Below are 72,089 nucleotides of genomic sequence, written 5' to 3' on the forward strand. Positions count from 1 at the left end.
AGATAATGAAGTCAGCGTGAGTAAGGGGAAGAGTCGGCAGGGAGTAGATGATGAACACACAGGGACAGGTTATCTGAGGTGCATTTGTTTTAATACAAGAAGTGTAATATGTGCAGATAAACAAAGGGCTTGGATTAGTACCTTGGAGTTGATATTATTGCTATTACTGATACTTGGTTGATTAGACTTTAAAGAGAGGTTGATTAGAGTTGAGGTCAGATATGTTTCTGTGGAAATGAGGAATAGGAATGGCAAGATTAGGGAACCATAGATGACAGGTGAAACTGTGAGACTAGCTTAGTCGTAAAAGGAAGTGTACATAAGGTCTGGACGACTGAAGACAGACAAAGCTTGGGAAGAAAATCGCGAATTTAGGACCAATCTGAAACAAGGAATTAATAGGGCTAAAAGGGGTCATGAGATATATTTAGCAAACATGATTATGGAAAATCCCAAAGACTTTAATTCATATATAAGGAGCAAGAGGGTAACTAGAGGAAGGGTTGGACCATTCAAGGACAAAGGAGGAAAGTTATGCGTGGAGTCAGGGAAAATGGGTGAGATTATTAATGAGCACTTTGTATCGGTATTCACCAAGAAGAAATGTTGAGATTAGGTATGGATGCTTGATTCCTCTAGGTCAACTTGAAATAAGGAGTGAGGTAGTGTTGGTTATGCTAAAAGGCATTCAGGTGGCCAAGTTCCCAGGTCCGGATGGGATCTTGGATGAGAGAGGAAACAGGTGGGACCATAGCAGATATCTTTGCAGCATCTTTGAACACGGGTGAAATCCCGGAAAATTGCTAATGGTGTTCCCTTGTTTAAGAATGGCGACCCTGACGTTAGTGGCAGGGAAGCTGCTGGAGAACATACTGAGGGATAGGATGTATTTCCAGTTGGAAGAAAGTGTGCTTATCAGTGATAGGCAACATAGTTTTGTGCAGGGAATGTCATGTCTTGTCAACTTAACAGAATTCTTTGAGGAAGTGACAAAGTTGCTTGTTGAGTGACGGTTATTGGGTGTCATATACATGGACTTTAGTAAGGCGTTTCATCGGGTTCCCCATGCTACGCTGATTGAGAAAGTGAAGTCGCATAGGGTCCAGGCTGTACTAGTTAGCTGGATAGAGAAGTGGCTGGGCCACAGCTCACGGAGATTAATAGTTGAACGGAGTTTCTGAAAATGGAGACCTGTGACCAGTGCTGTTCAACAGGGATCCGTGCTGGGACCACTGTTGTTTTCGACATACAGAAGTGATCTGGACGAACGTATGGATGGCCTCATTAGCAAGTTTGCAGATGACACGAAGATTGGGGGAGTAGCAGATAGTGAAGGGGATTGTAAGAGAATAATGAACAATATAGATGGATTGTAGAGTTGGCAGAGAAATGGGAGATGAAATTCAATCCGGGCCAATGTGAGGTGATGCAATTTGGAAGAGCTAATTCAGGAGCGAAATATACAGAACATTGAAAAGTGCTGGGATAAATTGATGTTCAGTGATTTCTGGGTGTTCAGGTCCATTGTATCCTGAAGATGGAACAATGTGGTCAAGCGGGCATATCGCATACTTTCCTTCATTCAATGGTGTATTGAGTACAAGCGTTGGCAGGTCATGTTACAGTTGTATAAGATTTTTTGTTCCCCACATTTGGAATACTCCCAACAGACCTGGTTGCCACATTACAAAAAGGATATAGATGCTATGGAGAGGGTGCAGAAGAGGTTCACCAGGTATGGTGGGTGCTCGCAATGAATAAATTTTGAGTACATCAGCGTTATTGTCATTAGATAGATGGAGGTCGAGCGGGGAACCTGATTGAGCTGTACAAAATTACGAGAGATATAGATAGGATGGAGAGCAAGACTTGTTTTCCCCAGAGTGGGGACTCAACTACTAGGGCTCACGAGTTCAAATCAAGAGGGGAAAAGTCTAGGGTATATATGCGTGGAAATGTCTTTGTGCAGAGGGTGATGGGTGTCTGGAACACGTTGCCAGCAGAGATGGTAGAGGCGGTCACGATAGCATCATTTAAGATGTATCTAGACAGATATATGAATGGACAGGGAGCAAAGGGATACAGACTCTTAGAAAATATGTGCCAGGTTTAGGTAGAGGATCTGGATCGGTGCAGGCTTGGAGGGCCGAAGCGCCTGTTCTTGTGCAGTAGTTTTGTTTGTTCTTTGATATCAGACAGCTTGGAGCCTTTGTACATTTTCTCAATCATATGCGAATTTCTCATTCTTTCATTTCACTCCAATTTCAAAGGATCGTGCAAAACACATACATATGCAGGTACACACCCAAAGAGGCAGACACAAATACACATGCATACAAACATAACCACAAAGACCCATACACACACACACACACACACAATGCATTACTTTGTCGAAGAATATCAATAACATTATCAATAATTAGAATCTTAACTGGAATTCAGTATAAAGGAAGGATGAGAGAAATTGTCTCATTCTATTTGAAAAGACCATTATCTAAAGTTACTAAGGTAAACATCATACAACACCAGATTATATTCCAACAGGTTTATCTGGAAGCACTAGCTTTCAATGCGCTGCTCCTTCATCACGTGTTTGTGGAGTGTAAGACCGTAAGACACAAAATTTAGAGCAAAATATTAGAGTGCCATGCAACTGAAATAGTATATTGAACAAACCTGGATTTTTACGTCTTTCATCTTTTCGAATGGGTTGCAGTTTTCGGTTCATTAATATGTAAATCCCAGAACTTCATTTAAGTCACCTTCTCAGGATAACTTAAGGTTTTACAACAAAAGGTGACATCTCAGCTCAGACAATACATTAAAGATGTGAAGTCAGAGTCTGTCTGTGTCCCAGTCTTGAGGTAGACTTGTTCTATTTCCAGAGTGGAATTAACAAAATATTTACTGCCTGCTTCGACCGCCTGCAGTGTGTGCATTTTTGAGCAAAACAGAATGTATCGGCAAATATAATGATATGAAACTGATGTTATGGTTAATATAGCTTCTAAATTTTCCAATGCCTCCTGGCACTATACTGTCCAACGAAATTCCATGTTCTTCTTCAGTAAATCTGTCAGTCGTGCCCCCATGCTGCTGAAATTTGGAACAAACTTCCTGTCGAATCTGCTCAGTCCCAAAAGTCGAAGCACCTATTTCTCCATGCTCAAGGAAATTCCTCCATTGCTTTCATCCACGCGTTCCTTCCATGTTCGATGTTATGTCCCAAGAATGTCACAAATTGTGGGATTTTTAAAGTTTATTTCCAGCTTTGTTTTTAGGAATCACTCAAAGCATTTTGCCAACTGTCACATGTGATCTTTCCATGAATGGCTAAAGATCACAATCATCAGGTCATTTCTTAATCTGGCCTCAAGTTTGTTCATGAGTCTTTGAAATGTGGTTGGTGTGCTCCTCGTTCCAAAGGGTATCATTTTGAATTGATATAGTCCATTTGGGTTAACAAATGCAGAAACTTCTTTCGCTTTCTCTGTTAAAGATGCCTGTTTGTAACAATGCAGAAAATCAACTTTGTGATGCAACTGGCTTTTCCAACTTTCTCTGTACCGTCCTCCAAACTCAGTATTGGCTATGAGAGCGATTTTGTACGTCGTTGACCTTCCAATGGTCCAAAGAAAATTGTTGAGTTCCATCAGCTATGGGAACCAACAAGATCAGCGAACTCCACTCCACTCTACCTCGGTTCGATGCTGTCTTCATTGAGTATCACATTCACTTCCTTCTGGACCTTTTCGAGCTTTGTCAGGATTAAGCCCGTAAATGTATTGTTTTATTGGAACAGCATTCCCTACTTCCACCTCATGCACACTGGTATTAGTCCTCCTATTTTATTCCTGCATATGTCCTCATAATGCTGCAACAAACCTTTCGACTGTGTTCTTTGCTCCTGATACAAATAGCTAATTCTTTCACCTCATACTTTAAGGACTTCCTCATTATTTAACGCACTTTGAGGCACATCAAACTCCATTACATCTGGATCTGATCTGTCACTCGGCAGAGCAATAAATAACACCTGCTTCGCCAATTCCCTGTCGCTATTATAGTAAGGTTGCAACATATTCACATGGCATGCCCAATATAGCTTCTTTTCTGTCCCGCATCTTTATCAGAGAGCTTGCCTGGCTCAACTTTTTCTCAATTTGATAGGGACCACTAAACCTGCCTTTGAAGGTAAGTCCTACTACTGGAAACAATACTAATACATCATCTTCTTGGGAAAACGTCTGAATTTTATAGTTTCTATCTGCCAACTGCTTCATTCTACGCTTTGCCCTATTCAGGTGCTGTTTAGTTAACTCACCTTCCCGATTTAATTGTTCCATCACCACTGCTACACAATCCAGCTGTGAGATCTCTGACTTCGATCCTATCAATTTTTTTAGTTTCAAGGGCCCTCTCACTTCCTGTCCAAATATTAACTCAAAGTGAGCAAACTGAGTAGATTCATTTGGGGCATCTTTCATGGCAATCCATACAAGTTCGATACCTTGATCCAATCATTCAGTGTATCCTGAATGTATATTGCCTTCAGGGTCAATGCCACCTTTGCAAGGCTCCCTGGGATTTCGGATGGTACGGACTTGGTTTAAAGTGTTGTAGATTAGAGTGCTTCTGGAAAAGCACAGCAGTTCATGCAGCATCCGAGGAGCAGGAAAATCGACGTTTCGGGCATAAGCTCTTCATCAGGATTCCTGATGAATCGAGAATCTGGTTTCCAGCATCTGCAGTCCTTGTTTTTATGTAGTCTAAAGTGTTGTATGCTATCCAAGACTTCCTTAAAAGTCTCAGCAGTATAATGGGACCGTTGACCTGATTGAATCTCTCCAAGTAGCCCATAACGGGTAAAGAAAGCTACCAACTCCTGACCATCCTTTTTGTCTTATTACTCCGTCATGGAATAGCCTCCGAAATCTAGTAGACGTATGCATTATGGTTAGCAAGTGCTGATCCCCAAATTACTGTTAGGGAGGCGACCTCCACAATCAATCATAACCAGTGTGAAAGATTCTTCAAATGCGGGAATTGGCAACAAAGCTACTGATTTTATTACTGCCTGTGGCATACTTACCATTCGGCATGTGTGGCAATATTCAACCACATTCTTGGGCATGCCAGGCCAAAGGAAGTGCTTTTGTACATTAGCCCGAGTCCAACTGAAACCTAGGCGACCTCATGTTCATGTAATTCATGTTCTACCCATAACATTTCCTATCTGTAGGCAACAGGCAACACAATCTGGTGCACCTCTGCCCATTTCTCCTCTGCACTAACCTGCTGGGGTCTCCACTTTTGTTTTAGGCTTCTATCCTTAAGATAATAACCCTCAAGAATATATTCTGATTCCTTTTCTGAGTTGGAGTCATAATATATATCTTCTCATTTTTCTGTTGCAAGTCTCTTAGCCTTTCTGGACGAAACGCTTCTGTCTGACCCATTGCCTGTTAAGGGTTTTCCTGTACCATTACATCATACAGGGTGTCAGCTAACTGAACCTCAACTTCTTCGTCTTTCCTTCTTGCTGTAATTTATGACAGTGCCTTCTTACTACAACACAGTCTGGAAAACTTCCATGGCATTCTTCTTGTAACTCCTTAGTTCCCTGATCTTCTGTTGGCTTCTCCACTACAAGGGGTGTCACTCCCGCCTTGGATCCTGCTAAATAATTATTCCCAAGAACAAATTGCATTCCTGAAACTGACATTCTGTCAATCACTCCTACAGTTACTTCCCCAGTCTTGATTTGGCTCTCCAACCTGATCTTACACAGGGGAACGCTAACCTTCTGCCTATCTATTCAACAGATTATTACCTTCTCGGGTAACATGTTGGAAAGCGTGAAAATACTTTCATCTCTTACTATCAGAGACTGACCAGATCCCATACCTCATGAAATAATAACTTATTTCCATTCTCTTCCTGATCTTCCTGAGTAAACTTTTCCCACAGAGATAAAGTCTTTACAGAGATCAGCAACTAACTCAATATCCCACCCCTGCCAAGGCTGTGCACTCTCCTGCAGCTCTTCGGCTTTTCTTTAGGTCTCCTTTACTACTTTCTCTAATACCATTGGATTAGCCACTTTTCTCACATCTTTTCCCACAATGTCATTCTTCCACGACCAGCACTGTGACTTTACGTGTCCCATCTTACCACCGTGGGAACACCTGAGGCCTTTCATTTTCTTGGAATTCTTTTTATCACCAATGGAGAACTATTCTAAGTGTGCTCAACTTCTTGTTTTATAGTTAAGGATCTCGCCTGCTTCCAATTGCTATACCTCACAGGGATGAAATTCGTGTCAGAAACTAAATTTCACATCATGCATCAATGCACATTTCTCGGCCATCTCCGCTGCTCTTCTCATTTCTTGAAGTTTCTGTTCATCACATAAGTTCTCTGGAAATGCGTTTATGAACCCCTCCAGCAGAATAAACTCTCTTGACTTCATTTCCATTCTCTGAATTTGATTTTCCTGACTAATTTGCAACTACGGAAGTTCACTCTCTCTCTGCCTTTCTCTTTCTCCTTCATCTCTCTCTTTGCTCAGCTAAGAAACTTCTCTCCTTTTCTCTCTGTCTCTTTTCAGTCTTTTACTCCCTCTCTTCTCAGTCTCCTTTTCTCTCTCTCTCTTTTTCTTCTCTCTATCTTTTTGCACAGCTAATATCCTTCTCTTCCTTTCTTTTTCTTCTCATTCCGTTTTGCTCATATACAGTTTACGTTTTTCTAACTCTGCGCACTTCTGTTTCTCTGATATACCTCAGTGTTTGACCAAGTCCATATCAATTTCCTTATGTTCCTGGTTAAAACCAATTCTAATCTGTTTGCCAATACTAAAAAAAATCCTTCCTCTGTCTTTCTAACCTTTCTTGGCAAATTTGGGAAGCATCTTCAAACCTCAGAACCTCTTTAGCAATGTTAAGAGCCATTTCTCTCTCTTTTAATTTAACCGACCACATGTAATCAAAATGAAACAAATTATTTCACCTACGTTTTATTTAAAGATTTACGACACTAATCACCAAGTGATTAAATCTGCTGGGAGCTTTGGTACCCCAATTCTATTCAAACCCGTCCAAATCCCAGACGAGGCTTCAATCTGTTAAAATGCAGAGGTCGAGCCACTACTAAATAAAGCTAAACACATAGAAACGCTCGCCTCACCTTGTCATCTGTTCAAAGAGTTAGGGACTAAAAGGGAACACCTAATTGCCACTATTTAAAGAAAAGTAACAGGTTTCTTTCCGAACAAAACTATTAAGAAACTGAACATTGCTTCCCTTAACGGGAACCCTATTGACATGCTGTTCCAATAACACAATAAATATTACATTGAATTAATCACATGTCTACGCAGTCTCACCCTTCTCTGCAGTATTCAATGTCTTCCCCATTAATTCACTGCATCATCTTATTCCTTTTTACGAAGCGAAAGTGAGAACTGCAGATGCTGGAGGTTAGAGTCAAGAGTGTTGTGCTGATGAAGGGCTTTTGCCCAAAATGTTGATTCTGCTGCTTCTCGGATGCTACCTGACCTGTTGTGCTTTTCCAGCATCACACTCTCGACTTATTTCTTTTTACTGGATTGGTGGTGCTGGAAGAGCACAGCAGTTCAGGCAGCATCCGAGCAAAAGTAAAATCGACGTGTCGGGCAAAAGTCCCTCATCAAGAATACGGGCAGAGAGCCTGAAGGGTGGACAGATAAGTGATAGGAGGGTGGTGGTGGTGAGAAAGTAGCATATAGTACAATGGGTGAATGGGGGAGGGGATGAAGGTGATAGGTCAGGGGAAGGTTGAGTGGATAGGTGGATCACACACACGCATTCTCTCTCTCACACACCCATTCTCTCTCTCTCACGCGCACATGCATTCTCTCATACACACACACATTCCCAATTCCTCCACCTCCGCCGTATCTGCTCCCAGGAGGAGCAGTTCCACCATAGAACACACCAGATGGCCTCCTTATTTAGAGACCGCAATTTGCCTTCCCACGTGGTTAAAGATGGCCTCCAAAGCATCTCGTCTACATCTCGCACCTCCACCCTCAGACCCCACCCCTCTAAACGTAACAAGGACAGAACGCCCCAGGTGCTCAACTTCTACCCTACCAACCTTCGCATAAACCAAATCATCCGCCGACATTTCCGCCACCTCCAAACAAACCCCACCACCAGGGATATATTTCCCTCCCCACCCCTTTCCATCTTCCGCAAAGACCGTTCCCTCCGTGACTACCTGGTCAGGTCCACGTCCCCCTTTAACCCACCCTCCCAAGCTGGCACCTTCCCCTCCCACCGCACGAATTGCAAAACCTACGCCCACACCTCCTCCCTCAACTCTATCCAAGGCCCAAAAGGAGCCTTCCACATCCATCAAGGTGCACATCCATCACCTGCACATCCACCAATATCATTTATTGTCTCCATTGCTCCCGATGCGGTCTCATCTACATTGGGGAGACTGGACGCCTCCTAGCATAGCACTTTAGGGAACATCTCCGGGACACTCGCACCAATCAACCACATCACCCTGTGGCCCAACATTTCAACTCTCCCTATCACTCTGCCGAGCACATGGAGGTCCTGGGCCTCCTTCACCGCCGCTCCCTCACCACCAGACGACTGGAGGAAGAAACGCCTCATCTTCCACCTCGGAACACTTCAACCCCAGGGCATCAATGTGGACTTCAACAGTTTCTTTATTTCCCCTTCCCCCAGTTCAGCACTGTCCCCATGACTTGTCCTACCTGACTATCTTCTTTTCCACCTATCCACTCCCCTCTCCCCCCGACCTATCACCTTCATTCCCTCCCCCACTCACCTATTGTACTCTATGCTACTTTCTCCCCACCCCCACCCTCCTCTCACTTATCTCTCCACCCTTCAGGCTCTCTGTCTGTATTCCTGATGAAGGGCTTTTGCCAGAAACGTCGGTTTTAATGCTCCTTGGATGCTACCTGAACTGCTGTGCTCTTCCAGCACCACTAATCCAGAATCTGGTTTCCAGCATCTGCAGTCTTTGTTTTTACCTTATTTCTTTTTACTCCGAATATGTTTTACAGCAAAATGTATCTTTTTGACAGACTTATTTCTGATTTCTTTGAGAGCAAGATTTTAGATAGGCAGTTAGCTCTTCGACTCTACAGCAGTTGCTCTCTTGTTCGGTGGCAGTTGTTCTAACCAATTTTCAAAATGCCCACTCTTTTTTATACCCGCAACATCGTTCCCTGTCACTGGTCTGATGTCATCAAAACAATAAATTCAAACTCGATTGGGTTTTAGTATCCCGGGCATAGCTTAAACTAATTGGTTAATTTTGAATTGTTGTCAAAACAGCAACCAAAATTCAAGTATCCACTTAACTGCCAATTGTTGCATGTATCCATTTTGTAACAGCTCATCTCCCAGCCCTTCCATTTGGGCAGCTGAGCCTGCAATTTGAGTTTACTTCAATATTCAGAAAACAATGTTCATTTTAAATTGGATATACGTGCTTTGGCTTCGTAACAAATATCATTTAATAACACAAATCATTAAAGAAGATTAATATTCGAAGTACATGTTGAATTATTGTCATTCTTAAATTATTTGGAATTAGCTAAAGCTCATACATTTCAGTGAGAAATTAAATTTGTTAATTATATTTTATTTCATAAGAACGCTAAATCTATTTGATTGTTGAATTGTTTGCTCACTGTGAATATGTAATGGTTTACTGACGTTGAATATTTAATTGTGATCGTACAAAAATGAGGAAAATATTCTCTGTTCAATCTAAAATAACATGTAGTTTTCTTTTATTTTTGTATCATAATGTGTTTTAATGAGTTTATATTTTAGTTCCAAACATATAGTAACAATGTAGTTGCTCTAAGAGATAATGCAAGAATTGTTATGTGAAATAGTCGGAATTCACATGTTATTGTTGCCCCCAGTTTGCAAAACACAGTAGATATTTATTATTGTTCATACCGGGAAACTCATTACTTGCAATCACGACCTACATAATAAATAGATTCCAAAAGATCTGAATTCAGGCATAGTGCTACTGGAACTCACAGCTGCCTGTAATACTGAGTGACACACTGGCCTGCTCCTCAACATGTCCAGAGACCTTACAACCTGGTTCAGGGCAGTTATTCAAACATATTTTCACAAGAAATCATTCGCAGCTCACCCTGGGCAGGTGAAAACTAACCAATAGCCTATCGCTGGTCTTAGTGTAGACACAAATGCTGTCCATATTCGGTACAATGACTGACCAATAAACAGGTCTTACAAATTCATCTTCAGTCTCAGCCTGCTCCAGGGAGCAGATGTATGGGCATGTCTCGCCAGAACACACCACACAAGCCACTTGACAGCATCTGGCCTACCTCCTAGATTCCAGATATGTGCACCCTGCACCAGACCCAGGATGAAGAAATTCACAATTTGACTGTCTCCTGTAGCACACTGTGTCTCACAGTGAACATTCTAAAGCCATAAGCAGTATATGTCACCTTCACACTCATAAGTGTCAAAATAAAATTGAACTTCTGTGTAGATGGCCAGACATTTTGAGTGGGTTTCGATCGATATCAGTTCTGCAGACTGCATCTGATGGAAACAGCAGCAAATGCCAAGCCGAGAACCACATTAATAACTGAACTGTGGGGATTTTGTCTGATGTATGTCACCACACACACACATTGGACTGACACTCAGTTGAATGTAACAATGGGCACCATATGTGCAAGTCTCGAACTAACACCCTTCCCCAGCTTCCTCACTTCACTCCCTCCCCCATTCACCAATTGATGAGAATCCACTACCTGGGAGAAACGGTCTGTGCTTCATCTCAGGTGGTCCGCTCTATAATGGCCTGTTCAACCCACTTACGGACTGCATTCCACTTCAGGGGTACATATGGTGCTGACTTCCTGAGACAGTATGATTCCTAATATCCTGGGGATCATGCAATGGAAAAAAGAGGAAGGCAGTAACCATTTTCTGTGAGGAACTCCACATGATGAGAGGCAGGTTTGAGCTACCAGAGGGAGAGTGATTAATATTCACAAAGGGTCAGCACAAGCCGGTACCCTGCACACTCCAGCAGCACCGCTGGGAACACTTGCACTTATGGAGAGACTTAATCCACGCTGGCCATTACTGAGGTCTGCCCCCTGCACAGAGTGGGGAATTAATCACCAAAAAACTCATGGTATGTGGAGGTGATCGCTCAGTTCAGGAAAGTGGCATTTGATGCGTCAATTTTTAAAAATGATGATTCAACAAATATTGCTTCTTACAGTCTTAGATTTACAGTTTTGGTTCGTAGATTGGGAAGCTAGATAACAAACAGTGAATGGTTATAGAACTCCAAAGTACAGGCGAGGTACAGACTGTTCCTGGTGTTATATTCCAGGCTGGATGCCCTTTACCTTGGTGCTAGGATTATTACATGTCAGACAGATGTGATAAGGGACCAGATTGACACGTGAATTTGTGACTTTTTCGCCATCAGAGATGTGGTTGAAGGAGGTCAGGATTGGCAACTCTATATTCTATAGTATAGGAACTATAGGAAGGAGATGCTGTTGTTTTATTAATTAAGGAATCAATTACTGCTGTTAAGAGGGACAATATCTTGCAAGGGCCTTCAACTGAGGCTTCGAGGATTGCGATTAGAATAAAAAGATGACAGATAATCGCTAGGGTCCTACTAAAGATCGCCAGTTAGAAGAAGATACATGAGCCAATGTGTAACCAATTGCTGTACTGTATAAAAACAATAAGAGGGTAATTATATTTATACTTTTCAATATGCAACGTTTATTGGGGCAGTCACGTGCTTTTAAGAGGGGACAAATATTTTGAAATTTATTGCTGAGAGCTTCTTGTATCAGCATGTGGAAGATACAACAAGGGATGGCTTAGTTCTGGACCCAACCTAATCTAGTCCCACTAGCCAGCACCTGACCCATATCCCTACAAACCCTTCCTAATCATATATGCATCCAGATACCTTTTTAAATGGTGGAATTCTAATTCTGGGAAAAGCTGTAGTCGAACAGCGTGGAGAGGGGAGGCGTGTTTATGCTCAAAATGGATTTGATGAGAATATGGGCACAATATTTAACAATCTAAGATCCAATGAAGGAAAACGAGCCCACAGAACCTTCAACATCTGCAAATATTCAGATATGAATAACAAAGTAAATGGAAGCTTAAAGCAGCTATAAAGTGAGCAGATCAATGGAATCCCTATTAGAATGTAGGAAGTGTAACACTGAACTTAAGGAAATCAGTAGAAAATCAGAAATGGGGTGTGACGAAACATCAGCGGGTGTTCTATCGCTATACCAGGGGAAGAGGATAACTCAGGAAAAAAGGGGGGTATTAGGGATCAAGGAGGCAGCCTGTGCGTGGATCCAGAGAATATGTTAAATACGTCCTTCCTATCTGTCTTCAGTTTAGAGAGTGACTTATTGGAATCGGGGAGAGTAGCAGAATAAAGAGTGGACACATCCCCAGATCTGGATGAGCTGTAACTTAACTGATATGGAAACAGAAGGAGGAAGTTACAGGCTCTGATCCTCTTTTCTTACTGTGCTTTTGCCACAGAGGATGTGCGATAGAACAGGATGCAATCAATTGTAGGTTCAACAAGGAGTGCTATAAATAAACGAGAGAATTAAAACCACCAAGTCTCATATCAGTGAGAGGGAAACAATTGTAGAATGTTCTGAAAGCTATTGAGCCTGGATCATTTAATCTCTTCAAGGGTGAGAGACATATTTTTAATCAATCAATAAATCAAAGGTTACGAGGAAAATGGAGTTGAGGATTATCAGAGCAAACATCATTGAACAGAAAGGCAGAGCATACTTGGCGAGCTGCTGGGCCTACTGTTGTTGCTATGCTTTATGGAATCCAGTCTGCTCCTATCCCTGTGTTCGCAGGAACAACAACCTCTCTCTGAGACGCAGTTCAGAATGCAGCTGACTAATTCAAGGAGTTTATAAATACTATACCGATAGCCAGAAATACGCTTGAAGCAGGAAGCCAATCTTTATTTTATAACTTTCAATGAAATGTAGTCTCATTCTTAGAAACACTAGGCAACACAGATCTAGTTTGTCATGGCCCTCTTTGATAGAATGTTCCTTGGAAGAAGTAAAGTGAACCTTGCTTGCCATCTCTCTGTGGCAGTAATGTATTTTCTGAGATAAAGAATCAACATTGCAAATAGTCCTTCATGTACAATCTGGCCAAGCTCCTACTCAACTGAAGCAAGACGTCACTCCTCCTGTGCTGAAATCCTCTGACAATAAAGGTTCCCATTCCACTGATATTCCAAGTAGTTTGCTGCACCTGGATTTTAGACGTCGGCAACTTATAGACAAGGACAATGAGATTTTATTTAAAACTGTACTTTCCAACATTTTAAGATTTAAGAATTATACTGCGCATCAATTTCGCCAAAAAAGTAGATAACATTCTGTTTCCACATGATGATATTTGCAGTGATCTTGACCATGTGGACGCCGGTTCAATCTTCATAAATCTTTCCATGTTCCTCACTGCACGCATTCCCACACAAAAATTAAATTTAAGTCCTACACTCTGTTTACTGTCTTTTCACTAATAATTAATTCATCGAGTGGATATGTAATGCTAGAATTGTTAGGCTGCAGGAGGCCCAGTGTGCATTCACAGGCTCTTCAAATGCACATCATTACCTCCACCCATTATCCTGCCTTTCCTCTGTATCTTCCCTGACTTATCCTGAAAACAATCTACATATTTTATTTCTTTCTGTGAAAAAAATCTAACTGACTTTGTTGAAGAATAATCTCCTCTGAGTAAATATTCTCAACCGAAGAAAAGGCAATGAATGAAGTATATCACCTCGGCATTCAAATTGACCCTCAGTAGCCTTCTATCGTCAAGATTGAGTTGACACATTTCAGGTTATCCACCCGACATCCGTCTTGTTCCCTGTTTTGGTTGGTATTGTTTACTTCTTTGATTACACCTTAAAACCTGAGAAAGAAACACTTTTGCAAATGAAAGGTTGTAACAGATTTGGGCCAAAGGCAGGTAAACGGAGTTATATAACACATGTGCTTAAATTGTGCAACAGACGCAAAGGGTTCAACAACCTCATCTTATTCCTGTGGTCTTATGTTCCATGTTGCAATGGCATGGTGACCCCATGCGGCCAATTACAAATTCATTTCAACAGATAAATGTTTAATTAAATTATATGGAGTCACTGATTGTAACATAATCAATTCGTATTGCTAAAAAAAATGTAGGAACATACCTGGAAACGTTATGCTGTCCATGGATAAGGAAGGGTGCATTTGCTGTCCGCCTTGGTTGCCATCACATCCACAACATTCACTGCCTCCACCATCAATCTTCAATGAAGGCAGTGTATCCAACAAGGTACATTGTAGATATTTACCACAGTTCATTCGACAGCACCTTCCAAGCCATGAACATCTGCAATGTCAAGGGCAACAAATCCATGGAAATATCACCCCCTGCAAGTTACACATAAAGTCAATGACTGTCCTGACAAGGAAATACATCTCTAACCCATGGGTTTCACTTGATGAATATCCTGGCTTTCTTTCCCTCACATTATTGTGGGTGTCCTGCACCAAACAGACTGCAAATGCTCAAATAGGCAGCGCACCGCCACCTTGTCCAGAACAACAGTATATGGGTAACAAATGATGGCCCAGCCACCAATGGCTGACACCTATCACTGAATAATACACTAATGTTTAACAATTTGCAATCTGGGTTTCACTTTCGGAATAAACTTGGTCTATATTCTTGAGTTTCAGGAAATTGATCCGTGATTTGATTGAAATGTAAAAGATTTTGAATTGCAAGGGCTTGATTGGGCAGATGCTGAAAATTTATTTCTGTGGGTCAGGGAGTCCAAAACACGATAACAGAGTCTCGGGATAACGGGCAATTTATTTGGATCTGAGAGGATGTGAAATCATTTCAATCAAAGGGTATAAGAGTGTTTAGTATTCACCATTTAAGAATTGTGGATGCACTGTGAATGAAACCTGTGAAAAGTTCACAGAGATATGGAGGAGCTCAGGGTTAGAGGAGGTTACAGAAATAGGGAGGTATAGGTGCAGGAGAATGATACAGATATAGGGAAGCTGTAACAGAACAGAGAGATTGCCTGGATAGTGATGGGTTTACGGGCTGAATGTTAGAGAAGGCTGTAGGTGCTGGAAGAGTTTACAACAATATGGAGGACTGGAGGAGCTTGAGGTGCCTATAGTGATAGGTAGGTATGTAATTCCGAGAGTGGGTTCCAGTCCTGTGCAGCAACGTACATGCTGGAGGAATCCTCAATGACAGGAAGTGGTAAAGATGCTGGAGATCAGTTGGGGTGGAGGGGTGGAAATGTTACAGAGATAGGGAGGTGTGTAGTGACTGGAGGAGATTACAGAGATAGGGAATGTTGTTGGGGTTGGACGAGATTCCAGAGACAGGGAGAGTTGTCGGGGGCTGTAGGATGTTACAGAGATTGGGAAATGTGTAGGGTCTAGCCTAGGTCACAGAGATTGGGAGGTGCGTCGGGTCTGTAGGAGCGTACAGAGGTGTGTTTTGGATGGAGTGACATTTTTGCCATCAGAGATGTGGTCGGAGGAAATCAGAATTGACAACTTAATATTCTGTAGTACAGGAACTATAGACCGGACATGATTTGGTTTTATTAATTAAGGAGTCAATTCCTGCAGTAAAGACGGATGATATTGTAGAAGGGCCTTCAATTGAGGCTTCGTGGATAGAGACTGGAATACAAAGATGACAGATACATTGCTAGGGTCATATTAAGACGCCCAGTTAGAAGAAAGTACAGGAGCTATTGTGTAACCAATCACTGTCGTGTATAAAACAATAAGAGGGTAATTCTCTTTATGCTTTTCAATATCCAACATTTATTGGGGTAGTCATGTGTTTTTAAGCGGGGACAAATATGTTGAAGTTTATTGCTGAGAGCTTCTCATATCAACATGTAGAAAATACAACAATGAATAGTGCATGGCTGGGCCTTATTGTGGAGAATGAAGCCAGTTATATGTTCGAGGCAGGGTTGGGAGAGAATTTTAGGACCAATGACCATAACATCATATATTTTAAGTTCCTTAAGGAAAAGGCAAAAAAAAGTCTTCAAAATATAAAGTTTTTGGATTGGGGAGACAGAATTTATCAGAAAACAGTATCTGGCCAAAGTAGTCTGGGAACCTTTACTTCTGGATAAAGCTGTCGTCGAATAGCGTGGAGTAGGGAGGAGTGTCCATGCTCAAAATGGAACTGGTGAGAGTATGGGCGCAATATGTTACAATCTAAGATCAAGTTTAGGAAAACAAGCCCAGAGACACTCCGACTTCTACAAATATTCAGAGCTGAATAACAAAGTAAAGAGTAGCTTAAAGCAGCTATAAAGTGAACAGATCAATTGAATCCCTATAAGAATGTAGAAAGTGCAGTGCTGAAGCTAAGGAAGCCAGTAGAAGAGAATAAAGGAGGTGTGATAAAACATTAGCGGGTAAGATTAGTAAGAAGCCAAAGATATTCTATCCACATATCGGGGGAAGAGGATAACAAGAGAATGAATGGGGAATATGAGGGATTAAGGAGGCAGTCTGTGCACACAGCCAGAAATTACGTGAAACAGGTATTTCATATCACTTGGGCGAAGGAGTTCCTGGATTCAGGGAAAGTGACTGTGTGAGCCTTAAACAGATTGATAGCGACCGGGAGGAAGAACTGGAAGTTTTGGCAGAGTAAAGACTGGATAAATCCCCAGATCTGTATGAGCTGTATCTTAAATTAATATGAAAGGAGAGGTAGAAAATAACAGGGTCTGGGCTTCATTTATTTATTTTGCTTTTGAACAGATTGCAGGTGCGATGGAGAGGTCGGCATCTAATTTTGGTTCAACATAGTGCACTAGAAATAAACGAGAGAAATAAGGACTACCAAGTCTCATATCAGTGAGGGAAACAATTGCAGAAGACTTTGAAAATATCTTCAAGGTGGAGAGACATATTTTTATTCAGTCAGTGAATCATAGGTGACGGGGAAATGCAGGAAAGTGGAGTTAGGGATTATCAGAACAAACATCATTGAACTGAAAGGCAGAACATAGTCGATTAGCTGCTGGGCATACTCTGTTCCTATGCCTTTTGGTATCCAGTCTGCTACTGTTCTTGTGTTTGTGAGAACAGCAACCTGTCTCCCATTGGAGCGAGACACAGTTCGGAATACAACTGAATTTATAAATGGTACACGATTAGCCAGAAATTAGTTAGAAGCAGGAATCGAATCTGTATTCTGTAACGTCCAATGAAAATAATGTTCATTCCTTGAAACACCAGGGAACACAGGCCAAGTTTCTCATGTACCTCTTTGGTAGCATTGTCCTTGGTAGAAGCCTATTGAACCTTCCCTTTCCTCTCTCTATGGCAATAAAATATTTACTGAGAGAAAGAATCAAAACTGCACAGTGTCCTCCATGTGCAGTCCGACCAAGCTCCAATTCAACTGAAACAAGACATCTCTTCCCTTGTGCTTACATCCTGTGATAATAAAGGTGCGCATTTGTTTTAAAAAAATTCTCAAGGTCAAGGACCAGGCTCGCAGGAAAGTAGTCTGACACAGAACAAACAGCCAAGAGGCGAGTCTGCTAGAATATAAGTGTTTTATTCCCCGCAGCGTCGCCACAACCAGGTCTCGTACTTACAACGGGTCTGGTTTATACTCACTCTACGTGTTACCGGAACTGGGAGCCGTCAGTTCTCGTAGAGCGGTTGCCAACAACCCACGCTCGGCGGTTAAACGCAACCCCGGAGCAGACTCTACCGAACTGGAGACTTTTCCAGTTGATATACTCTTTTCGAGATCTAAACATTCATGTGAACAGCAGAGCAAGGCTGAAAAACACATTCCATTCTGGTCACATACAGATAAGAAGATTCACACGGGAAGGTGTGTAATAAGATTCACACGGGACTAAGCGACACCTTCCATTTTCGGTTAGATTCACACATGTATTGGGACACAATTTTAACCCTTTCACCACATTCCACTGCTTGGCCCATCACACATGTATTGGGACATAATTTTACACCACATTCCACTGCTTGGCCCAATACATGTGTTACATTATGCCCATATGTATTCTTTCTAACAAGCGCCTACGTACACGCCAAATATACAAGCAAGTCAGGACATTATAGCATGTTAAAATCACCAGGACCGCTACCAGGATCGACAAGGGTGGGAACAGGAATGTCCCCGCAGTGGAGGACATACCACTCAATATGTCCCACCAATGATGAGCTGACTCCACGTCCACTACACGGGCAGCATGTACTACCTCCTGTCCATGTATAAAGGTAGACACCGTAACCTTGGTGACATTGGTTTGATGCTTTCGTAATATCTGCTTAAGCTCCTCGGATCGGTCCAATGCTCGCTTAAACCGATCCAGGGAAATGTTCCAAGGATTCATCAGCACTTTCCACTGCACCTTGGTAAAGTGGCGAGCACTGCTATAAGTGGTCAACAGATAGGTCTGATTCTGCCAGTGCCACTGATAGACATTTGAGAGGCATCCCGAGAACGGTGCTGAGGGAAGCATAGGATGTGGATTATTGGTAGCCACACAGAGCGTGTGTGGCCCAATCTGCCACATCATGTCCCTTGGAGTTTCAACAGTCCATTCACACAGGGCCGTTCCCTTAGTCAAGCAAGGGTCCCGATACCTGTCCATCAGTAGGCAAGTTTTCCCCTGATCAGTCTGTTCACAAGCGGACAGATCATAGGTAATATTGGTATCTGGGCTAAACCACTGTCCCCTTGTCTTCAGAAAATAATATCCAGAAGATGTAATCACTGGTAATACATAATATCGACAGACCGTAACAGTGTGGGTTACATTCATGGTAACAAAGTATCCGTTACACATAGTTGCGTTACACCATGTTCATTCTGGATGGGTTATCATCCACAATTTCTCAGATACATTCCATATTCCCCTCCACGCTTGTACATTGGGGGATGTTACCACACGCAAAAAGCGTTCTTTCTGTATTTGAGCATGCAACATTTGAATATGACAGGCAGTCCAATTTAACTGAGCCGTAATGTTCTCAAACAGTTCCTGAGTGGCACCCCAGACATCCAGTTCCCATTGCAGAGATCGTATCATTATTTCAGCTGTCTCTCCTTGAGTCATCATTACGGATGGCATCCACCTTCCAATAGTATGTAGTCCTTGTGAGGTGGCCTGTCCCGTGTTAGATAATTTAGTACGGGTTACCTCAGAGTCAATGGCATTCGAGATACCCATAACAGTTCCTGCGCCTCCCAGCAGGGTGTCGTACCACGCTCGTCGCCGCCTCTTGGTATGACACTCGGGTATGAGGGGCAACTGTACCCGCCAATGAACATCAGTGTGCAGTACCGCCCGGGCCATCTGTTGACAAGTTGACATAATAGGGGCCAACTGTGTTCGATGCGACCGCACCCCCCCCGTGGCACCCCTCTTCGGTGCTGGCCCGCCCCGCGTGGGGTTTAATAACGCCTCAGACGGGGCGTTCGTCGAGGGCAGTACCATTATTAACCACATGAATCGATGACGATTCCGAATATCGGTGGCATTGCGCAGCCACAGATCTTCCCCCCGAGCTGTGACGCTCCAATAAGTCCCCGTTGTCCCGCATGTCTGGGTGCGTCGGTCCCACAAACACGTCTTGACTTGGGCATTTACCACCAGGGTGCAATTAGGCGGTATGAACGATATGTCATATTTTTCCTCATCCCGGCGCATGTAGCACTGTGCACACGTGTACAATTGACAGTCGCTGGTGAGAGTCAGAACAACGCACTGCTGACCGGGTTCACATGTAAAATTGTCCTGCGTCCGTCGCTGGCTACTGGCCTCCCACCGCACCTCATGGTGGGCGACCGGTACCAGCGTCCAGGCCGTGATACCGATGCCCTGGAGTGGCCATCCGATCGCGAACATCGCCAATAGGAGTCGCAATCCCCATGACCACCCCATGTTCAAGGCGGAGAGCCAGCCTGCGGGTGCATAGCAATTACAACATTATTTAGGTCTCACGTAAGTAGCACTGGTTTGCCGGGACGTTTGCCCAGGTCGGGTCCCCGGGGTACATAATGGTGACCAGACTGTCCTTCCCCTGTGCTATGATTTCGGCCGGCCTGGGGGGGGCCGGTCGTCTGGCGCACCCATACCTTGGCCCCCTTAGTGTCAGTAGACCCAAATTCCCCCGTCCCACGCTCAGTAACCGTAACGGGAGCTCCCGTCTCTTCCACCGTTGTAAGGTTACATGGCTTAATGACCAATTGCGCTATTCTGTCCCCCTTCTGTATCACGTAAGGTTCAGCAGTGATGTTGACCAGGACCACCCCCAACTCCCCTTGGTAGTCCGCGTCAATTACGCCTGCCATCACATCAATCCCCTTTAGTGACAGTCCCGACCGCGGGAGGATATGCCCATAGGTTCCAGGGGGACAAATCAATCCTAATCCGGTCTTAATCACCGTAGGTTTCTGTTGGATCAAAGTCTGGGCAGTTAGTGCTCGTAGGTCCAGTCCAGCCGAAGCCGGCGTGGCCCTTGCAGGAATATCAGCTTCCTCAGCGAATTTCCACATTTTAATAGGCTGAGTCTTTGGGGTATCACATACTCGTATCATCCTATTCAAGGGTGTTACCCCATTTCCTAATGGGCGGTTATTAATTTGTTTCACCACCCGAATTAGTTGCTTCTTCCAACCTGTTAAGTCATTGCAACCTCCTGCTTTTCGTAGTGAGGACTTCAGAAGCCCATTCATTCGTTCTATAAGTCCCGCAGCTTGTGGGTGATAGGGTACATGATAAACCCATTCCACGTGGTTATCGTGACACCACTGCTTTACCACCCTTCCTGTGAAATGGGAGCCATTGTCACTCTGGACCTGTATGGGCAATCCATAAAATTGTTCAATCAAATCTAAACATCGCAAGGTAGCCTGTTGATTGTTGTGACGACAGGGATGGGCTACCAAAACCCCAGACATAGTGTCCACAGCTGTACATATGTGGTTACATCCTTGTGAGGAGGGTAAGGGACCCACAAAGTCCATTTGCCAGCTCTGTCCCGGACCATCCCCCCGATGGATATGTCCCATCATGTGTTGGGGCACTCCCTGCCGCTGATGTTGACACTGCTCACACTGGTTTACTGCAGTCTTAACATCATCTACCATAAGATCTATTCCTCGGTCTCGAGCCCATTGCAAGGTTCCTTGCACTCCCCAGTGCCCAGCCTTAAGGTGTGCCAATCTAGCTAGGTCCACTGAGGTGCCCCTTTGCACAATCATGGTTCGGACGATACCATCCACATATCGGTTATGTAGAGCTTCCACATCATTTCGAGATGTATGGGCATCTACGTGGGTGATGTATATGACCAGGTATTGAGCTTTCTCCCATATATCTTCCCATAACTGTTTACCCCATACTTCCCTATTCTGGATCATCCACTGATTGGCCTGCCAAGTTGGCATCCATTGTGTCATGCCGTTAACCACTGACCACGAGTCAGAGAACAAACAAACTCCCATGACCCCTGCTTGCATGACTACCATATGCACTGCTTTTAATTCTGCCCACTGACTACTTTTTCCCTCCCCTAATTCTTCTAGGGTAGTGCCTTGTTTTGGGTTAAAGGCGGCAGCTTTCCATCTACGCTGTCCCGCTTTCCATTGGGCTGACCCATCTACGAACCAAGCCGTGGCTTGTTCATCCGGGGTCAGTTCATCATACCGTTTTCCCATCTTAACGGGTGATTCCTTGTATTCAATCACCTCAAACCGTTTTTCCCCTTCCTCAGGGGCCTCCGCCACTTGCTCATGTAGGACTGACACTCCTTTCTGTCCAGTCCGCACTCTCTCCGACACATACCATTTCCATTTAATGATGCTGCTCTCTTGGGCAGTTCCTATTTGGTGGGTAGTGGGGTCACTAAGTACCCACGGAAGAATAGGGATAGCTGTTCTCATGATCACTTCATGTCCAATGGTCAGGGCTTCGGTTTCCACCAAGCCCCAGTAGCATGCTAATAACTGTTTCTCAAAGGGGGTATACCGTTCCCCTGCCGGGGGTAATTTTCGGGACCAAAATCCCAATGGCTTACGGGTTCTTCCCTGTTTTTGCCATAAGCTCCAATTGGCATAATCCCCCTGTGCTGAGACTTGCAGTTCTACAGGTCCTGACTGTATCTTTCCCAAGGATACAGCTTGCTGTATCGCTTGCTTGGCCATTTCAAATGCAGTTTGATGGACCTCCGTCCATTCGAACGCTGCCTTTTTCCTCGTAACTCGATACAAAGGTTTTAAAATTTGTCCTAAATGGGGAATATGCTTTCTCCAGAATCCGAATAACCCAATAAATTGCTGCACGTCCTTCTGGGTGTGAGGGACGGCAAAGACCTGAATCTTATTTTTAGCTTTCGCAGTGATTTCCCTTTCCCCCTTGTTCCACACGATTCCTAAGAATTTTACCGTTTGTGAGGGACCCTGGATTTTGGCTGGGTTGATCTCCCACCCATATCCTCGCATATGTTGAACCAGTTGGTCCAGCAATTCCTGAACCTGCTTCTGACTTGTCCCCTGTATCATCATATCGTCAATATAGTGCGAGATCATCACTTCGTCAGGCACTTTAAAGGCAGCCAAGTGTTCTGCAACTATCCGGTGGCAGATAGTAGGGATATGCAGATATCCTTGGGGCAATCGCGTGAACGTGAATTGTCTACCCTCCCAAGTGAATGCGAACTGTTCCTGCCTATCTTCGGGAATAGGAATTGTGAAGAAGGCATTAGCCAAATCAATTACTCCGTACCACACCCCTGGATGATGTTGGATTCGTCCTATAATAGTGACGGCATCCGGGACCGCTGCCGTCAAGGCCGGAGTGTGACGGTTTAGTTGCCGATAATCTACCGTCATCCGCCATGACCCATCGGCTTTATGTACGGGCCATAAGGGGTTATTCCACGCCGTGGTGCATGTCCTAAGCACTCCCGCTTCCAAATAATCCTTAATTGTGGCGGATATTTCTTTATGTCCGCCGGGAATCCTATACTGTCTAAGACTTATTACGCGATCGGCGATCGGGATGGGGAAGGGGTCCATTTTAACCTTTCCCACTAACACCGTCCTACAGTGCAAAGCCATTTTCGTGATTCCAAATTCAAACTTCCCTTGTTGGAGGTGAAGTGTTAAACCGGCCAGAATGTCCATTCCCAGGATCCATTCTCTAACTGGTGTAATGATAATTGAATAAGTTTTAATGGGCATTGTACCTATCTTTAGGGGCAATTGTACTGTTTTTCCTTCAATCAGATTACCTCCCAGCCCAACCAGCGTGACTGGGGTTCCTTTAAACTTATGGGGCGTCCCATAGATTAAGGTGGCCTCCGCCCCTGTGTCCACTAGAGCCATAACGGTTTGGACGGATTTGCGCCAATAGATAGTCAATGATACATGAGGTCGAATGTCGTCTGCTGACCATTGGCTCGTTCGTGGGCAAACCCTTGGGGCTTGGCCCGATTCCTATTGTTCCTCCCATTCATCTTCCCCAGACAGCACTGGGTAAAGACGTTTGCCTCGCCCTTCTTTGTTCTTGCCTTTCTTACTAGGTTTCCGGCCACGCCTATCCACTTTATAACACTCTCGGAGGGGAGGCCGTACCTCCTCCTCCTCCTCGTCCTCCGAGGATTCCCACCGCTGGGAAGTGGAAGTTCTACCCCTTCGAGGCTCATTAACAACCGGACCCCGTGTCTGACATTTTTGTGTTAGTAATTCCGCTAGGTCTTCCATAGTGGGTCGGGACTCCGTCTCTACCCGGGACACCTTCAGTCCCTTTCGTCTGCATAAGTCTTTTAATTCCGGTGTAGGTAGGCCATCAATTTCCGATGCTGGGACCTGCGCCCGTATCAAAGCTTGCCACAAAGCACGCCGTGAGGGGCCTTGGTTACTTCCTTGATTAGGGTTTACTTTTCCCCCTGCCCGAGCCTCAGGGCGACGCCCCTCCGTGCCCCCCTGAGAAGCACGGGTTGTGGGTCCCCAATCCCCCAAACCACCCATCTCCCTCATCATACTACGGGCATCTCCTAGGGTTTCTCCCCGTCCACTCAACATTATGGTTAATAACAGTGGTTTATAATGGGGGGGGGGCAGTCTTCACTAGGTGGTCTCTAGTCTGTCTACTAACATTTGTGTTATCTACCTCGTCCAGCACTCCCAGCAACAGGGCATCCCGCACACACAAACGGGTTAGCCTCTGAACCCCTTCCTTAATTGTTGTCCAAGTTCCTTCCAAGGGGGGCCAATCGGACGGGAAGGGATACTGTTCGGCCACTGCCCTGGCATACATCCCAAATAAGGTCCCCATACTGCGATCTATTACCATATCCTTGGCTTATCTGCGGTACCCCAGGTCTATGGCAGCATCCTTTGCTAATCAACCAAACTTGGGAGCATCCTGATAGTCTACCTGCACTTGTTGCCCCCCTTCCTTGAGGAGCCGAATTAGCCATAGCTCTAACGGCTCCCCAGGATTACGTCGCGTTTTCTGGGTGATAAACAGCACCTCATCGGTAGTGAAATCTTCCGTTAATTCAGAGAATTCTGCAGGAGGCTGAGCCCGCGGTAATTCATGCATAATTGCCTCCCCTTGTTCATTCCGTATAGGGTTTCCTTCCTCATCTAACATTACCTCCCGTTGCACTGGGAGACGTCTCTGAACCTGCTTTCTCCTAACCACTGGTTTAGCTTGGAGTACGGCTAGGTCCTCTTCGTACTGATCATCTGAATCTCCCCAAATGTTCCCATCCCAATGATCGATATCCCACCGATCCCCGTTATTTAACTGGGCTACAAACGCCCGTACTTGTACTGGGTCCGGGGTTCGAGGGACCTTCCTTTTCTCTTTCCGTTTCTTAGCAGACAGATACATAATAGTTCGTCCTGCTAGTTCAGTTAATGCTGTCAATTCAGCTTTTAACTTCATAATTTCCTGCCTCAACATAGAGGCATCTCCCGAACTGAGTCCCTGCTCATGTTTCAGGAGGGCTAATTCTGCTTCAGCTTTTTGGCGCTTGTCTGACTGTTGTCTACAAGCCGCCGCACAGGCCCACATCCTCCGCTGTACCCCAGGCAAGGGGTTCTTCGGCAGGACTGGGATCCTCTCAAGGGTGGACAGCAGCGACCCTGGGGTTCCTACGCCCTCGGCCTCCCAGTTCTCCGGTCGCCCCCCACCATTTCTCAAACAAACTGCCACGCCATGCCACGGTCCATGCCATCCCGGGACGGTCGGGACCTCCACAGTTTGTTCCTCTGGTTTCTTAGCCTTTTTCCAAAACATTGTTCTGTATCAAAATCTTTCCTCAATTGCGATTGATCCTGCCGACTACGCCAAAATGTTTTTAAAAAATTCTCAAGGTCAAGGACCAGGCTCGCAGGAAAGTAGTCTGACACAGAACAAACAGCCAAGAGGCGAGTCTGCTAGAATATAAGTGTTTTATTCCCCGCAGCGTCGCCACAACCAGGTCTCGTACTTACAACGGGTCTGGTTTATACTCACTCTACGTGTTACCGGAACTGGGAGCCGTCAGTTCTCGTAGAGCGGTTGCCAACAACCCACGCTCGGCGGTTAAACGCAACCCCGGAGCAGACTCTACCGAACTGGAGACTTTTCCAGCTGATATACTCTTTTCGAGATCTAAACATTCATGTGAACAGCAGAGCAAGGCTGAAAAACACATTCCATTCTGGTCACATACAGATAAGAAGATTCACACGGGAAGGTGTGTAATAAGATTCACACGGGACTAAGCGACACCTTCCATTTTCGGTTAGATTCACACATGTATTGGGACACAATTTTAACCCTTTCACCACATTCCACTGCTTGGCCCATCACACATGTATTGGGACATAATTTTACACCACAGCATTCCACTGTCTTTCCAAATAGTCTGCTGCACCTGTAAGTTAGACATCAGCAGCGTATAGACAAGGACACTTTGGGTTTTATTTACATCTGTACTTTTCAACTTTTTACAATTTATGAAATATAATGTCCATCAATTTCTCCAATAAAGTTGATAACTTCACGTTTCTGCACCATATGTCATTTGCAATGACGTTGCCCATGTGGGAGCCCATTCAATTTTCATAAATATTTACATTTTCCTCTCAGCACACATTCCCACACAAGAATTAACTGTAAATTCTTCACTCTGTTTCCTGTCTTTTCATGAATAATTAATCCATCCGAGTCCATTCATAATTATAGGATTGTTAGAGTGAAGGAGGTCCATAGTGTTCTCACTGGCTCTTCAAATGAGCATTATTACCTCCACCGAATTTCCCACTTTTACTATGCAACCTCCTTGACGCATGCCAAACACAATCTACATCTTTTATTTCTTACTTTGAAAAGCTGAAGAACTGTCTTTGTTGAAGAAAATATTCTCAACAGAAGCGAAGGCAATGAGTGAAGGACATTATCCCATTATTCAAATTCTCCCTCAACCGCCTTCTGTAGTCAACACTGAGTTGACACGTTTCAGGTTATGAACTCAATATCCATGTTGCTACCTATTTTGGTTGGTATTGTTTCGTTCTTTGTTTACACCTGAATACCTGAGATAGAAACCCTTTTGCGAAGGGAAGTCGTGACAGATTTGGGCGAAAGGCAGGTAAACGGAGTTATGTAACAAATCAGTTATAATCTCCTTGAATTATGGATCAGGCGCAAGGGGTTCACCAACCTCATCCAGTGCAGACGGTCTTGTGTTCCACATGGCAATGGCATGGCGACCATGCAGCCAATGACAAACTCATTTCAGTAGATAATTGTTCAGTTAAATTACATGGAGTCACTGACTGTAACAAATTGAAGTCCTATTGCCAAAAAGTCGTTAAGACGATATCTAGAACAGCTATGCTGCCCATGTATAAGAAAGGGTACATGTGTAGTCCAGCTCGATTGCCACCACATCCACAACATTCACTACTTCCACTATCAACCCTCAATGGAGGCAGTGTGTTCCAGCTACAAGATACATTGCAGACATTTACCAATGTCAATTCGACAGCACTTTTCAAGCCTTGATCATCTGACGTAGCAAGGGCAACAGATCGATGGAAACACTAATCCTGCAGGTTGCATATAACGTCAATGACCATCTTGACTGGGAAACAGATCACAGTCTCGCGTGTGTCACTTGATCAATATCCTGTCTTTCATTCCCTAACATTATTGTGGGTGGCCTGCTGCATGGGCAGCACACAGCCACCTTGTCCAGAACAACAGTGTATGGGCAATAAATGATGGCCCACCCAGCAATGTCCGATACCTATCAATGAATAATACACAAATGTTTTACTGCTTGGCATCTGAGTGTCCCTTGCTGCATTTGTGAATAGATTTAATCGATATTCTTGAGTTTCAGGAAATGGAGAAGTGACCTGATTGAGGTGCAAACGTTTCTGAGTGGAAAGAGCTTTATAGGGCCGATGCTGAGAAATTATTCCTGTGGGTCTGGGAATCCAAAACATGATGACAGGATTTCAGGATAAGGGACAACTTATCTGGGACTAAGATGATGTGAAATTATATCCCTCCATGGGTCTCAGAATATTTAGTATTCGCCATCTCAAAGATTGTGGATGCATGTCAATGAATACAGTGAAAAGTTCACAGAGATATGGAGGAGCTTTGGGTTAGATAAAGTTACAGTGACATGGAGGTATAGGTTCAGGAGGGTGTTACAGATGTGCGGAAGCTGCAATAGAACAGAGAGATTACCGATATACTGGCGGGTGTATGTGCTAGAAGACTTTACAAAATTAGAGAAGGCTGTAGGGACTGTAAGTGTTTCCAAAGGCAGGGAGGAATGGAGGAGCTTGTGAAGTTTATAGCGAGAGGGTAGTATGTAATTGCTAGAGTGGGTCCAGAGATATGGAAGGATATATGTGATGAAGGAAGACACAGTGATAGGAAGGACTGAAGATACTGCAGGAGATTACAGAGGTCAGTAGGGGTGGAGGGCTGGAAGATGTACGTGTTGGTGGAGGTTTGCAGATAAGAATAGGTTTAGATGTTGGAGGATGTCAGCGGTATAGGGAGGTGTGGAGAGGCTGGAGGAGGTGACAGAGGTCAGGAAGACCATCGATGATGAATGATGTTCACAGAGGTGGGGAGGGGTAGAGCGGCTGGAGGAGTTTACGTAGATAGAGAAGAATGAAGTGGGTGGAGGAGGTACAGAGATGAAGAGGACTGTAGTGTCTGGGTGTGGTTACTGAAATGAGGAAGATGTAAGTGTTTATAGAACATAGAACAATACAGCGCAGAACATGCCCTTTTGCCCTCGATGTTGCACTGACCTGTGAACTAATCTAAGCCAATCCCCCAACACTGTTCCATCATCATCCATGTGATTATCCAAGGATTGTATAATTCCCCCTAACGTGGCTGAGTTAAGTACATTGGCAGGCAAGGCATTCCACGCTCTTACCACTCTCTGAGTAAAGAACCTGTCTCTGACATCAGTCTTAAACCTGTCACCCCTCAATTTGTAGCTATGCCCCTTCGTACAATCTAATGTCATCATCTGAAGAAAAAGGCTTTAACTGTCTACCCCATCTAATCTTCTGATCACATTGTATGTCTCCATTAAATCCCCCCCCCCCCCCCCCTTAGCCTTCTTCTATCCAATGGGAACATTCCCAAGTTTCTCAGCCTTTCCTTATAAGAACCTCCCTCCAGACCAGGCAACATCCTGGTAAATCTCCACTGTACCTTTTGCAATGCTTCCACATGTTTCCTGTAATGGGGCGACCATAACTGCACACAATATTCCAAGTGTGGCCGCACTAACATTTTGCATAGTTGCAACATGACATTACGGCTCCAGATCTCAATACCTCTACCAATAAAACCTAACACACTGTATGATTTCTTAACAGCACTATCAACCTGGGTAGCAACTTTCATGGATCTATGTACATGGAAACCAAGATCCATCTGCACATCCATATTATCAAGAATCTTTCCATTGACCAAGTATTCTGCCTTCCTGGTATTCTTCCCAAAAGGAATCATCTCATATTTAGCTGCATTGAAACTCCATTTGCCACCTGTCAGCCCAATTCTGCAGTTTGTCCAAGTGCCCCTTCTAACCGCAAAATATTTCCACACTGTTCACTACTCCTCTGACTTTACTGTCATCTGTAGACTTACTAGCCCATCCACCTATGCCTGCATCTAAGTCATTTATAAAAATGACAAACAGTTGTCGTCCCAAAACAGATCCTTGTGGCGCACCATAGTAACCGGACTCTTTGCTGAATATTTTCCATCAACTCCCACTCGCTGCCTTTCACAGAAAGACAGTTTCAAATCCAAACTGCTAAATCTCCCTCAATCCCATGCCTCTGTATGTTCTACTGGAGTCAATGTACACCACGTTAACTGCCTTACCCTCTTACATATGCTTGGTCACCTTCTCAAAAACATCAATGAGGTTTGAGAGACATGACCATGTTGACTATTTGCAATCAAATTGTTGCTTGTTAGATGATTATAGATCCTATCTCTTATAACCCTTTTCAAAATATTTCCTACACACACATAAGGCCAACTGGTCTGTAATTGCCTGGGTCATCTTTACTGCCCTTCTTGAAAAAGGGCAAACATTTGCAATCCTCTAGTTCTCTGGTACTAAACCTGTAGACAATGAAAATTCAAATATCAAAGCCAAAGGCTCCAACAACTCTTCCCTACCGCCCCAGATAATGTTCGAATAAATGTCATCCGTTTCAGGGGACTTTTTCATTCTCACTCCTTCTCGATTTGATAACCCCTCTTCCTTATGAACCTCGATACTTTCTCGTCAAATATCACGCATCTCATTCTTCTCTATAATATTCTCCTTTCCCTGAGCGAAAACCAATGAGAAATGTTCTGTCTTTGACTGGCTCTATTCCTATCCTCGGCATTATTTTCTTCCTAACGTACCTATACAAAGCTTTAGGATTCTCCTTTATTTGACCTGCTAAAGACTACTCATGTCCTCTCTTTGCTCTTCTTAACTCTGTCTTTAAATCCTTTCTAGCTAACCTGCAACTCTCCATCGTCTCACCATCACATAAGCCTCCTTCTTCTTCTTAACAATAGATGTAATTTTTGTAGTAAACCATGGTTCCCTTACATTATCACTTCCTCCCTGCCTGATTGGGGCATGCTATTTAAGGACACGCGATGTCTGTTCTTTAAACCAGGTTCACATTTCGATTATCCCCATCCCCTGCATTTTCCTACTCCATTCAATGCAACATAAGTCCTGCCAAATCATGTTGCAATTGCCCTTCCCCCATTGATAACTCTTGGCCTATGGCATGTACCTATCGCTTTCCATCACTAAACTAAACGTGTTTATGGAGGTTATATACATAATAAAAGGTAGACGTACTAGAGAATGCCAGAATTACGAGGTTGCATGGAAATGCTGGAGGAGGTTACAGAGATCATGAGAGCCCAGTGGTTGGATGAGGTTTACAAAGGTCGGGAGCGGGGCGTGGCGTGGCTGGACAAGGTTACAGCGACAGGATATATTTGAGAGCAGCTTAGAAAGATATGTTGGTCGTACTGGCTGAAGTAAGTCACAGATAAAGGGAGATATGTAGATGATGGAGGAGGTTAGAGAGATAGGGAGGTATGTACGGTTTGGAGGTGATGAGAGAGATAACGAGGGATGCAAATTTTGGAGGTGTTTAGAGAGATAAGGAGGGATCTGAGTTTGGAGGAGGTTGCAGAGTTAGGGAGAGGTGAAGGAGTTGAGAGATGGAGAGTGGTGTTGGATTTGAAGGAGGTGAGAGAGATAGGAAGGTGTGTATGCTTTGGAGGTGATTAGAGAGATAGGGAGGGATCTGGGTTTAGAGTAGGTTGCAGCAATAGGGAGGGGTGAAGGAGATGGAGAGAATTAGAGAGATAGGGAGATGTATAGTGTTTGGAGTAGTCAGAGAGATAGGGAGTGTATAGGGTTTGGACTAGGTTAGAGAGGTGAGGAGGGATGTCGGATTTGGAGAAGGTTAGAGAGACAGGAATGGATATAGGATTTGGAGGATGTCAGAGAGATAGAGAGGGATACAGGGTTTGGAGGAGGTTAGAGAGTTGGGAGGGATCTCTGTTTTGAGGAGGTAAGAGAGCCAGAGAATGGAATAGGTTTTGGACGAGTTTAGAGAGATAAGGAAGGATCTGGGTTTGGAGGAGTTTGCAGAGATAGGGAGTGTTATGGGGCTGGAGTATGTGAGAGAGATAGGGAGGAGTGTAGGGTTTGGAGGAAGTTCCAGAGGTCGGGAGTTGTAGCATTTGGAGGAGTTTATAGATGGGGATAGGGTAGGTTTTGCAGGAGGTCACAGAGATAGGAGGAGTATGGGGCTGGAGTAGGCTAGAGAGATTGGGAGGGGTGTAAGGTTTGGAGATGTTTAGTGAGACAATGAGGGGTGTAAGATTTGGAAGACGTTACTGATATAAAGAGGGGTATAGAGTTTAGAGGATTTGAAAGAGATAGGGAGGAGGAAGGTTCTGCAGATATTTACAGTGATAGATTGGTTGATGAATGGACAGACAAGGGACAGAGAGTAATTAAAGGAGTGAGACCTTGGAGTGTCCAATCACGAGAGCCAAAGAGTCAATGTCATACTCACAGGAGAAGCCCTTCTGCTGACTGTAATAAAAATAAAAGGCCCTGTAGACCCTGCAAACTCCTCTTTCCTAATGCATTGGAGCTTATGCCAAAATTGAGAGAGATGTCCGCCAGACTGCTCAAGCAACAATGTGACATAACAAAACCGCACGCAGTCAGATCAAACACTGACACAGAAACCTCCTGCTGACTTCCCTCCCTCACCCTCACGGAGTCAGATCAAATACTGACACAGAAATCCCCTGCTGACTACCCTCCCTCAGCCTCACAGTGTCAGATCAAACACTGACACGGAAACCTCCTGCTGACACCCCTCCTCAGCTAGTGGATCAGTGTCCCTCTACATTGAACAACACTTGGAGGAAACACTGAGAGCGTGACAGAGCTGGAGAATGCATACTGGGTGGGCCATTTCAAAACCAACACTGCATGACTGCATTACTGATCGAGATGGTCGGGTCTAAAAGGACATAACTGCTTCACTGCGTCTGCACCGGATCGGAGGGGAACGACTGACAGGGAGAAACATCCTTGACTTCATTCTTACCGGCTGCAGACTCATTGTTCGATGACCATATTGCGAACGATGACTAGCGCACACATTATTTCTGGAGACAAAGTTCCACTTTTACATCGTGAGATCCCCTGTGTATGTATGACACCATCACTGTGCTAATCTTTGAGGAGAAAGTGAGGTCTGCAGATGCTGGAGATCAGAGCTGGAAATGTGTTGCTGGAAAAGCGCAGCAGGTCAGGCAGCATCCAGGGAACAGGAGAATCGACGTTTCGGGCATAAGCCCTTCTCCTGTTCCCTGGATGCTGCCTGACCTGCTGCGCTTTTCCAGCAACACATTTCCAGCACCATCACCGTGCTAAACAGGACAAATTTCCAATAGATTTTAGAATTGTGCACTGGCCTGTGTGAGGCGGTTCGGGTTATTGCCAACAGCAGCAGAGTTGTACTCCAGTATAATTTTCATTATCACTGCCTGGCGTATGCTCCACTTTATCCTGACCACCAAGTCAGGGACACACCCTTGTTAAATGGAGAATACAGGAGGGCCTGCCTATAGTAGCACTAAATACATCTCAGAATGAGATGAAGTTACTAAATTGGGCCACTTACTCACCACATTGTATAAAGAGCAAATGATACACAGATCTAACAATGAATCAGACCTAATCTCTGCAATCCGGGTGAGTGGTGGTGGATAATAACACAACTCACTGGAGGAGGAGAATCCACAAATACCACCTTCCTCAAAGATTGAAGAGCCCAGCACAATAGTAGAAAAGCTAAGGCTGAAACTTGCAGAACAATGTTCTGACAGAAATATCGATGGGCTGATCTATTTTAGTCTCCTCCAGATGGCAGTCGTCAGCTAATCCGATTCACTGTGTGTGGTATTTACAAACAGCTGGGGGGATGGGATAATGCAAACGCTGTGGGCCCTGATAACATTCCATTCAGGCTGTTGCTGCTGGGATACAGCACTGGCATCTACGTGACAACGTGGGAAACTATCAGGATGTGTCCTGTACACACACACACAAAACATCAGACAATCAATGACTGCAACATTGCTCTAATCCCTGTCATTAATAAAGGGATGGGAGATGTCACCCACAGTGGGATCAAGCAGCATTTCCTCAGCACTAGCCTGCTCACTGAGCTCAGTTTGGGCTCTCATCCCTTGGGCTCTTTGAAGCCTTGGTTTAACGATGTACAACAAGAAAACACACAGCTGAATTCTAGAGGTGAGGTGACAGTGACTGCACTTTTAACATGATCATAACTGCATTTGACCAAATGTATCCAGGATTAACGGCAACACTGGAACAAATAGGAATCGTCTGCACTGACAGAAGTTACACCTTGTAAACAGAAAGGTGGCTGGGGTTGGTGGAGAGCAGCCATCTCAGCTTCACGGCAGTTCCCCAGGGGAGGGGTTTCTGGGTAGGCCTGTACACCAGAAACGGAAAGGTAAGGCACCATACTCCTACAGGATCATAGGGCTGCTCTCTCGTTAGACAGAGACGACTGGCGGTAGTTGAACTAGACAGTCATCATGCCTCGAGTGAGGGAGAGCTTGAGTGGGACAGCCCATTTCAGACACCTCAGTCAGTACAGGAATTGAATCCACACTGTTGACATTAATCTGCATTATAAACCAGCCGTCTAACTGATCGATCTACCTAAGTCCTCACTAAGCTCCTTGGGGAAGATACTGTAATATTATTCCATTCAGATATGTTGTTAGCCACCTCTGGAGCAGGTGGAATTAGAAGCAAGCTTCCTAGCTCAGAGAGAGGGACAGCATCAGTGAGCTGTAAGAGTGCTCTCTGCCCTAAGCCCAATCATTTTCAACTGCTTCATAAATGACCATCCCTACACTGTAAAGTCACAACTACGGAAGTTTGCCAATGATTGCTCAATGTTCAACACCATTCGTGATTTACTCAGATACTGAAGCAATCCTTATCCAAAAGCAACAGGACCTGGAAATATGAAGGTGTGTGCTTAACAGTGATAAGTACAATTTCCATTGCGCAAATGCCAGACAACGATTACCTCTAACAATAGAAAATGGAACCATATCCTCTAACGTTCAATGCCACCACCATCACTGAACTCCCAACGACCAATATCCCGGGGATTACCGTTAACCAGAACTGGACTGACCATATAATTTCATTAACCATTCCTGTAAAGGTCTTATGCTAAAACGTCGATTTTCCTGTACATCAGATGCTGCCTGGCCTGTTGCGCTTTTCCAGCGTCATACTTTGACGAATATAAATTAATTGGCTACAAGAATATCTCAAGGGCTAGGAATCCTGCAGAAATAACATACCTCATGATTTCCAAAAGCCTGTACACCATCTATAAGACACACACTGAATGTGTGTGTGATGAACTACCCGCCCCCTCCCCCTTTGCCTGTGTGAGTGCAGCTTCACCCCTCATCCATTGACACTCAGGAGCAGTGACAACGACATGGTGCTCTGCATAAATTTAACAAGGCTTCTTACAACGTACCTGTGAAACCATGACAGTCAAGAAGAACAAAGGAAACAGATTCATGGGATCATCACCATGTTCGCTTTCCGTTCCAAGTCACCCACTACCCTGATTAGGAAGTATATTGCCATTCCTTCACTGTCACTGTTTCAAGTTCCCTCCCTAATGGTATTGTAAGTCTAATTACAGCACATCGACTACAGTGGTTCAATGTGGCAGCTCACCCTCGCCTTCTCAAGGGCAACAAGGGACGGACAATAAATACTGGCCCAATCATATTCCATGAATAAGTGAAAATGAAAATATTGTCCAGACCTGCCCAATGCTATACACTGTGCTTTGGGTTTTGTGAGCTCAGGCTGTTAGGGTCCAGGCAGTAACCTGTTTCTTGTGAACAGCTGAAGGGGTGAGCTGTTTTAAACAATCTGTCAGTCTCTCTGAGGCGTGGCCTACATACTGAGCATCTCACAGACACTGTAATTCACATTCCACATTACTGAGCTCTGGGATAGACAGAAGCAATTCAAAATGTACTCATATCTGACTGTAACATGTTTAAACACACCAGTGACATTGTTGCCATGAAAATGATTATGAGTGAATATTAGCAGGCAGAAAGTGAGGACTGCAGATGCTGGAGATCAGGGTCGAAAGGTGTGGTTCTGAAAAAAGAAACACAGCCGTACAGGCAGCACCTGAGGAGCAGGAGAGTCGACTATGAGTTCACAATATTAATAAAAGGGAAAATAAATGAATATTTTCAAAGGCCTTGGACCTAATAATAATGTGGTCTTGGGTGTAGTAATGAGATTCATCATTTCAATGCTCCTCACTGTGAGTTGGTCACTGTTTTCATCATGTTGTTGTTATAAAAGTGAACGGAATAAATGGGTGGATTTTGTGCTTATCAGACAATCTAAAAGTTGGTATTATGAAAGGATATCAGACCTTCAGTAAAGAGACTTTGCTGTTAATGATTAGAACAATGCTGCAAACATTAACACAGAGATTTCCAGCTCACGTTACACACAAGGACGTTGGGCTGGGATCATACTGGCCATCAATGGAGCTGCACAAATCTGTTTGGACACTGACATTGTGGGGCTAACATACACTGCATATGGTTTATGATGGATTCAATTTAAGATGCTATATGCTGCAGGAGCCCATCATCTTTTTAACACTTTCATTCAGGATTGGGTCCAAGGTGCAGAATTACAGAGTTTAGGTGGCATACCAGATGGGATATTTTTGCAAGACATTGTTGTTTACAGGTCATTGTTACAAATGTTGAAAAGCTCCATGTGCTAGTCCATTGACCAGTCTGCCTCAGATACCCGTTGTTCAGGTAGGTCTCTAACCAGTCTATTGTGAGGGATTGTCTGAGTAACTGCCCAGCTCCAGTTTCGAAGCTCTCTGGACAGATGTTGGAGATGGTCAGTGTTTTGGAAGTCATGGTGAGGACCAGTAACACTGTCTGAATTCAGGCTTTTCCTCAAAGTCATTTCCAACAGCTTTGCTGCCTGCAAGATGGTGTGTTCACTGATCTGAACATGAATCGGCTGTTTACTACAGTCACTGAATTGTGTAATAGTTAAGTGTGCGTTCTGGTATTTCAATTATTGTTCACTTCAATTGTTTTCGACTGAAAAACAATGATGTTTGGTTTATTTTAAAATATGTAAGAAACAAAGTGATATTAACACTTCATTATACAATACGTAAAAGTGACCTGTTGTATATTTCCCACGGACTAATTAAAAATAACAGTCAGATATTGTCTGTGAAGCAGGATTCTGTGAACAGGATTATGTCTCTGGCAGCTTCACCACCCTGTCTGGTAGGTTCTGTCCCACTGACAGGATATAGCCAGGCTGAGGGGGCAGCTCCTTGGTATATAGTCAGTACAGTGCTCAGCATTGATGCTGGATCCTGTGGCTGTTAGACTACTCTGTGGCAGGTTATGAGGGAATCAGTAAAAGGGAAACATATCATTGAACACATCGTCACCGATCTGCCTACTGCAGATACACCTCTCCATTTCATATATCGGTAAGAACGGTCACTGCACAGTCCTTATGGTGAGCAAGAGCTATCTTCACATTTTGCAGACTCACCTCACCATGATATGGGTTCCTAATGGGACAGACATTAAACAGATTGAGCAACAAATGATTATTTTGAGGAAGTGACAAAATGGATTGATGAGGGCATGGGGCTGGATGTTGGGCCGTTTGGACCTTGGCAAGGCCTTTGATATGGCTCCTTATGGCAGGCTCATATAGAAGGTGAAGTGAAATGGGATAAGCGGTCAGTTAGTAAGATGGATAGAGAATCGCTTGGTCATAGAAGACAGAGTAGTGGTGGAACAGTGTTTCTGTGACTGGAGAAGGATAAATATTTTGGCGGAGTTGCAGATTGTGAGGATAATTGCCAGAGAATACAGAAGGATATAGGTCAGCTGCAGACTTGGACAGAGAAAACACAGATGTAACTTTATCTGGACAGTTGTGACGTGATGCGTTTTAGAAGGTCTAATGCAGGAGAGAAGTATACAGTGGATGGAAAAACTACTGATTGCATCAACATCCGAAGGGATCTAGGTGTACAGCTCCACAGTTCCCTGAAAGTGGTAACACGGGTGGATATGGTGATCAAGACGACTGACGGCAAACTTGCAGACATGCATCGGAGCATACAGTATGAATATTAGCAGGTCATATTGCAGCTGTAGAGTAACTTAGTTCGGGTACATTTACAATATTGTGTACAGTACTGGTTGCCACACCAGCAAAATGATGTGGAAGTGTTGGAGAGGGTATGGAAAAGTTTTACCAGGATGTTGTCTGGTTTGGAGGGTATTAGCCAGAAGGAGAAATGGAACAAACATGGTTTGTGTGCACCTGGGCATCACTGGCTCTGGGGCTACCTGATAGATATGTACAAAATTTTCAGAGGCATAGATAGAAGGACAGTTAGAGGTTTTTTCCCAGAGTAGAAATATCAATTACTCCGGGCCGTTGGTTTTAGGTAAAAGGGATAAAATTTAGGAGATATGATCGGCAAGTTTTTTTTTGCTTTTCCAGAAAGAATGTGCAAGTGCCTGGAATGCACTGATAGAGGGGAAGAAGCTAAGATAGCAAGGTTTAAGAGGGATCTTGGCACAAATATGAGTAAGTAGAGAACAGAATGACATATAGGGTGTTGGACCAAAAACTTTGTTAACTCTAGAAGGGCATCATGTGTCAGTGCGGGCTTGCTGGGATGAAGGGCCTGTTCCTGTGCTGGAATGTTCTTTCAAACAAGATTTGAGTGCAGGAGTAGCAAGATATTGACTGAATGATTACTGATGATCATCAGCCACATTCAGTGGATTTCTCCTCAACAACTTGCAGCTTCATGCCCTCCCTCCCACAGTAGAGAAACTCAACATGGAGAATTAGACATGAAAGTCCGAGCTGGTAACTGGTGACTACATCTCGCCCCTCGCTCCTGCAGCCTTCTACCTTGGACACCAACGTCTCGGGGGACACTGCACAGACAGATGCTGCATGTACTCAACACCCTCCAATGATGGCATCTGTCACATGCCAGGCTCACCATGCCATCCCAGCACATCCCCGACCCACTGACAGTCCGCTTCTGTACTTCAATGCTGCAGCAAAGGGTGCACTGACAACTCTCATTGCAATGCTGCTGCAAGGACACTGTGCTCAGGGAAACACACCCAGCTCATGGACTGTCTCTCTGGGCTGCTCACTCGGTGTTTGTACGCACTCACTTTGAACTGACTTGAATGCTCACAGAATTATTACCTTGCCTTACCCTGCTTTTAGCAGTGTTTCCCCTCAGCCAGAGCTACCAGGCTCTCCCGCCTGCTGTATTGTCTTGGTATTTAGCACAGACACAAACCCAAGAAACTGAATATCATTGTCCACAGTCAGTCACGGTGCCCAGCACAGTGAGACACGGGGTGTCTCAGATCCCAGTCCGGGAGCTTGGACACAGTCAGTCAGCCTCTCGTGGTTGTTAGGGTCAGGATCCTTCCCCTGTGAGGGGGTGAGGAGCTGAAAGTTAGGGAGCCCCCTATCCCTCTTGGCTCTTTCTCTCCTATTGTGGGATGGTTCCTTCTAAGATGTGAAAATTAGCAAGAAGCATTAAGGGAGATGGAAGTGGATGGTACAGCTGTTAGTGCTGGGACAGCTGAGGGAAAGGTGGCGAGATGGCCTCAGAGAGTGAGTAGGCAGCACAGACAGCAGGCAGAGTTGGCTAGATGAGCAGAGATGAGGTTCGAGAGACTGAGAGAAGGTGCTGCATTCAGTGAGGGTGGGTAAGTCACATGCAGTTACAAGTGTGAGGGTGGGGGAACATGAGCCTTGGTAGGAGGTGGGTGCAAAAACAGAGAGAGAGTGAGGGAGAGGTCACAAAGTGCAGATGATGGCACTTACCCTGGTAGAGTGGAGAAGGTCACTGACCTCCTTCCTACACTGCTAGATATTCACCCAGAAGGCTGACACCTCACTGACTCAGGGGTCCCCCTCGGACCAAGCTGGCAAGGTCTGGTGTAATGGCCTCCCCTGCCAGTCCTGGAGGAAAATAATGCCCCTCTCCTACCACATGCTATCCACTAGAAGCTCAGGGGCTTGGCCACAAAGTGAGGCCCCAGTTTTACACCCTCTGCCATGCCCAGGCAGTTTCGGATTGACAATCCAAGAGTGTAATGACATTTTAAATATGGCCCCTGTCACAGGCAGGGCAGTGCATTCTGGGATATCCGAGCAGTTGTTATGATGAAGGGAAAAATCATCGCATTATTGTCAGATGAGAGGAAGACCACGCGGGCAGAGAGGGTAGTTAATGATGCAGATTGAGGAAGGTATCATGACAAAATGCACTTCACCTTGTGGAGAGAAACCCTCTATGAAACTCGACTAAAATTGGACTTGACCAAATCATAAGATGGTTTAGGCCTCTGTCTGTCTGAATCAAAATAGGGATGCAATGTGAAATATTGGGAGCAAAAAACTTGGAGCAGAGAATTATACAGGAGATTCAAATCCTCAAAAAATGGATAATACAATGTTCCAGACTGTTAAAAAGAGCCGGGGAAAATCCCTGCCTTATAGTTATCTGCATTATCCAATCCTTATGGATGCAGGAATGATGCCGGACGACTGGAGAACGGCTAACACCGTTATTTTGTTTAATGTGGAATAAGGGACTGACTGAATAGGTCGCAGCTGGAATTCTGAGACGGTGGATAAGTGGACACTGAGGAAGTCCCACGGACTCCAGGACGGTCGGTCTGGATTTGTTCAAGGAAGATCGTGTGCAACTAATCTGACTGTGTTGGTTTGAGGCACTAACCTGTAACTGCATGTGACTGACTTGGATTTGATGAGAGATCCCATGGCAGACTGTTTAAAAACAGAAACTATAGGATCCAGGTGAATGGAGCAAACAACTCAGAAGTGCAAGGCAAGGCATTTGGGGACATCAACAATAGAGAGGAATGTACAATAAATGGGAGTGTGAGCAGTGTGGGCAGGTAAATGAAGATAGCTGGAAACATCAATAACTTCGTTAATGTAGCAAATGGCACCATTTCCTCTATCAGCCAAAGTGCAGAATTTCAGAGCAGGAAGCTTATGCTGGAACTGTCTAAATAATGAGCTCAGTAACAGCTTGTGGACCGTGTGCAGTTCTGGTCACCCCATCACATGGAAGGATGGAATTGGACTGGAGAGGGTACAGAGGAGATTCGTCACTCTGTGAAAGTGCAAGTGCAGTTATAGGGAAAGATTGGAACGGAGGATACTGAGAGGAGATTTGATTGGAGTGCACATGTTGTGATAGACCTGGGTAGAGAGGGAGAGAACATCTATTTCCTGTTGGAGAGCTCAGTTACCAGCGGCGAATATTTAATGTAATTGGATGAAACATTAGTGAAGTGCTGAGGAAGGTTGTTATTTCACCCAGAGTATGGTCGGGATCTGGGAATAACACATGGAAGTGGAGTAGAGGCAGAAACTCTCAAACCATTTTGAAAAGTGCCAGGATCTGCACCTGAAGTCCTATCATCTCCTGGGGAGAGAGAACAAGGGTTAGCAAGTTTTGAGCAGATTTGCAGCTTAGACTGAGGTTTTGGATGCAGAGGTTTTGGATGTAAGTTTGCTCGCTGAGGTTTCCAGCCGTTTCGTTAACGTACGAGGTAACATGTTTAGTGTACCTCATGCAAAGTAATGCTGAAAAATCCTGCTTTCTATTTTAAATAAAACATTACTTCTTGTCCAATGCAGACAGTGTTCAGAGTGATCTCCTCTACACTGTGCTATTTTCTAAAGTTTTCAAAGGTTACTAATATCTGCTAGGATCAATACAGAGGGATGAAATGAGAGGGTAGGAAGAATCAGCGTGAAAATTGATTAGCATCACAATAATACTGATCCCATCATTTATTCACTGGCCTATTTATCCCTCCTGTCGAAATGGGGGAAAATCTTTGATTATCCAGTTCTCAGTCTTGGTCACACTGCAGCTGCATCTCCAAAATCGCAGCTACATCTGACTATTTAAAGCTATAATTTCATTGGCCTTGTTGAAACTTTAGGAAGGAATTCATGGTTGGCAGCATGTTCGAGAGCCCAGGATGGCTGTTGGCTCCAGGGGAGGTTACAGAGATCGGAAGGTGTGTGAAGGCTGGGGGATATTACAGGGGTATGGGTTGTTCTAGGGACTGAAGGAGATTACAAAGACAAGAATAGTTTTAGGTTTTTTTGGAAGTGAAACTGGAGCTGGACCAGCCAGAGCAATATTTTTTATCTAAAATCTCCTGAAACTTGATGAAAATTTTACTTGGACAATGTATCACATGATTTTGCTCTCGGTGTCTGTCTGCATCAGAAATAAACATTCTGTCTACTGTGCCTCGAAACTGCCAGTCTCCAGAATATCCTTCAAGTTCCATTACCCTTCAAGCTTCTGTAAACCCACTAGTTTCAGCAAACATTCCTATTTGTGTAAAGTTCTCCATGCCCTATGAAGCTCTCTGCTTCGAAACCCCCTTCGTCCTTATGGAGAAGGTCACATTAAAAACGGCAGATCTAGTTTTTGGAAGTGGTTAGAGATTAGTCAGAGACATTCTGGGTGGAGGATTTGAGGTAAAAAGAATGACTGCAGATGCTGGAAACCAGAGTCTAGATTAGAGTGGTGCTGGAAAAGCACAGCAGGTCAGGAAGTATCCGAGGAGCAGTAAAATCGACGTTTCGGGCAAAAGCCCTTCATCAGGAATACAGGCAGAGAGCATGAAGGGTGCAGAGATAAGTGAGAGGAGGGTGGTGTTGGGGAGAAAGTAGCATAGAGTACAATAGGTGAGTGGGGGAGGGGATGAAGATGATAGCTTAGAGGGGAGGGTGGAGTGGATATGTGGAAAACAAGATAGGCAGGTAGGACAAGTCATGGGGACAGTGCTGAGCTGGAAGTTTGGTACTGGGGTGAGGTGGGGGAAGGGGAAATGAGGAAACTGTTGAAGTCCACACTGATGCTCTGGGGTTGACGTGTTCCGACGCGGAATATGAGACGTTCTTCCTCTTGACGTCAGGTGGTGAGGGAGCGGTGGCGAAGGAGGCCCAGGACCTCCATGTCCTTGGCAGAGTGGGAGGGGGAGTTGAAATGTTAGGCCACAGGGCGGTGTGGTTGATTGGTGCGGGTGTCCCAGAGATGTTCCCTAAAGCACTCTGTGAGGAGGCGTCCAGTCTCCACAATGTAGAGGAGACCGCATTGGGAGCAACGGATGTAATGAATGATATTGCTGGATATGCAGGTAAAATTTTGATGGATGTGGAAGGCTCCTTTCGGGCCTGAGATGGAGAGGAGGGAGGAGGTGCGGGCGCAGGTTTTGGAATTCCTGCGGTGGCAGGGGAAGGTGCCAGGATAGGAGGGTGGAATGTAGGGTGGCGTGGACCTAACCATGTAGTCACGGAGGAAACGGTCTTTGTGGAAGGTGGAAAGGGGTGGGGAGGGAAATATATCCCTGGTGGTGGGGTCCGTTTGGAGATGGTTGAAATGTTGGCAGATGATTTGATTGAGAGTGTGCAGAAAACAGAAAAAAACTTATATTGGTCCTGTGGCAGATTGATAACAGGAGGGTCTACTGAAAGGTACAGGTCTTTCCTCAAAGAATTTTCTCTAATTAGATTAGATACTGTACAGTGTGGAAACAGACCCTTCAGCCCAACACCGCTCCTCCACACAGACCCATTCTCCAACACTATATTTAACTCTGACCAATGCACCTAACACTGTGGACAATTTAGCATGGCCAATTCACCTGACCTGCACATCGTTCGATTGTAGGAGGAAACCGGAGCACCCAGAGGAAACCCACGCAGACACGGGGAGAAAGTACAAACTCCATACAGACAGGCGGGAATCGAACCCAGGTCCCTGGTGCTGTGAGGCAGCAGTGCTAACCACTGAGCCACCCTGCCGCCCCAGAGAGCATTGGAGAAATAGGAGGTGGTTTCAAAGACTAGGAGATTTATAGGTGTTAGTGAACGTTAGAGACATGTAGAGGGTTATCGTAGTGATTGGAACCAGGTCAGTCAGGTAAACCTCATTAATAAGTATTCTCTGATTGGGACTGTGAACCCGTACCAATAAGGGAACCTTGGCTGACAGAAGTTAACAGGAGTGTCAGGGGCATTGTTCACTGTAAGAGCCGGCTCTGAGCTAGCGTGGGTCAGTGCCATGTATCACACATGTAGAAATGAAAGGTGATTTGGTGACGGGATATCAGCCTCTGTGGAGTTACTTCAGTTTTAACATCTGGTAGACATTACAGAGGGAGAGAGATTTAGAATCTGGAGGTTGCAGAGACAGTGAGTTGTGTCGGGGCAGAAGGTGGTTACAAAATCTGAAGCACTGTCCGGACTAGAACATGTTACACAGCTGTTTAGGCATTGGAGTAGGTTACACAACAAGGAAAATTATAGGGACTGGAGCAAAGAAAAGAGATGGGCAAGGTTGTCCGTGGTGGAGGAAGTTGGAGATAGAATGAACATTGCAGTGGTTGGTGCTTATGGAGATACTGCGATCTTCGGGGCAAGAGGGAGTTAGTAACGTTGATTATTGTATGGATAGGAGGAGATTGCAAAAATTGGGTTTCCATGGATGAGAGTAGTTGCAGACGGTGGGGGGAGGGTGGGTGAGCTGTATAGACTTGAGAAATTCAAAGTTTGTGAGAAGATTTGTCGCTTGGGTGCTCGTTTTTGTGGTTCTGTTCGCCGAGCTGGGAATTTGTGTTGCAGATGTTTCGTCCCCTGTCTAGGTGACATCTTCAGTACTTGGGATACCACTGCAATTTCATCAACAGATGCCCAAGGGAAAGACAACGGGATGAGGACATGCCACAACCCAAAGGACTAGCCACACTACCATGCATCAAGAACATTTCTGAACTGACAGCCAGACTACTGCGACCACTAGTACTCATAACAGCACACAAACCAACAGCCACTCTCAGACATCAACTCACCAGGACGAAGGACCCGATACCCAGCATGAGCAAAACCAATGTAGTGTACAAAATCCCATGCAAGGAGTGTGTAAAATACTACATAGGACAAACAGGAAAACAGCTAACGATCCGTACCCATAAACACCAATTAGCCACGAAACGACACGACCAGCTATCATTAGTAGCCACACACGCAGATGACAAGAAACATGAGTTCGACAGGGACAACACTACTATTTAGGACAAGCCAAACAGAGAACAGCCAGGGAATTCCTAGAGGCGTGGCACTCATTCACAGATTCAATCAATAAGCACATCGACCTGGTCCCAATGTACCGGCCACTGCAGCAGACAGCTGGAACTGACAACGGGAAGCGGCAGAGACAAACCACAATTAATGCCGGAGGAAACATCACAGAAGCGCTTCATGGGTGGCTCTTAATCACGGAGGATGTCACCTAGACATGGGACGAAACGTCTGCAACACAAATTCCCAGCTCGGCGAACAGAACCACAACAGACTTGAGACATATTTTATAGAGAGGAAAGGTTATCGGGGTTGGAGGAGATTCCAGAGAAAGAAGGTTTATATGGCCTTGTATGTGTTACAGAGATATGGAGGGCTACACTGGCCCGACGGAGGGAGCAGGGATTAGAATGTATCATACAGGATCAACGAGGTTACAAAGACGGGATATTTATGAATTTGGAGGACTCTCAAGACATCACACTGAACGACACAGACGCCTTATGACACAGATGGGTGTCATTTGTCCGATCATGGTTATACCGTCAACTGAACCCTTTGCTGAGTAATGATCTCCTCGTTCTCTCACATCCTGCAACATTTTTTTGCATCAAAAATCATCCAATTCCCTCCAGAATGTTTCAGGTTAACACACATCGGCAACACATCCAAACTACTTGTGGAGGTCTTTTTCCAGATATAAAGCCTTTTTCTAGTTGAGGCATCCTTACTCCAACTTCTAAGCCGTTCATTATGAGGTGCCCACAGAGATTTTGGGACAGCTCTGTGTTGGCTCTCAGTTGTCCCATAATTCCCCCCTGCACTACCATCTCCCTCTGAACCTTCAGCATTCGTCCTGGTTCCCAATTCCATTCTCTATCTGACACCGATTCTATTGTTCTTCCCCGTCAGCCAGGAGCGTTGGGTTTGTTTATTCTGCCGTTCCTATTTGAGGGACTATTCCTCGACTGGACCCAAGCCATCTCCTCTTTGAAGGGAGCCCATTGTTCAGTTTATCTTTTTCTGACCAACTTGGTGTTCCAGTCAAACCTTCCCAGCTTCATTCTTGCCCCATTGAAGGCTGCTCTCAGTCAACTAATGTTTCTCACTCTCAATTATCGCATATCATTCTCGACCATCATCCTGAACTTTACAATAAAATGATCACAGTGCCACAAAGCATTCCCTTACTGACATTGGGTTCACTTGACCCACCTCTTTCCAAAGTACCAGGTCCAACAGTACATGTTCTCTTGGGCTGGACACATACTCCTGCAGTGAGCTCTTTCCATGTATTCCAGGAACACTTGCCTCTCATGACCCTCCATTACCAGTAAGCCAGTTGAAATCTGGATAAATTAAGTTTCTCAGTATAACTACTCTGTCGTACTATCATTGCTCTCAAATGCCCCTGCATACTTATTCTCTCCGTCCTTTCCAATGGTTGCTGGCCTACAGACTATACCTCACAGTGTAATTGTTCACTTTTTGTTCTGTAGTTGCAGCCAAATTCATTCTTTTTCTCTTGGAGACCTTAACTAACATTAATCTAAATCAATATTTCTACCCTTCTTCATTTCCCTTTCCTATCGTTTCAAACTACATTATTCCCAGCAATATTTAACACCCAGTCATGCCGTTCCTTGAGCCATCTCTCAGTGATCAGTACATCAGATTAGTACCAGCTGCCTCTCCAAGTATTTTGTGAATGCTGGTAATCTCCTCTATTATTCCTTTTTGGATCCCATGCACACGCCAATTTATTTTCAATCGTTCCCACACACCCCACATGAAGTTCAGTCCCAGCTATATCACTTGTTACCGTAAATAGGTTGTACAGTTGCTGCCTTCCCCAGAACCAGTCCCAGTGTCCCAGTAATCTGAAGCCCTTACTGATGCACCATAATTCCAGTCACACTCTCATCTACCTGAAACTCCAAGTTCTTTTCTCACTTGTACACGGCACTGGGAGTATTCCAGGAATTGCTACATTAGAGGTCATGCTCACTAACCATCCACATATCTCCGTAAATTCTGATTCCCAGACCACTTCACACTTCCTACCCAGGTCATTCCTACCAACATGGACATGACCTTTGACTGCTCACTGCCCCCTAGACAAATCTCCTGCAGACACAGGGACAATCTTGACTCCATCATCCTGGAATTACATTGACAGTCACAGAAACACTTACACCTTCTTCAATTTCCTGACTCCCCTGTGACTATTGCTCCTCCGTCCTTCTCCCTCCCCACCCGTACAGTCAGACTGCTTGTGGTGCCACTGACATGGCTCTGACTGCACTTCCCTGAGCAGCCAGCACCTTCATCAGCTTCCAAACTGGGAAACTGAACTGGGAGAGAGACATCAGGCTATTCCTGGATTACCTGACTGTTTCTCTTTGATTGACAGGGCGCCCATTCTCTTCCTTCTTTCAAGCCGTCATGTCTGCAGGGTGATCCTCTCTCTGTGTGTGCTATCCACCTAACTCTCAGCATCACACATATCCCACAGAGTCTCCAATTGATGTCTGAGCTCCAAGACCTACTGTTCATCTGGAACACCAGCAGGGGCTATGATTTCCCAATGTAACAGAACACATTTTCCACTTGACAAGCATGTGTTGCCATGTCTTAATCTGCAAGTTACTTTGTGTTAGTTAATTATTTACTGATTATAACATTAACATTAGGGAAATAACATTAGGGTTAAGTCCATTATTCAACTGTGGCTTACTGAGATTGCTTTATCATATTGTCTCAGATTTTCACTTATTCGTCTTATTTCTGAGATCAATCCTTCTTTTAGAAGTTGAAAAAATAAATTTGCTGACTTATAACAATTACAGACAGTCGCGAATAATGTTGTATTATCACAGCACGTCAGGCAGCACCCGAGGAGCAGGAAAATCGACGTTTTGGGCGAAGGTTTCCTGATGAAGGGCTTTTGCCCAAAACGTCGAGTTTCATGATCCTCGGATACTGCCTGACCTGCTGTGCTTTTGCAGCACCATTCTAATCTAGACTCTGGTTACCAGCATCTGCAGTCCTTGTTTTTACCATGTGTATTATCAGCCAAGGAACTTACATCTGTGACTCTTAGGCACGTATAATCCTCCAGCTCCCACTCCACTCTGCTCCTTCACAGGGTCACCGTCTCTGTGACTCCCAGGTAAGTGTAATCTTTCCAGATCCCACTCCACTCTGCTCCCTCACAGGATCACCGTCTCTGTGACTCCCAGGTATGACCACGCCTCGATCCTTAGTGCTGATTTATATCTTCCTACTTTGCTGCCTCTATAACTCCCAGGTGTGAGTGAGCCTCATGCTTCTGCTCCAAGTTGCACCCTCTGTGACTCAGTGCTGATTTCGAGCCTCCTGCTCTGCTGTTTCTCCAACTCCAAGTCGGAAACGGCCTCCATCGTCGCTGATGATGTATATTCTCCCGCTTTGTGCTGCTCTCTCCCAGGTCTTCTCCCCGTGTGACTCACAGGTGATGGTAGGCTTCAAGCCTCAGCTGAAATTTATGAGATCCCATTCCCCACTGCTCCCTCACAGGATCGCCGTTGTGCCTGGAAGAGAGTAAAAAAAAGAGGGGGATTAGAGGGGGCAGAGGGTGTTACAGTGATTGAGCGAGTTGCATGGGATGGAACAGGCTATCTGGAGAGGTAGGCAGACCTGCAGTGTCTAAAGCAGGTTACTGGAAGAAACAGGGAGAATTGCAGGCACTGGATAAGGCAAAGGGAATACAGAGATGATGGTGTGTTGGTGATGGAGCTTTGTAGCATCAAACAAGCTTTGTTCTGAGCTGCTCACAGAGATGTGCAGACTTCAGCAAATGAAAACTGACAGACAGGAAGTGTTGTAAGGTACTGGAGCCTGTTGGATGTGACAGAGTGAGAAGGACTCGCGGTAACTGCGGAGATGGGGACGAGGGAAATATAGATCTTTGGAGCTCGGATGGTGTTCAAGGACCCTCAGGATATGAGGAGGTACAGAGAATGGGAGCATTCCGAAATGGTGGGATTGTAGGAGCTGGAGAAGTTGAGATGGATAAGGGGGGTGAAAAGTGCGAATTTAACACATCCAGCTGCTGTAAATCATAGAGATTTAAGGAGAGGAACGTGTGGTGTCATTTGTTACAGTGATATGAAGGGATATAGATACTGACAGGACACATTATCTGTACGCAGTTGCAGTTTCACATGTGGGACATGTTACAGACATGAGGAGTGTTGGAGCGCCTGCTGAAGGGCACACAGACAACAACAGTTCTAACAGCTTGTGCAGTCACTCAAGAAGGCAGCTCACCACCACTTTCTCAGGGACAACTCAAAGTCATGCTGACTCAGCCAACAATGCTCTTGTCTGTGAATGAATGATGGAAGGACCGAACTAGAAGAAAAATCAACAAGCAGCACTGAGGTCACTCAGGAAGGCTCTTTCAACAGCACTTCACAAACCTGGAACCACTACACCCTGGAAGGACAGGAGATCCAGGTGCACAAGAACACCAGAATTTCCAAGGTGCCCTCCAAGCCACGCTCCATCCTCCCAGCAATGTGTCTGTCCCTACACCCAAAGGACTGCAGTCGGTCAGGAAGGCAGCTCACCACCACCTTCTCCAGGGAATTACAGATGGGAAGGAAATGATGGCAGAGCAAGTGATGACCATATCCCATCATTGAATTTTTTAAAAAAGGGAAATTCACAGACTGTTCATGTTCCCTTTGTTTCCTCCATACAACCCACATTCACATCTAATGTTGTGTCACCAACAAACATGGAACATCAGATTTTGTGCGTCCATTTAATACATCGAATCCATTTGAGATCAGTTGGATGTCAAGCGCGAATCCATTTTTTCCGCTTAGTTTTCTGTCTGTTAAAGAATTTCCAATCCATGCCAGTACATTCCCTCCAATCCCACATGTGCCAATTTTGCTTATCCACCTCTTCAGTGGGACCTTGTTAAAAGGTCTCTGAAAATCCCAATAAACCATTCCTCCATTTTATCTCCTGTTTTGTTTACAGCCAAACAGGAAAACAAATCCAGCAATGTTTGTGCAATAACATTCGCTTTCATAACAACGTGATTGGCACTGTCAGAAGACAGAGTGTGGGTATAAAGGAGTCAGCCAGTGACAAGTGTAGCTCCACAGGGGTCAGTGTTGGGGCTACACTGTACATGCTATAGATTAACCGTCTGGACAAAGGATGTGAGGGGGTACAGGAACAGGTTTCCCAGAAAGATCCCAGGGATGAAATGCTTGTCATATGAGGAGCAGTTGAAGATTCTGGGTCCACACGCGATGACGTTTCGGTGCTGGTGATGGATTCTGATTCAAAAGTACAGAATACTGAGGGACCTGGATAGAGTGGACGTGGGGAAGATGTTTCCATGATTAGGAGAGACTCAGACCCAAAGAGAGAGCTTCAGAGTGAAGGAACGACCCTTTGGAATGGAGACGTGGAACAATTTATTCAGCCAGAGGGTGACGCATCTGTGGAACTTACAGCCTCAGGAGCTGTGGAGGCTACGTAATTCAATGTATTTAACTCAAGGATAGATAGGCTCTTGTCAGGAGTGTTGCGCTGGAAAAATACAGCAGGTCAGGCAGCATCCGAGGAGCAGGTGAATCGACGGGTTTTTGCCTGGAACATCGACTCTCCTGCCCCTCCGATGCTGCGTGTCCTGCGGTGCTTTTCCAGCACTACACTCTCGACTCTAATCTCCAGTATCTTCAGACGTCACTTTCGCCTGATAGATAGGTTCTTAATGAGTAAGGGGATGAAGGGTTACAGTGACTGGGTGAGAGAAACAATTCTGCTCTAATCGAATTGTGGAATAGACTCGATGGTCCAAGTGGCCTCCTTCTATATCTGATCACAGAAACCCAACAGTGTTCGATGGCCACCACACCTAACCTGCACATCTATGCAGTGTGGGAGGAAACAAGAATACCTAGAGGAAACCCACACGGATACAGGGAGATCTCCACACTGCTTATCGCCCGAGGCTGGAATCGAAGCTTGATTCCGGTTGCTGTGAGGCAGCAGTGCTAACCACTGTGCCACCGCACTACCTCCGTGCCATCGGGATGGGCTTACGGGACGTGCTTATTCATCTGCTTTCGAATTGTGCAGTTATCATTTCTGCCATATCTTTTACCATACATTCAAACACTTTCCTGATTAATGCCGTCACCTCTTGGTTTCAGATAGACTGCAGAAAGCTACATCACAAAGAAATTTGCGAATTCTTGTGTATAAATCTCAGGAAGGTGATATACAGGGTCAGCAGGTCATAGAAAGGGCAAATGGAATGCTGGGGTTGACTCCAAAGGGAATGGAGAATAACAATAGGGAAGGCTTGTAATAGCTTTAGAGGGTTCCAGTCAGCTCACAATGAAAATAATGTGAACAGATGTGGTTCCCTATCTAGAGGGAAATGTTCTTGCATTGGAGGCAGCACAGAGAAGGTTCAACAGACTGCCCCTCAAATAGGAGGGATATTGATGAGAAAAGATGGAGAAGGTTGAAATTGAACTCATGAGAATTTAGAAAATGAGGCAAATTTACTGATACATCGAAGATTATTTGGTCTTCTTACAGGATCTGTACTTAGACATTGTTTCCCTGAGCAAGGATCTGTAACCGGAGATAAAGGGGAATATGGGCACTCGGGAAGCTTCCAGTGGAAAGCAGGGTTGTAGAGACTGGAGGATGTTGCAGAGTTGGGGTGGTTTGAGGTCACTGTTGGTGGTTAGAGCAGACAGATTGTCGGGATGAAAAATGTCACAGAGAGGTACAGGGTTATCAATCCTGAAGGAGTTACAAAGATAGGGAGGGTGATATTTGTAGCTGCAGGGAGGGTTGTAGGCCCTCGGCAATACACTGATAAGGATGTCCGTTGGCTGTGCAGGCGTTTGCTGAGTTAAGAAGGTTCAAAGGGGCTGGATCAGTTCAGAACCAAGGAAAGTTGGAAGGATTGGAGGAGCCACAGATACTAAGGGTTGTAAAGCTGCAGAAGTTCAGAGAATTATTGAGGACTGTGAAAACTGGTTTGCAGCATTCCCATCCATTACACAGAGATATGGAATGCTATTATGGAGGAGGTTACAGAACTCGAGAGGTTTGGAGATGCTGGAAGATATTACAAAGACAGTTACAAAGCTGTAGTATTTGAGGAGATTACAGGGGCAGGATGCATTGAGGGAGTGGAAGCAGCTTCAGGTATTAAACATGCTGCAAGGGATCAATAACCTTACATCGATCAGGGGGATTGGAAGGTCTGGAGAAAAAGAACGAGAATTGCAGGGATTGAAGAATATCACAGAGATGGGGAGTAACATATGAGCGAGAAGAGTTATAATATGAGATGAGCTGTAGGTAACAGAGTCAGGGAAGACACAGGGAGATCTGAAGGGACTACAGGTGATCAAAAGGACAGTGAGACTTCTCAGTGTAGGATGGGGTAGCTTACGCAGACAGGGAGTATTTTATGGAATGGTGCTATTTACAGAGACTAAGAGATTTGTATAGAATTGAGGCACTAACAGAGATACGGAAGGCTGCAGAGGATGATATCAGATGCTGAGGTTCTGGAGGTTACATCAATGAGAAGGCTAGAGAGTGTGGCAGAGCTTACAGACACAGGAACAGCAATAAGGCCTGGTGACACTTCTACAGATAGAGAGCATTGCACAAACTGGAGGAGGTTTCTGCGGTAGGGAGGGTTGTAGGAGAGGGTGATGTTTACACAGACGGGAGGGGTAAGAACTGGAGAAGGTTATGGAGATGAATAGATGGATGGAGATACTGAAGGACAGGGTGGGTTATATATATATATATCACAAAGAGTTACAGATACAGGGAGATGTTTGGGACAGAAATGCGGAACGCAAAGGAGAGTTGCCAAGTAGACAAAGAGAGAGTGTTTGAGATGCTGGAGGGAGAGGAGGAGCAAACAGAGATGTGTATTGTTGCTGTGGCTGGAGAAGTACTCTGAGTACAGAGAGACTTTTAGGGCCTGGAGCAGGTTATTGAGACAATGGTCTCCACAGTCTGTTAGGAATGGAGCACTCCTGTTATAGCTGCCGGAGCGGTTACAGAGCAGGTCTGACAGATAGGGAGTGATATAGCTGCTGGAGTAGATACAGAGTAGGCCTGAGAGATGGGGAGTGATATAACTGCTGCAGCAGATACAGAGTAGGGTTGAGAGATGGGGAGTGATAAACCTGCAGGAGTAGTACACAGTAGCCCTGAGAGATGGGGAGTGATATAACTGCTGGAGCAGTTGCACAGTAGGCCTGGCAGATGGGGAGTGATATAGCTGCTGGAGCAGTTATCGAGTTGGCCTGATAGATGGAGACTGATATAGTTGCTGGAGCACTTACAAAGTAGGCCTGATAGATGGGGAGTGATATAGCTGCTGGAGCAGGTGACAGATGTAAGGAGGGCTCTGGAGGCTGGTGTAGATTGCAGAAACATGGTGGACTGATGAATGTCAGAAGTTCATACCGACAGGGAGGTCTTTGGTGAATGAGAAGGTAACAGAGACAGTGAAGGTTTCAGTGTTTGAAGTGGATTCAGTGTGTGGGATAATGTCACAAAGGCAGGCGCCGCCATAGTGATTGGAGGAACACAAAAACGGAGGGATGCTATAGGATATGATGTTCCAGAGATATGGAGTGTTCCAGCGGCTAACAGAAGTTACACAGATAGGCGGGGTTATCGGGCTGCAGGAAGAATCAGATTGGGAGAGTTGGAGAGGCTGAAGAGATTGGACAGTTGGGGAGTATTACATGGTCTGAGAAAATTCCAGTGATTGGTGATTGTGTAGTTTACACAGATAGTGGGTATAGTGGGGACTGACAGTGATACAGAGCCAGGGAGTGCTACACAGAACCATAAGAAAGAGGAGCAGTTGTCGGCAATTCTGCCCCACCAGGAGAAGGTCAGCTCTGCAGATGCTGGAGATCAGAATCAAGTGTGTGTTGCTGCCTGACCCACTGTGCTTTTCCAACATCCGAGGATCAGGAACATAGACGTTTCGGGCCGGAGCCCTTCATCAGGAATGAGGAGTAGGGAAAGGATGGTGTACAGAGATAGGGAGGAACTGGAAGAGTTTACAGCGATAATGAGGTTTGTGGTGATGGTTTTTTTGCGATTGGATGAAGTTATTAATACAGAGGGGTGTCGACACTGGATGGTTCTTCAGACTGAAGGAGGTTACAGAAAGTGAAAGCTGTAGGGACTGGGCTTAGATACAGCAACAAAGAGGATGTTTCATGTACATGGATGGCCTTAGTGACAGTGAGGGATACCAAATGGAGAGATACTGAGTGATATCACCAGAGTGCAATAATGATTTCAGGATCAAGCAATGGGCATGATGAAAGGTTTTTGATTCATGATGCAGTTGGATCAGTACTCAGCGACGGTTGAGCTACGAGTGGGAGAGGTGATGGCCTTGTGTTATTCTCACCAGACTGTTCATTCAGAATTTAATGCCGGTGTCAGCTATAACCATTTAACTTCTTATTATCATTGAAGGAAGGAAATCTGTTATCGACAGTAGGTCTGGCCTACATGTGACTCCTGACGCAGAGCAAGGAGTTGACTCTCAACTGCCTCGTGAAATGATACAGCAAGCCACTCAGCTCAAGGGCAGCTCGGGATGGGAAATACACGCTGGCCAGCCAGATAGAGCAACATCCCACGAGTGAATTAAAAACAACGCTGCTGGGAGCAGTGTCCTGGACAATCATGTTGATAGGTTTATGGACAGGGCCTTAAACTGACATGAAGGATGCAGGGACCGGGTTCAGGTGGAAGGAGCTTTCCAAATCCAAATAGAAAAGGGGTGAAGCATCGGAACAGCATGGAATGTGGCTGAAGACAACCAGAAAGGAACAGGATAGGACAGAGTTTAACTAAAACTGGGCATCAGTGAATTAAGCTGTGACAAGAAATTCTGGGAAAAAGTCAATAACAATGTTCTTTCTTTGGAATGGACAAAGCATCTTCAATTAGGTAGATGGACTTGTGACACAGAAATAAATAAGATTTGGTCACCAAAATATTTGGAGAAACAAAAGGTGGAATATAAATATTCAATTCCGCACATCCTTGAGGGGTCTCAGGCAGAATGAGAGTACAGGATGGGTAACCCTGACAGTAATGGGTAACAAAGGCATTACAGAGAAAGAATTTGGTCTCAGATTATGCAGCTGAATTAGCCTGAATGCAAATTCTGGGCAACACGTGTCAAAAACACAAGCAGGAGAATGTTTTTTTAGGATGCCTGACAGCATTTCATTGCTCAACACTGTCACACATTCCAATGAATTCCAATGTAATGCAAAGACACTGTGATAATTTTGGGAGACTTCAATCAATTGGAATGTTTTTGTCAGTGTTTCTTTGAATAACACATTGTGTAAATGGCCAGGGACATGACTATCTCAGATTGACCGTTGTGTGAGGATGCTGGAGTGAAGGAGTATCATCACAATGCGATATCCTCTGTGAAATTGTACTGTAGTGGAATTCAGCGAGATGATGGATTTTTAAATTGACCACAAAGCACACCCGACAATCACAACCAAATCCATTTACATGTGTTTGAGAGGAGAATTGAACAAGGTAAACTGGGGAAACAGTGAAGTGTGTGGCTTTAAATGGACAGTGGAAAACATTCACAGTCATAGAAATGTACAGCACAGAAACAGAGCCTTCGGTCCAACTCATCCACGCCACCCACATATCCTATCATAATCTCGTTTTATTTGCCAGCGCTTGGCCCAAATCCCTCTCAGTCCTTCCTGTTCGTGTACCCATCCAGATGCCTTTTAGATGCAGTAATTGTACCAGTCTCCACCACTTCCTCTAGCAGTTCATTCCATACACACATCACCCTCTGCCTGTAAAAGTTGTCCCTTCGGTTCCTTTTATATCTTTCTCTTCTCACCCTGAACCTAGGCTGTCTGGTTCTGGGCTCCACTACCTCAGGGAAAAGACCTTTTCTGTTAAACCTATCCATACCTCTCTTATAAACCTCTATATGGTCTCCACTCAGCCTCAAATAGCCCCAGCCCATTTAACCTCTCCCTGTAGCTCAAACCTTCCAATCCTGGCAACATCCCTGTAAATCTTTTCTGAAACCTTTTAATTTACACAACATCCTTCCGATCAGAAGGAGACAGGAAATGCATGCAATATTCCAAAATTGGTTTATCCAATATCCTGTACAGCCAGAACATGACCTCCCAACTCCTCTACTCAATGCTCTGATCAGTAAACGCAAGCATACCAAACACCTCCTTCACGATCCTATCTACCTGCGACTCCACTTTCAAGGAGCTATGAACCTGCATTCCAAAGTTTCTTTGTTGAGCAACACTCCCCAGGTACATGCCATTAAGCACGTAAGTCCTGCTGAGAGTTGCTTTCCCAAAATGCAGCACCTCACATTTATCTAAATTAAACTCCATTTGACACACCACAGCCCATTGACCCATCTGATCCAAATCCCGTTGTAATCTGAGGTAACATTCTTCGCTATCCACAATACCTCCAATTTTGGCGTCATCTGCAAACTTACTAACTAGATCTCCTATGTTCACATCCAAATCATTTATATAAATAACAAAAATAGTGGATCCAGCACCGATCCTTTTGGCACTCCACTGGTCACAGGCCTCCAGTCTGAAAAACAACCCACCACCACCACCCTTTGACTTCTAGCTTTGAGCCAGTTCTGTATCCAAATGGCTGGTTTTCCCTGTATTCCATGAGATTTAACCTTGCTCACCAATCTCCCATGTGGAAACTTTTCAAACACCGTATTGAATTTCATATCGCTCACATTGACAGCTCTGCCCTCATCAATCCTTTTTGTTACTTCTTCAAAAACCGCAATCAATTTCTTGAGACATGATTTCCCACGCACAAAGCAATGCTGACTATCCCAAATTAGAAACCCCCTTTCCGAATACATGCAAATCCTGTCCCTCATGATTCCCTCCTTCAATTTGCCCACCACTGACGTCAGGCGAACCGGTCTGTAGTTCCCTGGCGTTTCCTTACCATCTTGCTTAAATAATGGCACCACGTTAGCCAAACTCAAGTCTTCTGGTACCTCACCTGTGAATATCGATGATACAAATATTTCAGCAAGGGGCCCAGCAATCACTTCCCGAGCTTCCCACAGAGTTCTAGGGTACACCTGATCACGTCCTGGTTAGGCCCGAGGGAGTGTTGCTGAACAAAGAGACTTAGGAGTGCAATTTCATAGCTCCTTGAAATTTGAGCCACAGGTAGATAGGATAGTGAAGAATGCGTTTGGTATGCTTTCCTTTATTGGTCAGACTACTGAGTACAGGAGTTGGGAGGTCATGTTGCGACTGTATTAGACATTGGATAGGCTTTGGGAATATTGCATTCAATTTTGGTCTCCTTCCTATCAAAAAGACGTTGTGAAACTTGAAAGTGTTCAGAAAAGATTTACAAGGATGTTGCCAGGGTTGGAGGATTTGAGCGAAAGGGAGAGATTGAAAAGGCTGGGGCTGGTTTCCCTGGAGTGTCGGAGGCTGAGGGGTGACCTTATATAGGTTTACAAAATTATGAGGGGCAAGGACAGAATAAACAGACAAAGTCTTTTCCCTCGGATCGGGAAGTCCAGAACTTGAGGGTATGGGTTTAGGGTGAGAGGGGAAAGATATAAAAGAGACCTAAGGGGCAACGTTTTCACACATGGGGTGGTACGTGTATGGAATGAACTGCCAGAGGAAGTGGTGGAGGTTGGTACAATTGCAACATTTAAAAGGCATTTGGATGGATATATGAATGAGCTGGGAATTTGTGTTACAGACGTTTCGTCCCCTGTCTAGGTGACATCCTCAGTGCTTGGGAGCCTCCTGTGAAGCGCTTCTGTGATCTTTTCTCCAGCATTTGTCGTGGTTTGAATCTGCCGCTTCCGGTTGTCAGTTCCAGCTGTCAGTTGCAGTGATCGGTATATTGGGTCCAGATCGATGTGCTTATTGGTTGAATCTGTGGTTGAGTGCTATGCCTCTAGGAATTCCCTGGCTGTTCTCTGTTTGGCTTGTCCTATGATAGTAGTGTTGTCCCAGTTGAATTCATGTATACTGGGAGGACTATCTGCAGTTGGCTATATATTTGGAAAGTGGGAGTATGTTAAAGTGATAGTGTGAGTTCAGGGCCAGTGAGTTCCTGACATGGGAATAGTAAAGACAGCAAGTCGAGCAAATACTGATCCAGTGATATCGTGAGTTTGATAAAGAAAATACAGTACAATAAACTCAGGTGAAGCAATTCACAAAGATAGAGAGTGCAAGGGGATCCTTAGAAATGGGTGACACACAATGGCCATGAAATATGCTTGTCAGATACTATTAAGGAAAAGCCACAAGGTATTTTATCAGTATAGTTAGAATAAGAGGGCAACTGAGGAAAGAGTGAGGCCTGTTAGAAACCAAAGGGATAATCTGTGCATGGAGTCAGAAGAAGTAGGTGAGGTTTTCAATGAACACTTCCCATCTGTATTCACACAGGAGAAAGGCATTGTAGCCGGGGATTTCAGTTGGGAGGATAATGTTCGAGAACATATTAAGATCAATACGGAGGTAAAATCAAATGTTTTCACCGACATAAGAAGTGGAGAATTCCCCAGTGCCCAATGAAATGCACCCCAGGCTGCTATGGGAGGTAAGGGAGGAGATTGCTGGGGCCCTGGTGGATATATTTAATACTTTGCTGGCCACGGGTGAAGTGCTGAATGACTGGAGGATCGCTAATGTGGTTCCTTTGTTCAAGAAGTGCAGCAGGGATAGGCCAGGTAATTATAGAGCAGATCGTCTGACAGCAGGGGGAGGGAAATTGGGAACAATTCTGAGGGACAGGATGGATCAATAACTGGAAAGGCAGGGATCAATTAGTGATAGTCAGCATGGATTTGGTCGAGGAAGGTAATGTCTGATGAACTCACCTGAGTTTTCTTTGAAATTACAATTGAAGATATTGATGAGGCCAGTGCAGATGATGTGTGTTCCATGGAGTTCATTAAGGCCTTTGACAAGATCCCACATGGGAGGCTGGCCCAAAAGGGAAGAGCCCATGGCATCAAAGGCAAGTTGGCAAATTGGATCCAAAATTGTTGGAGGGTTGGTTTTGGGATTGAAAGCCTTTGCTCAGTGGGAGTACCACAGGGATCTATGCAGGAACCATTGCTGTTCCTTATGGGCATTAATAACTTGGATGTGAAAGCAGAAGGTATCATTAGTAGATTTGCAAATGACGTGAAAGAGAACGGTGTTCTCCACAGTGAGGGGGATGGTCTCAAACTACAGTATGAAAGTTGAGACAGTGACAGAATTTCAATAGAGTAATTTCAATCGACAAGGCAGACACTAGCACAGCAGACAATGAGGGAAAACTGATCAATTGAACTACTTTATTTCAACATAACAGGCCTAAAGGTAAGGCAGATGGACGGAAACATGGGACTGAGACACCATAGGTATGACAGAAACACAGCTGAGGGAGGGACAGGACTGACAACTCAATGTTCCACGGTTCAGATTCTACAGGATGGAGAACACAGGAGGTGAGACAGGAGGAGGAGTGGAGCTTTTGATCAGTGATACATCACTGCAGCACATACAGAGGATATTCCTGGGGATCACCCAGTGATACTGTAATGGTGGAAATAATAAATGAGAATGGGTCATCACTTTTATATGGTTGCACTACAGGCCCTCAACAGTCAACGGGAAATTGAGCAGCAAATATGTCGGGAGATCGCAGATATCTGAAAGAAGGATAGGGTTGTAATGGTCAGGGATATTAACTTTCTAAACCTACACTGGGACTGCCAGAGTATACAGTTGAGTGGGAGGGATTTGTTAGACATGTTCAAGAAAACTGTCCCAGTCAGAATGTAAATGGTCCAACAGCAGGAAGGAGTAAAACCTGACCTCCCCTTGGGAAACAAGGTAGGGATAGGGACTGAGGTGTTCGTGTGAAAACTCTTTGGCAAAGTCACCACAATTCTATCAGTTTGAAAATAGCGATGGAAAAGAACATGGCTGGTCCACAAGTTAATGATCAAAACTGGCCTTGCCTGAATTCAGAAGGTGCGAGTCAAGAGCTTTTAACAATTGATTGTGGAGGCTATTTGCAGGTAAAGGGACGTCAAGCAGGTGGGAAGCTTTCAAAGGAGAAATAAAATGAGAGTTCAGGGTCAGCATATTCCTGTTAGTGTGAAGGATAATGGTGACACAAGTAGGAAACACTGCATGACTGGAGGTATTGAGGTTCTGGTCAAGAAAAAGGAGGCACATGTCACATATAGCCAGTTAGATTAAAGGAATCCTTTCAAGAACATTATGAGTGGAGTAATACACTTAAGTGGGAAATCAGGAGCCAACAAATGGGACCACAGAAAGCCCTGGCAGATCAGGCTGAGGAAAATGCACGTATATTAACAACAGATAATTAAATACAGACGGAATATGGTTCCTTAAAGAACAATGGGGCCATCTAAGTGTGGAACCAGAGGAGATGGCTGAGATCCGAAACGAAAATTTCACGTTTCAACTTTTTGTGGAGAAAGACTGGGCAACTCAGGGAAATAAACAATAATGACTTGAAAAGACTCCACGTCACAGAACAGGAGGTACTCGTCGTTTTAAAATGAATAAAAGGTAGACAAAGCCTTGGTAACTAATCAAGGATATCCCAGCATATTGTGGGAAGCTCAGGAAGAAATTGTGGGGTCCCATAAAGAGATTTTTTTATCACTGATAACCACTAGTGAGGAAGTTAATGTCTGAGCTGGAAGCCTGGAGGATGGCTAATGTTGTGCCAGTGTTTAGGAATAGCTGCGAGGGAAAGCCAGGGACAACACCAATTAGCTTGATGTCAGTGATGCATATGTTGTTGGAAGCGATTCTGCTGGACAGGAGTTACATGCATTTGCAAAGGCAAGGATTAATTAGGGATCATCAGCACACATTTGGAATACTGCATAGAATTCTGATCATTCTAATTTAGGAAGCATTTCGTGAAACTGTAAATGGAGCAAAGATTGACGAAGATGTTACTGATACTGGAGGGTTTGACAGAAACGGAGAGGGGGGATGAGATAGATTTGGCAGACAATGTTAAGGAGAATGCAAAGAATTTTCCACAGCACACAAGGACAAAAAAAAACCAACTGGACAGACACCAGAGCTCCTCAAAGATCAGCGAGGCCATTCAAGTGTGGAACGACAGGAGATGGGCGAGAATCTAAATGAATATTTCATGTCAGAACGTATTCTGGACAAAGACTAGTACACAAATGGAAAGAAACAGTGATGTCTTGTACAGAGTCCCTATTACAGAAGAGATGGTGCTGGAGGTCTTAAAACACAAGGGTAGAGAAAGCCCCAGGTCCTGAACACGTGTATCCCAGAACATTGTGGCGAAGTAGTGACAGGGACACGAGCAGAAATATTTATTTCTTTGTCCTTCGTATTTCCATTGGGCGTCGGTGGCTGAGGGGTGACCTTACAAAGGCTTATAAAACCATGAGGGATACAGGTAAGTTGATTAACCCACGTCTTTACCCCAGGGCAGTGGAGTCCAGAACAAAATAGGGTTGAACTGCAGAAGGAGGAGGTGTTCGCAATTCTGAAAAGTGTGAAAACAGGTAAGTCGTCTGGGCAGGATGGGATTTATCCTCGGATTCTTTGGGAAGCCAGGAAGGAGATTGCTGAGTCTTTGGCTTTGATCTTTATGCCGTCATTGTCTAGAGATAGTACCAGAAGGCTGGAGGATAGCAAATGTTGTCCCCTTGCCCAAGGAGGGGAGTAGAAAAACCCCTGCTAATTCTAGAGTTGTGAGCCTTCCTTCAGTTCTGGGTAAAGCATTGGAAAGGCTTGTAAGGGATAGGAGTTATAATCATCTGGAGATGAATAAGTTGATTAGGGATAGTCAACACGGCCTTGTGAAAGGCAGGTCGTGCCACACAAACCTTATTTAGTTCTTTAAGAAGGTGGATGAGAGTAAAGCATTTGACGTGGTGCATATGGATTACAGTAAGGCGTGTGTTAAGGTTCCCCACGGTAGGTTATTGCAAACAATACGGAGGCATGGGATTGAGGGTGATTGTGCAGTTTGGATCAGAAACTAGCTCGCTGAAAGAAGACAGAGTAGTGTTTCATGGGAAATACTCATCCTGGAGTTCAGTTACTAGTTGGTTGCGCCAGAATCAGTTTTGGTTCTAATGTTGCTTGTCATTTATACAATGACCTGGATGAGGGAATTGAATAATGGGTTAGTAAATTTGCGGATGACACTAAGGTCAGTAAAGTTGTGGAGAGTGACGAAGGAAGCTGTCATTTACAGAGAGGCATAGATCAGCTGCAGAGGTGCACCTAGAGTTCACAAATGGATTTTAATGTGGAAAATTGTGATGTCATTCATTTTGGAAGGAGTAACAGGAACTCAAAGTACTAGTCTAGTGGTAAGATTCTTGGTAGTGTAGATGGACAAAGAGATCTCTGTATACATATACATAGATCATTGAAAGTTGCCACCCAGGCTGATAGGGTTGTTAAGAAGGCATTCAGTTTGTGAGCTTTTATTGGTAGAGGGATAGAGTTTTGGAACCATGAGATCATGCTGCAGCTGGACAAAACACTGGTGCGGCATCATTTGGAGCGTTGTGTACAGTTTAGGTCACCACATTACAGCAAAGATGTATGAGCTTTCGAAAGGGTTAAGAGAATATTTACTAGGATGTCATCTGGTATGGAGGGAGTGTCTTATGAAAAAGGCTGAGGAACTTGAAGCTGTTTTCATTCAAGAGAAGATGTTTTCAGGCCTTCTAACTGAGACAAATAAGATAATCAGAGGGTTAGATGGGTTGGACAATGAGAACTTTTCCCACGGATGGCGATGCCTAACACGAGGGGAGATAGCTTTAAATTGATGGGTGATAGATATAGGACAGATGCCAGAGGTAGTTTCTTCACTCAAAGTGGTAGGGGCGTGGAATGCACTGCCTGCGACAGCAGTGGACTCGACAACTTTAAGGGTATTTAAATAGTCATTGGACAGAATTGGAATAGTGTTGGTTAGATGGGCATCAGATTGGTTCATCAGCGAGGGCCAAAGTGCCATTACTGCACTGTCATGTTCTATGTTCTAGAGGGCATAAATATGAGGGGAGAGAGGAAAGACATAAAAGGGATTGGAGGAGAATGTATTTCACACAGAGGATGGTGCAGGTATGGAATGAGCTTTCAGGAGGAATGGTAGAGAAAAGCACAATGACAACATGTAAAAGACATTTGGGCAAGTACATGGTGAGGAGAAGGTTTGAAGGGATTTGGGTCATATGCAGGAAACGTTCAGGGACTCTGGTCAGCAAAGACTAGTTGGATCGAAGGAAGCATTTGTGTGCTGCATGACTCGGTCTCAAATTATTGTAGGAGGATCCTACTGAGATAAGGCATGTTGCAAACATTAAAGCAAGTTACAGATATCGGGATGGCAGTATGGAAAGCAGTAAATTTCAATTATGTGGAGGGACTATAAGAAAGGGAGGAGGTTACAGAGATAAGACTTATTATGGGAATTAAAAATTACTGAAGAAACAAGTCCACAAGCCATGCCATAGATACAGTGTTGCAGAGTAGTAAGTCTTAGTACTTGGTAGTAAGACTGTACTCTGCACCTCCTCCAGCATTGTATCGATGTCAGGTCTTGTTAGCCGTTGTTTGGAGCCCTCTTATTGCTCTCTGCTCTGTGCACTGTGAGTGATCTTACCTCAGTGCAGGATTTATTGAAGGCTCCACATCTCCCTGCCCCTTGTCTCTCTGGCTGACCAACTATCTTCAATTTGGTGATGGACGAGACACCCAGCAGTTGGGACATCTATTGAGTCAAGACCTTTAGTGAGTACCTACAGGAGACAGAGAGATAGACAGAATGGGAAATTAGACTGATGCAGTGACGGTTACACATAGATAATGGTCCTGAGTATCACAGAGATCTGGAAAGTCCCAGTCTCCATTCCTGTTCCTTGTTGCCTTGTTTCACCGGGGTGGATAATTCTGTTAGATCGGAATCTGGAATAGCTGCAAGTGTGTGTGTGTGAGAGAGAGAAAGAGAAAGAGAGAGAGAGAGAGAGAAATAGAGAAAAGGAGAGAGAGAGAAATAGAGAGAGAGAGACTGACAGAGGCAGGAATTAGACTCACACAGTGAGGGATAACACATGGAGAGATACTGAGTGATACCACCAGAGTGCTGAAAGATGTCAGACCCATACAATTGGGTCGGAAGAACGGGATTAACTTCATGATGAACTGGTATCAGTGTTCAGGGGTGAGCAACCAGTGATCAGACGAAGTGATTGCCTAGTGGTATTATTGCTAGAGAATGTACCCCATGCCTCATCTAATGCTCAGGGGAGGCAGGTTTGAATCCCACCATCAGAAATGGAGAAATTTGAAACCAACAATTTTAAAAATAGTAATGAACAATCCACAAATAAGTATGAAACCATTGCTGATGTACAAAACATCCAAACACTTGTACTTTCAAGAAGGACATCTGCCAAACCTCACGTGGTCTGCACGACGTACACACAGCAAAGTATTTACCTCTCAATGACCCTCTGAAATGGCCGAGCAAGTTACTCAGTTTAAGGGCAGCAAGGGCTGGGCAAGAAAGGCTGGTCAGCCAGAGAGACCCACATCCCATACCTGATTTAAAAAATAATCCATTATGATGGGCCCCCTGGAACCGTGCGGGGAGCAGTGTCCCGCCCAATCATGTCGGTAGGTTTATGGACAGGGCTTAAAATATGACAGAGAGGATGCAGGGACAGGGATCAGGTGAAAGTAGCTTTCCAAATCCCAATAGAAAAGGTGAAGTATCGGTATACCATGGGGATGTGGCTGAAGACAATCAGAAGGGAACAGGGTGGGACAAAGTTTAACTAAAACTGTCATTGAAGGCTCCAGATCTCCCTCCCCTTTGTCTCTCTGGCTGACCAAACATCTTCAATGAGATGATGGACAAATCACCCTGAAGCTGGGAAGTATACTGAATCAGGAACTTCCTGAGTACCTACAGGAGACAGAGAAATAGACAGAATGGGACATTAGACCGATGCAGTGAGGGCTACACACGTCGAATGGCCCTGAGTCCCACAGAGATCTGGAAAATTCCAGGCACCATCCCTGGCCTGTGCTGCCTCATCTCTCTGGAGTGGAGATTTCTGTTGACTCAGGATCTGGAGTAACTGCAAGAGTGAGAGGCGGTGACAGAAGCAGCAATTATACCCACACAGTGAGGGATACCACATGGAGAGAGACTGAGTGATATCACCGGAGTGCTGGAAGGTATCAGGCTCAAACAATTGTGTGGGAATAAGGGTTCTGCTTCATGATGCACTGGTATCCGTGCTCAGGAATGAGTAACCTGTGAGCAGGCGAAGTGATGGCCGAGTTGTATTATTGCTAGAGCATGCATTCAAGACCTCAGCTAATGTTCAGGGGAGGCTGGTTTGAATCCCACCATCTGAAATTGTGGAATTTGAAATCAATAATTTTAAATATAATAAATAATAATCCATAAAAGGTATGAAACAATTGCTGATGTACAAAATATCCAAACACCTTCCCTTTTGAGAAGGACATCTGCCATTCTCACGAGGTCTGCACGTGATACACACAGCAAAGTGTTTACCTCTCAATGACCCTCTGAAATGGCTGACCAAGTTACTCAGTTCAAAGGCAGCTAGGGCTGGGCAAGAAAGGCTGGTCAGCATAGACACCTACATCCCCCGAGTGAATAAACACAATCCCATTGCATTGGGTCCCACTGGAACTCTGATGGGACCAGTGTCCCGGCCAATCATGTTGGTAGGTTTATGGGCAGAGCTTTACATTGACAGAGAGGATGCAGGGACAGGGTTCAGGTGAAAAGAGCTTTCACAATCCAAAGGGAAAAGGTGAAGCATTGGAACAGCATGGAATGTGGCTGAAGACAAGCAGAAAGGAACAGGAAGGGACAGAGTTTAACTAAAACTGTACATCAGCTAATAGGTTTGTGACACGATATTGTGAGAAAGAATAAATCATGGTTTTCTTTGGAATGGACAAAGTCTCTGCAATAAGGTAGCTGGATTTGTGACACAGATGAAAGAGATTTAGGCACCAGGATGACGTGGTTACGGGGCGAACAAAAGGTGGAACATAAATATTCAATGGTTCACAACCTTGCGGAAATTCAGGCAAAATGGACAACGCTAACAATAACGGATTACAAAGGTATTACAGAGGACGTATTTGGCCTCGGACCATGAAGTAGAGTCAGTCTGAATGTAACTTCTGGCTATTACTTGCCAAGGGCACAAGCAGCAGAACAATTTTAGGCCACCTAACAACATTTCGTTGCTCATCACTGCATTCAGCACGAATTCATTGGAATTTTTAACAAAGGCATTATGGTAATTTTGGGATATTTCAATATTCGCATAATCTGCGACAGTCACACTGACGAGTGATAGTGGAAGATGATTCGGAGAATTTTTTTGTGTTTCTTTGAATAACTCATTTTGCAACTGGCTAGGGATGTAACTATCTCAGATTGACCATTGTGCAATGAAACTTAGTGAATGACTAATGGAGAGATCCTCTTGGAAATTGTGATAACGTGCAGTTTAAAGGAATATAAAGTTTTCAAGTGAATCACAGAAAGGACAAGGTACAACTGGAAACAAAAATCGCCGATTACATGAGTTTGAGAGAACTGACCAAGGTAAACAGGCGAAACAGACTGAAACATATGTCAGTAAATGAACAGTGGACAACATTTGAAGGAACAGTGTAAATCACTCAACAAAAGGATATTGAAACAGACAAAACCTCAGCAAGAAATTCCCACTCGGCCCTCACTCAGGACAAAATGAACCAAATTAGATTATCAGGCTTAGAAGATCACCGAAGGTTCTTAAAATCCTGAACTGAGAGTGCTATAGCATTACGTTGTAAAGGGGTTGCAAAGGGTCTGCTAGCAGGAGGAGGGCAGTTGGAAGGGGAATCATTGTCAGGCTGTAATGACATGATAGGTACAGGGAGAGGTGAAGGTGCTGGAGGTCGTGAGAATGTTACAGAGAGTGGCCAGGGCCTGAACGGTGATACAAAACCAGGACGAATTGCTGCAGCTGGAGGTGTTTACAGAGGTAGAGAGGGACATATGTATTTTTATTTATTCATTCATGGGATGTGGGTATCACTACCTCGACCAGCTTTCTTTGCCACCACTGATAATCGCCCAGAGGATAGTTCAGAGCCAGCCATATTGTTGTTGGTCTGGAGTCACATGTAGGCCAGACAAGGTTAGAATGTCAGATGTGTTTCCCTAAAGGACGTAAGTGAACCCGATGAGTTCATCCGACTGATCAACAATGCTTTCATGGTGGCCTCACCAATGTCTTCTACAGCCACAACATGACATCCCAACGCTCAATGCTCTGCCCAATGAAGGTAACCATCCCAAACGCCTCATTCACCAGCCTGTCTACCTGTGACACCACATTCAAAAAACTGTGCACCTACGTCCCCTGGGTCACTGATTGACCATACGACTCAGAGCCCGAACATTAACTGTGCAAGTCCCACCCTTGTTTGTTTCACCAAAACAGCACACTTCACATTTATCTATTTAAACTCCATCTGCTGTTCTTCAGCCCGCTATCCCAGCAGGACTGTTCTTCCTGTTGTATCACACATAACCTTCTTCACTGTCCACTTTACCACCAATTTCAGTGTCACCCAAAAAACTTACTTACCAGGAAACAAATGTTCCCTTCCAAACCATTTATCCAAATGACAAACAACAGTGGACTCACTACACCGCTGGTCACATGCCTCCAGTCAGAAAAACAACACGTCTCCCATCACCCGCTCTCTCCTACCATCAAGCCAATTTTGTATCCAGGTGTCTAGCTCCTCCGGAATGCCATATCCATTTGCATTGATCTGAGATTATTACTCAGTTCACCATATGGAAGGTAGAACTCAGAACAGTACAGCACAAGACCCTTCGGCCATGATATCATGCCAACCTTTTGTCCGACTGTAAGATCAAACTAACTACGTACCCTTCATTCTACCATCATCCATGTGCCTGTCCAAGAGTCTAGTAAGTGTACCTAATGTATCCAATTTTACTACCACAGCTGGCAGTGCATTCCACCCAACTGCCACTCTGTGTAAAAAACCTACCTCTGACATCTCCTCTTAACTACCCTCCAATCACCTTTAAATTATGCCACCTCATAATAGCCATTTATGCCATGCGAAAAAGAAGTCTCGCACTATTCACTGTCTATGCCTCACACCAAACTGTTCACCTTGACCAAGTTGCCCCCCACCCATCTTTAAACCAATGAGAAAAGCCTTAGCTCCCTCAACCTTTCTTCAGAAGACATGCTCTCGGGTCCAGGCAGCATCCTGTTAAATCTCCTCTTTACCCTTTCTAAAGCTTCCACATCCTTCCTGTAATGAGGGAACCTGAACTGAACACAATATTCCAAGTGTGGTCTAACCAGGGCTCTATAAAGCTGCAGCATAATCACACGGCTTTCAAAATCAATCCCCCAGCTGATGAAAGTCAACACAACATATTCCTTCTTAACAGCCCTATCAGTTTGGGTGGCAACTTTGAGGGATCTATGGACATGGAACTGCATGTCCTTGGTGGAGTGGGAGCGGGAGTTGAAGTGTTGAGCCACGGGGTGGTTGGGTTGGTTGGTCCGGGTGTCCCAGAGGAGTTCTCTGAAACGTTCCGCAAGTAGGCGGCCTGTCTCCCCAATATAGAGGAGGCCACATCGGGTGCAGCGGATGCAGTAAATGATGTGCGTGGAGGTGCAGGTGATATTGTGTTGAATATGGCAAAAATGACGACGGATGATGCGATGTATATGGAGTTTGGTGGGGTGGTAGGTGAGGACCAGTGGGGTTCTGTCCTGGCCAGACCATCGCCAGACAATAGCAACACGACGGCTGGAGGAAGAGCGCCTCATCTTCCGCCTCGGAACCCTCCAACCACAAGGGATGAACTCAGATTTCTCCAGTTTCTTCATTCCCCTCCCCCCACCTTGTCTCAGTCCCAACCCTCGAACTCAGCACCACCTTCCTAACCTGCAAGCTTCTTCCTGACCTCTCTGCTCCCACCCCCACTCCGGCCTATCACGCTCACATTAACCTCCTTCCACCTATCGCATTTCCAACGCCCTCCCCAAGTCCCTCCTCCCATCCTGAAGAAGGGCTCATGCCCGAAACGTCGATTCTCCTGCTCCTTGGATGCTGCCTGACCTGCTGCGCTTTTCCAGCAACAAATTTTCAGCCCTTACAATGCCATGCTGACTATCTCAAATCAATCTATGAATCATAAATCATGTCTTTCAGAGTCCTCCCCAATAATCTGCACACCAAAGACAAAAGACTGGCAGGTCTGTAATTCCCAAGATTATCCCTATTACCTTTCCTGAACATGGGAATAATATTTTCCTGCCTCCAATTATCTGGTACGACTCCAGTGGACAGTGAGGGTGCAAAGGTCATCGCCAAAGGCGCAACAATCTCTTCTCTCGCTTCCTGTAGTAACTTTGGACATATCCCTTCGAGTGCAGCAGATTTATCTATTCTTTTGTTTTACAAAATTCTCAGCACATCCTCCTTATTAACATCAACCTGTAAACATGTATCAGTCCTTTACATGCTGTCCTCACAAATGACAAGGTCCCTCTCAGTAGTAAATACTGAGGCATAGTGTTTATTACGGACCTCCTCCACCTCCTCCGACACCAGACGCAAGTTCCCTCCACTGTCCCTAAACAGCCCTACCCTCACTCTGGCCATCCTCTTGTTCCGCATGTAAGTGGAGAACGCCTTACAGTTTTCTTTAGTCCTTCCCAACAAAGCTTTTTCATGCCCCTTCCACCTGTCCTAAGTACATTCTTCAGTTCCTTCCTGGTACCTTCAGATAATCTCTACAGTGTGGAAACAGGCGATTTGGTCCAACAACGCCATACCAACGCTCCAAAGAGTATCCCACCCAGACCCATTCCCCCACCATATTACTCTACATTTTCCCTGACTATAATGCCAAACCTACACATCCTTAAACACTATGGGTAATTTAGCATGGCTGAGTCACCTAACCTGCACAGCTTAGGGCTGTCGGTGGAAAGCGGAGCACCGGGAGGAAACACACGGAGACGATGGGAGAACGTGCAAACTCCACATGCAGTCACAGGGGGCTGGAATTAAAATCAGGTTCCTGGTGCTATGAGGCAGCAGTGTTAACCACGGAGACATCGTGCTGCCCCATGTAACCCTTTAGAAGTCTATTTGATTCTTGCTTCCTCAACCTTAAGTCAGCTTCCTTTTTCCTCTCGACCAGATGTTTTACGTTCCTTGGAAACTTGTCAAATGCTTTGCTGAAGTCCATGTGGACAACATTGACTGCGCTGCCTTCATCTATCTCTTGGCAACCTCCTCATTCCTGATGAAGGGCTCCAGCCAAAAATGTCAATTTTCCTGCTCCTCGGATGCTGCCTGACCTGCTGTGCTTTTCCAGCAATACCCTCTCAACTCTGATCTCCAGTACCTGCAGACCTCACTGTCTCCACCTCCTCGAAGAGTCCATCTGGTTTGTGCAACACTGTCATCCACTCACAAAACCATGCCGACTATCTCTAATCAGGCCTTGCTCTTCCGAATATACGTAGCTCCTTTCACTCAGAAGCTCCTCCAACAGCTTCCCCATCACTGGGCTCACGGGGCTGTAATTTCCTCGCTTTTCCCTGCAGCCCTGAAGTGATGGAACTGCATTAGCCACCCTCCAGTCTTCCAACACCTCACTGTGTCTGTTGATAATATAAATATCTCTGTGAGGGACAGTGCAATCTCTTCCCTAGCTTCCCACAATGTTCCAGGATCTACTTAATAAGCTACTGAGGATTGATCGAACTTTATTTGTTTTAACATTCCAACACTTTCTCTTCTCTGTTGAGGATTCTTTCCAAGACATCTCTATTTATTTCCCCAGGTTGCCGAGCTTCCATCTCTTTCTCCACAGTAAATACTGACAAGACTATTTTGTCTAATATCGCACCCATCTCCTCTGGTTCCACACATAGGTGACTTCATTGATCTTTAATGGGCCCTATTCTCGACCAAGTTACTCTTTAGCCCTTCTTGAAACTTGCGCAAAGGCTTCTGAGAATTCAAATTATCCATATCCTCCGTACCACCACACATCTCCTACGCCCTGATCGACTCTGCCATTTATATTCACAACAACAAATAATATCCAACAGGCTCAAAAACAAATTCTATTGTATAAAATGTGTTTCTAAGGGTCCAGTTATTGCATATTAACATATCCTTTCTAACACATTTCAGCATGCGCCTGACTGAGATTAGATTATTTACAGTGTGGAAACAGGCTCTTCGGCCCAACAAGCCCACACCGAGCCGCCGAAGTGCAACCCAACCCAGACCCATTCTCCTACATCTCACACTAGATGGAATTTAGCATGACCAATTCACCTGACTTGAACATTTTGGAAGGAAACTGGAGCACGCGGAGGAAACCCACGCAGACACGGGGCGACTCCACACAGTCAGCCGTCTGAGGCGGGAATTGAACCCAGGTCTCTGGCGCTGGGAGACAGCAGTGCTAACCAAGGTGCCACCGTGCTGCCCATACTGTCAGGTTAACAGTAATTGGTTTCAGACTGGCAACAAAAAGGGTTGTGGGAGTTCTTGTTCATCAATCTGAAAAAGGTATCTTACAGAGTTAGCAGGTAATAGAGAAGGCAAATCAAATGCTGGTATTTATTACAAAGGGAATGCGTCTAAAAAGATGGAGATCCAGGGTAAGGTCAAAGTCAGACCACACCTAGAATATTATGAGCAGTCTGAGTGCCCTAAGGAACGACATTGTCACATTGGAGGCAGGCCAGAGAAGGGTCACTTGGCTGATCCTGAGAATGGAGGGATTTTCTAATGAGAATAGGTGGAGAAGATTAGGGTTGAACCCATTGACGTTCAGAAAACATGAGAGAGAAATTGAATGAAACATTCAAGATTCTGGGGGGCTTTAACAGGTTAGATGCTGGGAAGTTAGAAAACAGAACAGTAGAGCACAGTAATAGGCCCTTCGGCCCACCATGGCTGTGCTGACCATGATGTTATTCTAAACTAGTCCCATCTACCTGCACATAGTCCATATCCCTCTATTCTCTGCCTGCTCATGTTTCTGTCCAAATGACACTGCAATGCTTTGCTCATATTTCTGCTTCTTCAACCTCCCTCAGTAACTTATACTTTCTATGTTAAACAAAACGTGCCTCACACATCTC

Source organism: Chiloscyllium plagiosum, unplaced genomic scaffold (assembly GCF_037043375.1).
Source record: "Chiloscyllium plagiosum isolate Xiang-an unplaced genomic scaffold, Cpla_swu_hap1 HiC_scaffold_46, whole genome shotgun sequence".
Taxonomy (NCBI): Eukaryota; Metazoa; Chordata; class Chondrichthyes; order Orectolobiformes; family Hemiscylliidae; genus Chiloscyllium; species Chiloscyllium plagiosum.